This window comes from Arachis stenosperma, chromosome 7, assembly GCF_014773155.1.
Source record: "Arachis stenosperma cultivar V10309 chromosome 7, arast.V10309.gnm1.PFL2, whole genome shotgun sequence".
Lineage (NCBI taxonomy): Eukaryota > Viridiplantae > Streptophyta > Magnoliopsida > Fabales > Fabaceae > Arachis > Arachis stenosperma.
The window spans coordinates 28,067,016-28,139,104 of record NC_080383.1 but is presented as its reverse complement, the minus strand read 5'-3'; the positions used below and the strand labels follow the sequence as shown (position 1 = coordinate 28,139,104).

The window sequence follows — 72,089 nt, the reverse complement described above, 5'->3', positions numbered from 1 at the left end:
GGTGACTGATTTTAGTATACAAATAATATTTTTTGAAAAAAGTGTGTATTTCAATTCTTAATTTCTCATAAAAAAACATACATTTTTGGTGAAAAATAAAAAAATGTGTGTTTAATCAATTATATAATTTTTTTGTTAAAATAACATACTTATATAGTACAAAATTTATCTGTATTAAATTAATATAGAAAAATTATATAATTAAAACTAAAAACTTAAAAATATTTTATAAAAATATTTGTATTTAAATAACTTATGAAAAAGTAAAATTAAAATTAGTGTATCAAAGATATATTGAGAATTTTGAATTTATCAAAAAATGAGAAAAAAAAACTAATGAAAGAATTATTTTGGTGCTTGATGTTTAGGATAAATCACCTATATAAACCAAGGTAGAAAAAAATTTACGTGATTCAACCAACCAATAATCGTGTCGAATCACACTGATTCGAACACACACGCACACACCCACTAATTCGAATCAGGGTAATTCGAATTACACACATGAATTGGCCAGATTCGAATTACTCATGATTTAATTCTGTCCATTCTTTTATTAAAAAATTAATAATTTATTAAAATATTTAATAATTTAAAAATTAAAAAATATATATTTTATTTCATGCATTAAAAAAAGCTAACAAAATATTTAATTACGAGACTTTTTTAAAATATTAATGAGCTATCAATTTAAATTTTATACAATACTCTTTTGTCCATTTTTAATAACTAATGAATATTTTTTTAATAAATTTTTTTAATAAATTTATTTAAATTATACCACAAAAAAATATTTTATTCTATACAAAATAATTAAAAAAAGGTGAATTCTATTATGTAGATGGCTGTTGACTTCTATAGATATAGAACTGTAGTGGTAATTTGTGGTTATGACAAGTGTTATATAAGGAGATATTTTTTGAATATTTTAATTTTTAAAGCATATGGCTGCAGGATAGACAATTTATTTTATACTATTCATCCATGTGATGAGAGATTATTGTGTTGATAATTAATTTTAATACAATAAATTAGTAAATGCTTAATAGTGGACCTATATTTATTGGATTAACATAATTTTTGTCTCTTTTTAATAATAAAAAAGCCTTAGTTTACAAAAAAGTATATGTGAAGTAATTACAAGTCTTTGATTTTTTTTCTCTTTTGTTTGAGGTATGCTCTTAGTCTCAGATTTTTGTTTTTTTTTAAAGTAATTTTTCTAAATGTAAGGCCATAAATTCTAATATTATATATATTTTTTGTTATTAAATATATGATGAATATTTATATAAATATCTTTTAATTTGAGATATGCTTAAAAGGATTTTTTATTCTTTATATCCAATTTTTTTTATCCAAAGGCATTCTATAACAATATTTATAGGGTGCAAATATATATACTATAATTATCAATTTATCATTAGAATTTTTTTTGTTTATGTTCATAGCAACAAATATTATTTTTTTATAACAAATTTTTAATAACTTTTTGGTCTTTAAATTTTTTGTTGAGTATAGTATATTGATATTTTTAATAACTTATTTATAAATTATAACTTTATAAAAAATAATTAATATTTGTGATTTAAATCATATAAATAATTTCATTAAAATAATATTTTAAGCATATATATTTTAGTATTTATTCACAATTATATATTTTTATTTTTGTTTCTTTTGCTTATATTTGTTTATAATAATGTGTTCAAATAATATTTAATAATATAAAAAATGTGCAATTCAATAAGAGAAGAATTAATTTTTTTACTATTCTTGTATACTTGAGTTTTTTTTTAAATTCAAATAAATATAAAAGAAATCAAACTTTATTATTTGATTTATTATTATAAAATTCTTATTTTAATTTAAAATGATTCATTAAATTAATATAACTAAAATTAACTATAAATTGTTTTATATAACATATGCAGATTTAATTGAATGATGTTCAAAATTATTTCTAATGATTCGTATTATTATTATTATTAGAATTATATATTATTTATTTTAATATTAATTTTTTTGCATATGAATGACTATGAGAGTAATGTATGAATAAGAAAATGGCATACATAGTAGTAGTAGTCTGGGTAATTTTTTTTTGGGTATTGAATAGTAGCAGTGATATTTTTGTTTTTGGGTACTGAATAAGAGTAATATTTTCATATTTGAACATGAAAACATCCTTCGAAATATGTGAAAAGCCCAAGATACAGGACAACGGTAATCAACTTTAACTTAATAATCATAATAAAATATAATTATCAAATCAAAGCATTAATCTCCTCTACTCCTCACGTGAATACCACTAAATCTCTTCTGCAAGTTTCTTGCCAAAATTCAGATTCCATCTCCTCTTGGGACAGATGTCTTCATCTATATTTGCCATTACGATTCTATATTTATAGAAGTCAACCACCATCTATATAATAGAACTCACCTTAAAAAAATGACTTAAAAATATTAGGAATACTATAAAAATTTATAATGTCCTAAGAACTTAGGACATTAAAAAAATATTCCATATACTTAATAATAATTTAGAAATTAAAAAAAATAGATTTTTATAATATATTTACCTAAATTACTAAAATATTACAAACTTTATAGTACTCCTAACATTTTTTAAAAATTATTTTGCATAGAACAAAGGACATTTTAAGCCATTTTCTATACAAAACAATTTTAAAAAAATGACTTAAAAGATGTTATGAGTATTATAAAAGTTTGTAATATTCTAGTAATTTAAGTAAATACATGATAAAAATATATTTTTTTTTAATTTCTAAATTATTATTGACTATGTAGAGTATTTTTTTAATGTCCTAAGTCATTAGAACATTACAAATTTTTATAGTACTCCTAACATCTTTTAAGCCATTTTTTAATTATTTTGTATAGAATAAAATATTTTTTTGTGGTATAATTTAAATAAATTTATTAAAAAAATTTATTAAAAAATATTCATGAGCTATTAAAAATGGGCAAAAAAGTATTGTATGAAATTCGAATTGAGAGCTCATTAATATTTTAAAAAAGTCTCCTAATTAAATATTTTATTAGTTTTTTTTAATGCATGAAATAAAATATATATTTTTTTAATTTTTAAATTATTAATTTTTTAATAAATTATTAATTTTTTAATAAAAAAATTGGCAAAATTAAATCATAAGTAATTCAAATTTGGCGAATTCGAATTACTATGTGCAGCGTGTGTAATTCGAATCACCCTAATTTGAATTAATGAGTATGTGTAATTCGATTCAGTGTGATTCAAATTATATTAAAAATGTAATTCGAAATAGACTAATTCAAATTACATAAAATTGTCCTCTTGATTGAATCCTGTAACGAATTTTTTTGGCTGATTCACGTCAATTTTTTACCACCTGGGTGATTTTCCCTGATGTTTAATTTAAAGGACTAAACAATTAAGTTTGTGCCAGCCCAGAACGCACCTTAGAGCCTAGCCCTTGATGAACACATCATTAGAGGGATGTTAACACGAACCTCAATTTCATGTAATATAACCATATCATTAGATGTCTATGATTGTATGTATCTTTTGTTTCTTTATATTCTTGTCGAATTCTAGAGAGTAGAAACTGAATATAATTATATATTAAATAAAAAAGATAAAATATATTTAGAGTGGAAGGCATAACTAGATTGTACATCATTTTTGTGTGTGCCCGTATTTAGAGAGAATATATGCATGGTGTCTACCTAATATTCCAAATTTGTAATTGACAAGGAGGAAGTGTTTGGCACGCTATAGAAAAGGCAACGTAGAAGGAGAAACATCGTGCCTTGACGTCTACGAAAGAATAATAATATACACATGTCAATGTTTTATATATGCACTTTGTTAAATAGATAATAATTTTTATGAATAATATAAATAATAAATTTTAAATTTATTTTAATAAAATAAAATCACATTACATTTTTAAATTATCTACTTAATAATATTAAGATAATTATCTGTACACTTAATAAATTAAATATCTAATATATTCATTATTTATATTATTTAATATTTTTATTATTTATCTATACTTTTTCTTTATATATATATATATATATATATAGCTTTGAACCGTACCCTTGATATGGTTAGGATAAACATACATTACAATCAATAATTAGATATGCTGATGTAATTACCTCCCTCTATTTCTTTTTTCAACTATAGATATTTCATCTTTTTATTTTTAAGAAAGTTGTTGTTGAACTATTTATTCTGAAAAAAATTTAATTTATGCATATTTAACTTTATTTAAAAAATAATATAGAAATAACGAAGATCAAATTTTAAAATTTTATTTATAAAATTTCTAATATCATATTATAAAATTAATAATCCTAAAAATTAAAAATATTAGGTAAAAGTATATAAATAATTATATATCTAACAAAAGCATTTCAATCGAAAAAAAATAAGAGAAACTAGCTAACATATAAATTTAATTTAGTATAAAGCACAAATTAAATACTACTCCAAAATCTTGATATAACAAGTGTTGTCAAGTTCCTAACTAAAAAAATCAAAAGCAAAAAATTATTAAAATTAAAAATATTTAAATTTTTTGTTTTTTATTTTTTATGCTGTTGTTCAGGTAGTATTTCCTAATGATATGAAAATTTGATATATTCTTTTATGGATACCACAAATCTAACGGTTAAATTTGTGATTTTTATTATTTTTTTAAAATTTATAAATTTGAGGATTAGATTTGTTTTTTTTTTATTTTAAACTTTTTTAAATATATAAATATGAGGATTAGATTTATATTTTAGTATTAAAAAATGTTTTAAACATACAAATTGGATTCTTGGATTAGTTTTATATTAAAATTTTTTATTATAAATCGAATCATATAATTTGTATACTATAAAAATTTAAGAGTCTAATTTGTTATCTAAAATAAAAAAATAAAATTTATATAAAAAATACACTAATTAATATAATATTGGATTATGTACAATTTTTTATTACTAAAGATTTAGCCTAAACTTTCTCTATTAAATACATAAACTTTTTTTATTTTTAATTTCTTAACAAATACTGTAGATCATTATTATAGTAAAATCTTCCTCTTTGGTTGAGTCATGACTCGCTTCATACCCTATCTGTCAATCACCATTGGCCTTGAAAGGAATATTAATTCCCAAGCAAGGGCATCCCTGATTTAGTAGTACCCTATGGATATGGAATGTTTTTATAGGGTAGTTCCCTCTGCAGTAATATAATAATTGTGGGTCTTTCCCAATGAAAAAGGGATTTTTTTTTTTCCCTTATTGAGATAACTTCGAATTATATTAACGATGGATTATTGGTAATATGGCATAGAGTAATCATAATTGCGGGTCTTTTCTATGGCATGCAAATTTTAATTTAATTTTCATGTTTAAGCACAAGTACAAATGTGGCTAATGTTTTTTGCAATAATAGAATACTTCTATTACCCACGGATATACAGTTGGTTAATTAGATGTTAATCCTGGCTAAGTACTTTTTTTTATAATATCAAAAAGCATAGCTAACACCATCAAAATCACAGTAAGCTGTAAAACTAACGCCTCGTTTGATTACATCACTGTAGCTGTAATTGTCACTAATTTATGTTAGCTATTATGGTTGTATTTAATTAATGTCTCTTAAATACATAAACACAAATATATAGAGATATAAAATACAAAGATACACAAATTTTTTTACCGTGTTTAATAATAATGTACAACACATATTAGATAAACTAAATATTAATTTTATCTTTTACATTATAATCATTACTTCATTAATCATCTCTGCTACTACTACTATTGCTTTCTACTATCATTATCAATATTATTATTTTCTACTATCACTACCACTGCTACTGATATTTTAATATCAATCTAAATTACTACCAACAACAACTCTAGTTCAATAGTCAATTCAACAATTATTTAAAAAAAAAAAATAAAGAATGTAAAAGAGAAAAAAATTCATATGAATGAATAAATATAAAGATGTGCATAAAAAATTAAAAAAAATAAATTTTTTTTTCTTTCACTTTTTCTACAACTCACAACATTAAAAGAATTTTTTTTGTTATTCTATTTTAATATTCTACAAAGTGTAGAAGAAAAAAAAGAAAAGTAAGAGAGAAAAGGCGGCGTAGATCTAAAAAATGCAATAAAAATGAGCGACATGAAGAGAAAAAAAGGCAATTATAGAAGAGGAAGAGAAGCAGACAAATGAGAGAGAGAGAAAGGAGTTGAACCTCCGTCAATAGGGGTGACGACATCAATGGGGGACAGAAAAGTGTGTCTAGAGGGAGAAGACGACGAGAGAAGGGTTACAAAGAAGGAAAAATAGCAAGGAGGTTTATGAGTAATAGAATTAGGGTAAGAACAAAGCTGTAATTTTATAAAATAAGGAAAAGAAGCAAGGGAGTTTATGAGTAATAGAATTAGGGTAGGAACAAAGCTGTAATTTTATAAAATAATGAGTCAAAGGTAAAAAATTGTGTCTTAGTATCACAATTTTAAAAAAATACATTGAATACATATATTTTGTGTAATTTTGGAATTTACCAAGGATCGAACTCTTGACCTTTTAAATCTAGTGCTTTAATACCATGTCATGATACCACTTATCCCAAAAGCTTCAACTGATGGGAAAAGGTAACACTAATAGTTATATCTCTAATACTCCATAAACTTTCATTGTACATATTGTACAAATATTCCATTAGCTCCTCGTACTTTTCCAAATAATAAACATATGTTACCGTGTCCATATTTTTCATGTATATAAATACCAACCAAATGCATACATAGGTGACTCTCTCTCCCCGACACAATATTTGTATTTTGATAAGTTTTGCATACTTCAAAACTCTTTCTCTTCCTCCTTCTTATCTTCTGTTGTTTCTTCTTCTTCTTTTTCATAATCATCTTCTTTTTTTTTCTTATTCATTTTTTCCTTCTTGTTTTACTTTCTCAAGTTTCTTTTTATTTTACTCTTTTAACAATAATACAAACAAAAAAAATCAAATAAAGAAGAAGAAGAAACACATAATGCTACAAAATTACTAGAAAAAGGATGAACCTACATTCATTCAATTAAAAGAAAGAAAGAAATAAGGAAAAAGAAGAAGAAGAAGACATTTTTGTACTTTTGTAGCAAAATTTAGGTGTAAAAACAAAAAAATTTATGTGTTATTGCTAAGAAATTTTGGTGTATTTTTATTCTGATAAGTTCTACATAATTCAAAACTCTTCCTCTTCCTCTTCCTCTTTCTCATCTTCTACTGCTTCTTCTTCTTCATCTTCTTCTTATTTCATTTTCTCATAACTCTTCTCATTTCATTATCTTAAGAGGAATAAAAAAAAGAAAAATTAATGTTGCAAAGTAACTAGGAAGAAAAGGAGACAAAAGAAAATACAACAGCAGTAGCAATAAAAGAACACCGATGGAGAGAAAAAATGTGAAGAAGAAGATTCAGTCTTTGTTTGTGTGTTTGTTTTCAAACTGAGTTTGTGTATCGCAATCATTAAATAATTTTAGTGCATTTCTAAGTTAATTGAGGTAGATTTTGGATTTAATTTCAGAGTTAATTGAGGTGCATTCCGAAAACAAGCTCAGACCAAAAGTGCACCTTGTTTAGATTCATAATGCACCAAAATTTAATCTAGAATGCACCGAAATTACTTAATAATAACTCTCCTAAAAACTTGTGTCACAATTAAAAAATTTTGGTGTTAAAATTGAGAAGCTTCTGTGTAATGGTTAAAAAATTTTGATATTATTTTTTGATAAATTTTGCATAATTCAAAACTCCTCTTCCTCTTTCTTCTTCGTCATTATCATCTTCTTCTTTTGTTATTCATATTTTTCTTCTTATTTTGCTCTCTTAATAAGAATAAAAAAATCAAACAAAGAAGAAAAAAATACATAATATTACAAAATTAATAGGAAGAGGAGGAGGAAAAGAAAAAAAATGCAGCAACAACAGCAGTAATAAAAGAATAACGATAAGGATGAAACACACGAAGAAGAAGAAGGAACGCGAAGAAAAAGGAGGAGGAATGCAATGAAGAAGGAGGAGAAGAAGAAAGAGGAGGAGGAACGCGGGACACAAAGATTGAAAAAAGAATGTGAAAAAGAAGAAAAAACATGAAGACGAATGGCGTGATTTCACGCGTGCGTTATATAAGGTAGCGTTTGTTTTGAGATATTGGGACAGAGACTGGGAGACTGAGACACAATATCATGTTTGTTGGCTCCAAGACTGGTACTAAAATTTCTGTTTCTGTCCCTAAAATTTCAGTATTTCAGTACCTCCAAAAAGTAGGGAGACATGGGACTGGAATTTTTAGAGACGGAAACTGAAATTTTAATAACATTTTATACCTAAAATACACTCATTTCAATTAATTAATTCTAATTTTATCTTTTGTGCAAATTAAATTAGAGTTTTATTCTTGTTTCAATTTCTGTCTCTCACTTTGCACCAAACATAATACTGAAATTTATTTCGGTCTCTGTTTCTTAGTCTCTGTCTCTCAGTCTCAGTCTTTCAATCTCTATCTCTCTACCAAACACTACCTAAGTAAGTTTTATTGAATTAGAGTTAACTTAGTTAAACTTGATTGGCAAAAAAGTTTGGATGTGTAATGAAACTGTTAATCATAATGGGTTGCATTCAGTTTCACTCCATAATGATATACATTTTGTCACACAATACATAATCAATATTTGGATTTTAATTTTTACCAAAACAAAAAAATAATTAAATTTATTCCAAACACTTAATTTTATTTTATTTATGGCTATATATAATAATTTTATAGAGCGAAATCACAAGTAAATAATAATAATTTCAAAAATTCTAATAAATAATAATAATAATAATAATAATAATAATAATAATAATAATAATAATAATAATAATAATAATAATTAACTAAATACTTTTTAAGAATAATATTAATAATAATAATGATGATACATTCACCCATAATCTTGTTCCCAATAATGAGGAAAAGATCGAAGAAGTGATGATTAATTATTTTGAGAGTGTCTTTACAGCTGAAAGCACAGAAAGAATTGAAGAAGTCACTGAAGTGGTTAGTGGAAGGATGACAGAAGAAAATTTGAAGATCATTCATGCTAATTTTTTAAAAGAGAGAGTAAAGGAAGCGCTAAGCCAAATGCACCCAACTAAAACTTCAGGGCCGGATGGCTTACCTGCACTTTTTTTTATCAAAGAATGTGGAGTACGGTGGGAGAGGATGTTACTAGATGGACCTTGGATGTTCTTAACAATGGCAAAGACCTTTTGGACATGAACAAAATGTTCATTTGCCTAATCGCAAAAGGTAAGAATCCAACACACACAAAAAATTATAAGCCTATTTCTCTTTGCAATGTCCTATTCAAAATTGTTACAAAGACTATAGAAAATAGACTGAAACTGATTTGACCAGATATTTTAGGAGAGTTTTAGAGTACTTTTGTGTTGGGAAGGCTTATTACTGATAATGGTCTTGTGGCTTTTGAAAGCTTTCATTTTATGAAGAAAAAGAAAGAGGGAAGCAAGGGTTATATGAGAATTAAGCTAGATATGGAAAAAGTCTATGATAGAATTGAGTGACCCTTTCTCATAGGGGTCTTAAAATCCATGGGATTTTCCCAAAAGTGGATAGATCTAACTTGGACTTGTGTAAGTTCAGTTTTGTTCTCTGTGCTGATTAATGGTTGTCCGACAAAAGAATTCAAGCCGGGGAGGGGAATTAGGCAAGGAGACCCTCTGTCTCCTTACCTATTTATCCATTGTGAAGAAGTTTTTTCAGGCCTTTTGGCGGGAGCTCAAGAGAGAAAAGCAATCCAAGGCATCAAAGTTAGAAGACTTGCCCCAGAACTAACATATCTCTTTTTTACAGATGATAGCATAATTTTTTTGAGATCTTCAAACCAGAGAATACAAGCAGTGATAGAGATTCTAAAGGACTACCAATTAGCATCAGGTCAGAGAATTAATTTGGATAAGTCAGAGATTTTCTTCAGGCGAAACGTGCCTCCTACTAGATAAATGCTTATCGAAGACTGTATTAAAATAAAGACATTGGAATCTCACTCAAATTACCTAGGACTCCCAACAATGGTGGGGAGGTCCAAGAAGCAGATATTAGAATTTGTCCAAGAACGAACCTGGAAAAAGCTAAAAGGTTGGAAAGAAAGATCCCTATCCAAAGTGGAAAAGGAAGTTCTCATCAAATCAGTTGCTCAGTCTATTCCTGCATATATAATGGGATGCTTTCAGATTCCAAAAAGCTTATGCAATCACCTGAAGAGAATGATCATCAATTTCTATTGGAAAAGTAAACAGGGAGAGAGAAAAATTCATTGGGTAGCTTGGAACAAGATGTGCAATGCAAAGGAAGAAGGAGTCATAAGATTTAGATGTTTTGAAACTTCTAATCAAGCGCTTCTCACAAAATAGGGTTGGAGATTAATGTCAAAGCCAAACTCACTGATTTCGAGAATATTAAAGGCCAAGTACTACAATAGGAAGAGGTTCACTGAAGCTGAGTGGTGCTATAATCCAAGCTGAGAAGGGCCAGAAAAGGGTAGAGATTGGGCATTCAAACGCCCAAGGGGGCAGCAGCATGGGCGTTTAATGTCCAAGCAAGGAAGGTCAGCCACTCATTGATAACAACCTTCCTAAGTAAGCTAGTAACCCCCATTCCGGCATACATGGCATTTGGCCTCCATCAACCAAGGTTGATAATTATAAGGCTAAGATGCCATTTCCTCAGAAACTCTTTCAAGAGTAAAGGGATAAACAGTTTGCCAGCTTTACGGAGTATCTCAGAACATTAGAGATAAAGATCCTTTTTGCAGAGGCTCTTGAATAGATACCTTCTTATTCAAAGTTCATGAAGGACATTCTAAGTCATAAGAAGGATTGGAGAGAGACACAAACAATCCTCCTCACTGAAGAGTGCAGTGCAATCATTCAGAACAGCTTACCAGAGAAACTTAAAGACCCTGGAAGCTTTATGATACCATGGACTCTAAGTGACGCTTGTACAAGGACATCTCTATATGACCTTGGGGGAAAGCATCAACTTAATACCTGCTTCTTTAATAAAGAAGCTCTGTTTGACTGATGAAGTCAAACCAACCCGCATATGCCTTCAACTTGCTGATGGGTCTATTAAGATACCATAAGGAGTAATCGAAGACATGATTGTCAGGGTGGGACTCTTTGCTTTTTCCACTGACTTTGTGGTGTTGGACATGGAAGGGCACAAGAGTGCATCCTTTTTCCTAGGAAGACCCTTCCTAGTTACAGCACGGACCCTCATTGATGTTGAAAAAAGGAAAGTAACCCTAAGAGTCAACGAGGAAAAGTTCGTACTAAATGCTGTCAAGGCTATGCATCATCCAAACATTCCTGAGGAATGCATGAGCATTGACTTCATTGATTCCCTAGTGGAAGAGGTCAACATAGTCGAAAGCCTTAAGGAAGGGCTAGATTATATCCTTGATGATACTCATCCTAATTCAAAGGAACCTTTGAAAACCTCTGAGGAAAAGGAGAAGCCTCCAAAACTTGAGCTTAAGCCATTACCTTCCTCCCTAAAATATGCATTTCTGGGAGAGGGAGATACCTATCCTGTGATCATAAGCTCTGCATTAGAGCCACAGGAAGAAGTACTAATTCAGGTGCTTAAAACACATAAGACCGCCCTTGGGTGGACAATAAGTGACCTTAAGGGCATTAGCTCAGCTCGATGCATGCATAAAATCTTGCTGGAGGATAATGCCAAACCAGTAGTGCAACCACATAGGTTATTGAATCCAGCTATGAAGGAAGTAGTGCAGAAGGAAGTCATTAAACTCTATGAGGCTGGGATCATTTATCCCATTTTTGATAGCCCTTGAGTGAGCCCTGTCCAGGTTGTTCCTAATAAGAGAGGCATGATAGTGGTTCATAATGAAAAGAATGAGCTGATCCCTAAAAGGACAGTTACAGGGTGGCGTATGTGCATTGACTACAGAAGAGTCAATGATGCCACCAGGAAAGATCACTTTCCTTTACCTTTTATTGACCAAATGCTAGAGAGACTAGCAGGTCAAGCTTTTTATTTCTTCCTGGATGGCTATTCCGGTTACAATCAAATAGCAGTAGATTCACAGGATCAAGAGAAGACAACAATCACATGTCCATCTGGCGTGTTCGCCTATAGACGAATGCCATTTGGCCTGTGCAATGCGCTTGCCACCTTTCAGAGATGCATGTTATCCATCTTCTCTGATATGGTAGAGAAGTTTCTTGAAGTATTCTTGGATGTCTTTTTTGTTTATGGAGACTCATTTGACTCATGTCTTAATCATCTGACCCTGGTCCTGAAAAGATACCAAGAAACAAACCTAGTTCTAAACTAGGAGAAATATCACTTCATGGTAACTGAAGGCATTGTTCTTGGGCATCGGATCTTAAATAAGGAGATAGAGGTGGATCAAGCTAAGGTGGAAGTTATAGAACGCTTACCTCCACCTACTAATGTCAAGGCAATCAAAAGTTTCCTAGGACATGCAGGATTCTACACGCGGTTCATAAAAGATTTTTCTAAAATTGCCAAACCCCTGTGTAATCTCTTAGCCACTGATGTTCCATTCGTCTTTGACCAAGAATGCCTGCATGCCTTTGAAACTCTGAAAGCCAAGCTTGTCACTGCTCCTATCATCTCTGCACCCAACTGGGACTTGCTATTTGAGCTAATGTGTGATGCAAGTGATCATGCAATTGGCGCAGTCCTAGGTCAGAGACATGACAAGCTTCTGCATGTCATTTATTATGCTAGTCGCGTATTAAATGATGCGCAGAAAAACTAAATTACTACAGAAAAGGAGCTACTTGCAGTGGTTTATGCCATTGACAAGTTCAGATCCAACCTAATAGGTTCTAAGGTCATTATTATACTGACCATGCTGTTCTAAAGTATCTAGTCACTAAGCAAGATTCTAAACCCAGACTTATAAGATGGGTATTATTCCTACAAGAGTTTGATATAGAAATTAGAGACAAAAAGGGACAGAAAATCAGGTGGCTGATCACTTATCCCGGATTGAGCCAGTAGCAGGGACTTCTTCTCCCTCTATTGACATATCCGAATCCTTTTCAGATGAGCAACTCTATGCCCTCCGAAAAGTACCTTGGTTTGCAGAAATGGCAAACTATAAGGCTATACGGTTCATTCCCAAGGAGTTTACTAGGCAGCAATCCCATAAACTCATGCATGATGCAACATATTACCTATGGGATGAGCAATATCTCTTTAAGAGATGCTCGGATAGAATAATCTGACACTGTGTGTCTGAAGAAGAGAGACAGAGAATTCTATGGCATTGCCATGGTTCAGACTATGGAGAACACTTTATAGGTGAGCGGACAGCAACTAAGGTACTCCAAAGTGGCTTTTACTATCCTACTCTCTTTAAGGATTCTAGAGAGTTTGTCTATAACTGTGCTAGTTGCCAGAGGGTTGGCAATCTTCCTCATGGTCACAGCATGACTCAGCAAGGAGTCTTAGAGATTGAGTTGTTTGACGTATGGGGCATAGATTTCATGGGACCATTCCCGTCTTTATACTCAAATATCTACATCCTTGTGGCAATAGATTACGTGTCTAAATGGGTTGAAGCAATAGCAACACCCACCAGTGACACCAGAGTAGTAATGAAGTTCATCCAAAAGATCATCTTCAGCAGATTTGGTGTCCCTAGGACACTAATTGGTGATGGAAGAACTCATTTCTGCAACAGACAGCTGGATTCTGCCTTAAGCTGATACGGAATTTTCCATAAAGTGGCAACATCGTATCATCCCCAAATAAATGGGCAAGTTGAAGTCTCAAATAGAGAACTAAAGTGAATCCTAGAGAGGACAATAAGTGTCTCTAGAAAGCGTTGGGCTAGAATGCTTAATGATGCTTTGTGGGCATACAGAACAGCTTTCAAAACCCCCATTAGAACTTCACCATATCAGTTAGTCTATGGAGAGTCCTGTTATTTGCTAGTGGAACTAGAACACAAAGCCTATTGGGCTACTAGATTCCTCAACCTTGATGCTAAGGCTGCAGGAGAGAAACGGCTTCTCCAACTAAATGAGTTGGAAGAATTCCGCTTTAATACATTTGAAAATCCAAAAATCTATAAGGAAAAAGCAAAAGGTGGCATGAAAGGAAGTTAGCTTCCAGAGTCTTTGAACCAGGACAGAAAGTCCTGCTCTTCAACTCAAGACTTAAATTGTTCCCTGGAAAACTCAAATCTCATTGGAAAAGACCGTTTGTGATTACTAGTGTATCACCTTACGGACACAAGGGCTTTAAGGTAAAGAAAAAAGGTTCACTGTGAATAGACAAAGGGTCAAACATTACCTTGAAGGAGATATAGAGCCAGGAGGCTCAACACTATTACTAAGTTAAGTACAGTGAAGTCCAGCTAAAGACATTAAAGAAGCACTTGTTGGGAGGCAACCCAATGATTCCTCATATGTTATTAATTTTCTAATTACTTTTGTTTTAATTAATTTCTTTTTAATTAGTTTTTTATTATATTTTAAGTTAATTTTAATATTAGTGATCATGCACAATGCTTAAACAGAGATAGAATGATGCAGAACAGCAAACAGAATAGGGTAGGTAATTGGGCGTTCAAACGCCCATGGAGGCAACAATCCTGGCGTTAAATGCTAGCCAGGAGGCCTTGGCTGGGCGTTTAATGCCCAAGAAGGGGCACATACTTGGCGTTAAATGCCAGCCAGGGAGCCTTGGCTGGGCGTTTAATGCCCATAAGAGAGGACCACTCTGGCGTGAAATGCCAGAATGCTAGCATTCTGGGGGTTTAAACGCCAGCAAGGCAGCATGGAGGTAACTTCAAAATTTTCAATCTTTTCTTGATTCAACTTATCTTCTTCCAATTTAATTTAAAAAATTCTTTGATTTTTAAATCAAATACCTCAATTTCAATATAATTTCAAAATTAAAACATTTTTTTCAAAATTTTTAAATCCTTTTCAAAATTTCATATCTTTTACAACTTGTTTTCAAAATCTTTGAAATTCTTTTCTTATCTTGTTCATATTTTTTATTAAACTTTTAAATCTTTTTCATATTTTCTTATCTTATCTTTAATGCATTTTCTATCCTCTTAAAATCCTTTCTTATCTTTTAAATTTAACAACTTATCTTTTTCTATCTTTCTCAAATATCTTTATCTTTCTATTATGATTATTTTCGAAAATCCCATCCCCCTCCCTATATATATACATGTCCGTGCCCCTTTCCCTCACTCACCACCTCTCATTCGAATTCTCTCTTCTTTTTCTTCTTTTATTCTCTTTTCTACTTCTTCCTTTCTTACTTTTTGCTCGAGGACGAGAAAATTTTTATATTTGGTGTGGCAGGAGCCCTGTTCTCTCATCAAGAATTCAATTCCATGGCTTCAAAAAGTGACAAGACCGCCCTAAAGAACAAGAAAGAAGACAACTTAATAGTTGTTTTCAAACCTGTTCGATTCCTTACCAAGTAACATGAAAAATATTATCACAAGATAATGGGAAAAAGACTAGTTATCTCTGAAGTTGGATTCAACCTTGGAGAAGAAGAATACCCGGAGATCCAAGAGAAGATTCGAAGGAGAGGCTGGGAGATTCTAAGTAATCCTGAATTAAATGTTGGATACAACATGATTCGGAAATTCAATGCAAATCTGTGTATGACAGATAAGCAAAAGAAAGATGGAACAGCCTTCCATACCTTTCGCACCATGGTTAGAGGGAAGATCATGTACTTTCATCTGGATAGGGTGAGAGAAATCTTCAAACTACCTTTGCAATAAGATGATCGTGTGTCATACAACAGAAGGGTTGTAGCCAACCAAAAGCTGGATCAAGTCTTAGAGGATATATGCCTGCCTGAAACTCAATGGATTGAGAATATAAAAGGGGAGCCATGCCAGCTAAAAAGGGCGAATCTCAAGCCTGTTGCTAGAGGATGACTAGACTTTGTTGGGCGTTCTATACTCCCCACAAGTAACCATTCTGAAGTCAATATTGCAAGAGCTGTGATGATTCACTACATCATGATTGAGAAATAGGTGGAAGTCCACTAAATAATCCTCCATGAGATTTACAAGCTAGCAAACAAAGGGTCCACTAAAGCCATGTTGGCTTATCCAAATCTCATCTTTTGCCTATGCCAAGAGGCTAAGGTTCTAATCCAAGTGGAAAACTTTATTCCAGTGGAAAAACTAATCACCAAGCAGGTGATGGAGAGCTCTAAGATAGAAGACGATAACCTCAAAAGGAAGGCACCCGAGCCTTCCCAAGAGATCCCTCTAATGGAATATTGGGACCAACTAAAGGCGTCTGTAATTCACTTGTAGAGCACTTTAGATTAGCTCAGAGAGGAGCAGAAAGATCAGATTAGCATGATTTACAAACTGATCAAGGAGCAGGAGAAGCAAGGGCGTGAGCTGGAGGAGCTGAAGCGCCAAAAGCTCTCCTCTGAAGAGCCCAGTACCCCTCAAGTTGAAGAACTATGCGTCCACAGCCTGAAGAAACCAGCATCCCCCAAGCTGAAGATTATTGAGCTTCAACTCTGTGGCTATTCTAATTCCTATTTTTCATATTTCTGTTATTTTAATTCGTATGTCTCATATTTAGGTTACATGATCACGCATTAATTAAGTCTTTATTTTTATTTTTATTTTTATGTCTTTTAATTTTTAGGATTACATAAGTATTAGTAGTACTTAATTAATTTTTATTTTTCCAATTAGCTATAAATTGTTCCCCTTATCATCATTAAACATGAATAAAATAGTAGATTTTTTTAGAAGAAATAAAGATGAATAAATTTTTGAGTTTTCTAATAAAGAATAGTTAATTATTTTGACGTGGTGGCATTGCTTTAGTTTCTGAATGCATGAATAAACAGTGCATATTTGAAGTTGAATTTTATGATGCTGGCTCTTGAAAGAATGAAGAAAAAGGAAAAATATTATTGATAATCTGAAAAATATAAAAATTGATTCTTGAAGCAAGAAAAAGCAGCAAAAAGAAAAAAAAGCATGTTGCAAAAGAAAAAAAAATTATTATGCATGAATATATATATATATATAAAGAAGAAAAATCCATTACTGTCCAAAAATGCAAGAAAAGGAGGGCAGATGAAAAAGTCAGTAACCCTTTAAACCAAAAGGCAAGGGTAAAAGGATCAAGGCTTTGAGCATTAGTGGTTAGGAGGGCCTAAAGGAAACAAAATTCTAGCCTAAGTGGCTCAGACAAGCTGTCCCTAACCATGAGCTTGTGGCGTGAAGGTATCAAGTAAAAGCTTGAGACTGAGCGGTTAAAGTCGTGGTCCAAAGCAAAAAGAGTGTGCTTAAGAACTCTGGACACCTCTATCTGGGGACTCTAGCAAAGCTGAGTCACAATCTGAAAAAGTTCACCCAATTAAAGTGTTTGTGGCATTATTGTATCTGGTGGTAATACTGGAAAACAAGGTGCTTAAGGTCACGGCCAAGACTCTGAAAGCTGTGTTCAAGAATAAAAAAGAGCTGAACTAAGAGAATCAATAATATCATCTAGTTCTAAGTTCCTAAAGATGCCAGCCATTCTGATTCTCAATGGATAATGAGATGCAAAGACTATTTAGAAGCAAAAAGCTACTAAGTCCCGCTCATCTAATTGAAACTGAGCTTCATTGGAAACTCAGAGATTTATTGCATCCTAATCTTTTTTTTCATCCTATTTTATTTTTAGCTACTTGGGGACAAGCAACAGTTTAAGTTTGGTGTTGTGATGAGCAGATATTTCATATGCTTTTTGGCATAGTTTTCATATAGTTTTTAGTATGTTTTGTTTAGTTTTTGTTAAGTTTTTACAGGTTTTAGTGTTAAATTCACATTTTTGGATTCCACTTTGAGTTTGTGCATTTTTGTACCATTTCAGGTATTTTTTGGCTAAAATTGAGGAGCTGGAGCAAAAGTCTGATTCAGAGATAGAGAAAGCATTGCAGATGCTGTCCAAATCTGACCTCCTTGCACTTGGAAGAGATTTTCTAGAGCTGTAGAAGTCCACATGGAGCATTCTCAACGACTATGAAAAGTTGGCTTTCAGAGCTTTCCCTCAATGTATAATAGTTCATACTTTGTTTCGGATTAGACGGCCCAAAACTGGCGTCCAACGCCAACTTCCTACCCCCTCTCTAGCGTCCAGCGCCCAAGGAGAAGCCCAGCGTCCAAATGCCCAGAGAGGACTCCCTAGCCAGTGATTCACACCCAAAAGACCTCATAGCACGTAGATCTCATCAAAGCTCAGCCCAAACACTCACCAAGTGGGCCCTAGAAGTAGATTTTAGCACTAAAAGACTATTTTACCTTTACTAATAATTAGTTTAGTATTTAAGGGATTTTATTTATGTTATTCGAACACTTTATAACTTTTTACCATCATACACGTTTAGCATTGTATTTTACATCAGTATGAGTTTCTAAACCTCTTAGGTTGAAGGGAGGAGCCCTGCTGAGTCCTATGAATTAATAAAAGTATTACTATTTCTTCTTTGATCCGTGTTTGATCTATTTCTAAGATGTATATCCGCTCTTCAACGTGGTGAATAGGATGATTGAACAATTAGCTCTGTTCATCACACTAAGACGAACGTGCCTGACAAACACCCACGTCTACTTGTGTTCGTGTGAATACGTGACTGGAAAGCACGAGCCAACAGCTATGTTTATACATCTCTCGAACGGTTAATCCACGACTTCGTTGGGGACTTCTCAAGATACCAGTTGAGCCAAATCCGGGGAGATTAGGGTCTCCATGGTATAGGCTAGAATCCAACGAAACAGCATTCTCTGATCCGGAAGATTTGACCTTGTCTGTGGCGCTTTGAGTAGGATCACCAAGAGAATGATCTGCTAGAGCTTCACCCTTTGTCAGATTGGATGACCACGGCCAATGGCGTTCAATCTATAGCAAAGGAGATCAATGACCATATCTCATGGCATTGATCATATATAGCTTGCCATAGAAGAGATCACTCACAAGCAAAGAAGACAGTACTGCTAGAGTTAATTTAGAAAGACCAAGCAACTCCAACCCTTAACTATTCTCTTTTCATAGTTTACACAACTTCTGAGTTCTAATTACCCTATTTATTTATTCCATTTTTTTATGCAATTAAAAATAACATACCAACATCTTATATTCTTTCATCTGCCTGACTAAGACCTGCTGGATAACCATAGCTTGTTTCAAACCACAATCCTCATGGGATCGACCCTGACTTGATCAGGTATTACTTGGATGACCCAGTGCACTTGCTGGTACAGCAGTATGAAGGTGTGGGGATTCATGCTACCAGTGGACATCCAATTTGAGGTTCCAAATCAGGCGTTATAATGGACCCTGGAGCAGGCCTGGCGCTTACTTAGGCACTCAATTGCCCAGCGCCAACGATCCTGACAGCATGACCTTGTCATCTTCAAAGGAGCCCAACTTGAGTTATAAAGCTCCAAATGAGGTGATTCTAGTTGCATTAGAAAGTAGATATCCAGGGCTTTTCAACGATATATAACAGTATGGAGTGGACATTCAATTAGAGCCTCAACAACAGGTGTTGAAATGGGACCTGGAGTAGGCATGGCGCTCACTTGACCAGCGCCAGTGATCCTGACAGCATGACCTTGTCATCTTCAAAGGAGCATAACTTAAGTGGTAGAGCTCCAAATTATGTGCTTCTAGTCGAGTTGGAAACAAAGCAATTGGTATGAAATTGGGGTACAAACAATTGGCATCTTTAAAGCCCTAAAAACACCTAGCATGAAGCAACAAAGCAAGCTCTCATCAATGCTCAACGCTCGCCTCCATGCTCATTTCCACGCTCACTAGTGCAAGCGCCCAGCAACCTGGCACTTTCAATGGCACTCTGCTCCACGCTCGCCTCTAAGAGCGCCTTCGACAAGGAACACCTAGAGCAGGCCCAGCGCTCATTCCCAACGCTCAGTAGCAAGCTCCAACGCTCTCCTAGAGCATGCACGCTTATTTTCATGCTCACAATGGCGCTCACTTTGGCAAGCGCTAGCAACAAAGAAGTAGCACTCATTCTAGTGCTCTCACTCAACGCTCGGTTCTATGCTCGCACGAACAACCCCCATTCAAGCGCCAGACACACTTGAAGCATGCCACCAGCATCCAATATCGTGCACACTCGCCAGCACGCTCTCAAATCAAGCACCCAATAGAGCGCCAATACATAACCCTGGAGCGTGATTTTTGGTCCAACTTCAAGAAAGCAAAGCCCACTCATTCCGCAAAATCCAGGCCACAAGAAGCATCTAGAATAATTAATTTTTATTTCATTGTAATTTATTTTCAATTTCATTTAAGTTTGTAATTTAGGAGAGCCTATATAAAGGCCTTAGTTTCATAGCATAAAAGAGAGAGGCATTCAGAGAGTGAAGACCAATTTGAAATTCTATGAATTGGCACAGTGCCCTGGGAGTGGGTCTTCGGACCCATTCCTTCATACACTTTTCTTCTGTTCCACTTCTTTTCTTACTTTGTAATAGTTTAGTTATCAATCTTTGATTTTCATTTATGAATCTTTAATTTCCATTTTATTTATGAATATTTAATTCTCAGTTTTACTTTCATACACTTTAATTCTCTTTTGAGATTTCTTAGAGCAATAACCAACTAACCCCATCATTTGGGAAAGGAGCTATGTTGTAAGTCAAATGAATTAAAGAACTTCTTCTTCTTCTTAATCCGCTTGTTGTAGCTAAAGGGAAGCTTTTGTGCTTCATAGATCCATTCACTACCGGAAGGGGGTTTGGATCTACTTGAATCTCTATGTGAGCCTTGGAAAAGGGATCATAGGATTCAGTTTGAAGCTTCTCCCTCATAACTCTTTTGATAAACACATTCTTAGTTGGTACGTGACATATAACCTCTTTGAATTGAGATCCTAAGGGTTGTGTGGCTTATGGATTAGAAATTTGAACTTAACCTCTTCTCATGAACAATTAGATCAAGAAATTGGAAATTGATTGTGTTAAGAGAAATTGGGTTGCCAAGGAATTGGAACTCAATTATTGACAATCCACCATAGATCTACTTCATATGATTGAGAAGGAGTGAGACCCATTAATTCAAAAGGAATCAACATCTCCAATCCCCTATGTTCTCTATCTTTAATTTCTTGCACTTTACTTTCTAGTACTTTCTATTCTTTGCAATTTATTTTTTTTGCTCTTTAATTTTCCAGCACTTTACATTCTTGCCATTTACTTTCCTTGCACTTTATTGCTTTCCGTTACTTTTATGTCGTTTACATTTCCTGCTACTCATCACTCCAACTATATTTGTCTAACTAGAATAGTCAATTCACTATTGATTGCTTAATCTTTTAATCCTCGTGGGATCGACCTCACTCTTGTGAGTTTTACTACTTAATGCGACCCGATATACTTGCCGGTAGTTAATGAGGATAAATTTTTCCGTATCAACAACCCTAGCCGGAAGACCTCCGGAGGTGACAACTCTTCCTCTATTGTTCTTGGTTGCATAATTGTTGACGATGAGAAAAATGACTAGTGAGAACCTATTAATCTTCTTCGGTTCTTCCTCTCTTGTTTGCTTTTGTTCCTCCTTCTTCCTTTCTCAAAATCCACAATTTTCTATTTTTGTTAAAGAACGGTTATAGTGGACTTTGTAACCTAGAACAGTGAATAATTTTAGATTATGAACTGGATTAACTCTTTCAACATTTATTCACTCCATGTGTTCGATTAAATGCATATATATATTTGAGTTTTTGTCGTAACATATTTGAAAATCAATCATTTTTGGAGGATTAACATGTATGTAGTTTAATTCTTTATGCATTGGAAGTGTGTCCAATATGTGGTTGTTCATTGTAATTGGATGACATTGGAATTTCTTTGGATCCATAAGGTTCAAGATTTACTAATATGTTTATGGTTTCTGTAATAGTCTATCACACAAGGCTTTACGTTGCAATCATAAGTTAAAGGTGACGAGACATTACGACACCTAAATAAAAATTTATATACATAGTATTTTAAAGAATAATGATATAATTAGGAGCCTGCGAAAGAAGGACAAACAAAAGCGATAATTGTCATCACATGCGAAGTGTTACGTTAAAGATAAGAAGGCGTCGATATATCGAAACAAAAGAGAATATATATATATATATATATATATATATATATATATATATATATATATATATATATATGTAAAGGAAACAGATACAGAGATAAAATACATAAAGTACAATCTAAAGTATACAAAATATAACATGTTTCTCCAAAATACAGAGCCTCCAAGAGGAATATACAAATACATATCCAAAAATGGAGAACAATACTAGATAATTCAAAATAAATCCAAAAGTAAAATCTTCGCTTCACCAAAAGGAGTCATCCACACTCAGCGAGGAGCGTTACATCCTGTATCTGAAAAATCAACAAAATATGTCAACGGGTGAGAACCCGAAAGTTTTCGGTAGGAAAATAGTTTCAAATAGAGACTATATAAAACTACATGAACCCACTAGACAATCCTAGTCTCCAAATGCGCCAGCCTCAAGCTTAGGGTTCTACTAAATCCAAACAGGGTCAACATTCCAAACCTCAATTATACATTTACCTCTATTCTCATTCATTTTAAGTAAATCATCATTGTCTTTATTCAGTCCCAAACAATCATCATTATCAAAACCCAGTCTCAATAGTATCTGTTTGTTCTAAACATCACAGTGTACTAGTATTCATCAATCTAGTTTAGAGGTAGCAAGCACAGGTAAGAAGTTTAAACACATCCAAGAGCAATTACAACAAATATGATAATTAGCAGTTAAACAGAAGTAATCACATAGGCAAACCAAATACAACATGCACACTCAAGCAATTTCACATAGATGCATAATATGCATTCCTATCCTACTAGCCATGAGCTCACGTGTCGGTTAAACTATCAGAACTCGACACACCTGGTAATAAACCCAGATATCATCTTTCTGTTGCGTATCCCCAAGAGGCATACAATCGAGGGAGTGTGCCCTACTACCTTCTCTTGGAAGCATTCATCAGGGGAAATAAATCGAGGGATTAGTGTCCTACCACCTTCTCCTATGAGTCCATGCCATATAAATTGACAAACTAGTACCCTACCACCTTCTCCACATCTAACAAAACACAACCACAGAGAATATGGAGGAATAACTCAAGGGAGAGTACCCTACCATCTCTCCATATCCAACAAATTGTTATTAAAGAGAATGTGGGAGAACAAATCGAGGGCGAATGCCCTACCACCTTTCCCACATCTAACAATTAATAATTAAAGAGAATGCGGAGAGAATAAATTGAAAGAGAGTGCCCTACTACCTTCCCCACCTCCAACAAATCATTATTAAAGAGAATGTGGAGGAATAAATTGAGGGAGAGTGCAAACAAAGAATTCCACGGAGGGAAGAAATGCTACTCTGCCAATGTTAATTGCATACAAGCTTCTATTTTTCACTTAGATTAATACAGTAGCCGCTATGATCAGTTAGCATTAGAGTACTCCTTTTTAAATTAAAACACTCAACCAATAACGAGAATTCTTAATTAAATCAAAGGCTGCACAATTTTCTTGTAAGCTCCAAATTGCAATGTTATATGTGCAATTAATGAACTTCATCTTAGAATGTAATGGTTCAATATTCATAAGGTTGAGGTGTTGTCCTTCTGCTTACATGTATATAAATTTGATTATTCTTATATTAGTTGCACATATGAAGAAAAAGGTTATGATAATGAATTTCTTTTCTTCTACTTCATTATATCAAGATATAAATTGTAGAATTTGAGCATTTCTTACTCAAATTTAAAAAGTTTATTTGGTCTCCATAATACACTTTTTTTCTGCATAGTTTATTGAATTTCATGAGTAGATTAAGGTATATATCTTCATGCCTATCTGTATATATCATGTAGTATGGAACAGGACGACTTAGAGAAGCGTTGACGCCACTTAGTTATTTTTAGCATCTATACTTCCCGCTTATAAGATTGAACATGACTTAGAATTAGATGAAACATCAGATAACAATAAACAAAATCAAAGATTTACATTTATTACATAATCACAAAAAATAGTAACATGTAACTCGATACATCAAAACAAAAATGAACCTTTGATCTACAACACCCTGTTGTCTTAATCTACAAAATATATCTTGACAACTCAAGTCAAGAATGCCAAAATTTGTTCTATGAATGATTGGGCCTAAATGTTGATCATCGACGGGCGATTTGTTTCCTCCAGTCTGATAAACTTGGAAAGCACCTTCACATCACAAATTCATCAGATGAAGTTGGTCAGCAGGTGAGTCGTAGGAGCTACACAAATATAGCAATTGAGAGATATTATATGCACCGCTTTGTATACACTTCTCTTCAATTTGGTTTTTGAGTCAACATGCACAACAAGAATGAAAATTAGGTTCCGAGCCAACAAAACAAAGTAAAAATACTATTTACTGAGGGCACAGATTCAATGAGCTATATAAACATAAGACAGATTGTGAACCAATGGCCTCTTACAAACCAAATTAGAGGAAGCACATTTCACATTTAAGAGCTCATCTTAATAGCCTCCAAACAGAATAAGAAATGATTGACAAAATTTCAAAATTCGCATCCCATAACTAACTTTGAGGTCCATCACAAATATATCCAAAAACAGAAGACAAAAATTGCAAAAGAAAACAAATTTGTAATCTTTCCAGGAACTTAGTGTGAATATACAAACTATCATCAACATAACTACAACATCTCATATTTAATACTATAGTAAACAGTACCAGTGAAACAAAATCATAGTACTAACTTCTGAATTTACAAACATACTAAAAAATATAAACTGTAGTAACAAATAAAAAATAGAACAAAAACAGAATTAGGACATCACAAATAGAATCATAAACATAAAATTTGAAATCAGAATCGTAAAAACAAATTCCAAAATTTTATAACCTCAAACAAAAAAAAAACTTAACTAAATTCATACAAAAAAACTGAACAAAAAGATAAATGGAACAAAAGAATTGAATTAAATTAATGAAGCAAATTCATACCTAAGGTTGACGATCCATTGGAACTTTGGAAGTGCAGTGATGAAGGGAGAGATGGAGCACCACAACAGCACGACGCTGATGACGATGCTGACTTGTTAAGACCCATGTCGCCCCTGCCTGTTGAGACGACAGCGTTGGGCATTAAGAACAACGACGCTGAATGGTAATGGAACAATGCGGATGCCACAACAACGGCAGAGAGAACAACGGCGCTCCGAGGTTGAGAACGAACGATGCAAAGAGAGAGGCTAAGAACAACACTAGGAGAGGGACTGAGAAATTATTGCTGGGCTGGACGACGACGGCAGAAATCCAGAGAAGAGTAGAGGTGGTGGTGGTGGTGGTTCTGTGTATAGAGAGGAGAGTACAGTGGGTTTAGAATAAAAAAAATTAGAAATGTTCAAAATGAATTTTTAAAATATTTATATTATATGTAAAAAATTAATAATTATTATTAAACCCCTATATGAAGTCATATTTAAAACTATTACTTGTGCATATCACAAAAGCTCATCTGAGTATGCTTATTAAAGACAAACCCCACTATATTAAGTACATACATCACTTCGATCTATGCACTCAAAATTCCTTTCTTTAACAATACTAAAATGATAATTTGCCGAATTATGATATCTTAATTATGAGAAGAGTATAACAACCCTACAAAATTATAAATTGAGAAGAATGTCATGATTATTGAGAGAAAATATTTTCTCTTATTTTTAATCATTTTAACAAGTCAAAATTTGTTGAACCACGTGAGGAGTTTGTACTCCTTCAACTTGCTCTACTAGGGTTTATCCCAAAACAGAATTCTTGTGCCGTCTAGGTTAATGTTTGATTTTTGTCAATATCTTCTTTAATCCTTTGTTTATTCCCTTCTTTTTTCCTTCCTTTTAATTCGCCATGAGAGTTCTTTCATGAAATTGTGGTGGTTTGGAAAAATCCATGACAGTTCATAACCTTAAAGAGATGTGTCAATCTCATTCCCTCGAGATTGTGTTTCTATGTGAAACAAAAAATCAATCTTATCTGGTGGAAAGTAAGTTGAGATCTTGTCATTTTACAATTGGAGGATTGTTAGTTTGACGGGTACAACTGGTGGATTAGCTTTAGCATGGAAGGAGGGCACAAGATTCTTGTTGAAAAAGAGTTTTTCATAGCTGCTAAGGTAACTGATTCTGCTTTAAATTGTTCTTGGGGATTGATTAGGGTACATTTAAAAAGCTTGGATGGGATCTGGTCTACCCAATACACAGAACTTTCCTCTTTTGTATAGTGGTTCTTTGAAAAAGTTGTAATTATAGGTGATTTTAATGCTATAATGAGCCTCGATGAGAAGGAAGGGGGTTAAAATCAGCTTCATCTATTTCTGAATTTGTGAATTTTAATGATGGCGGTGGATTGAAGAACTTTTGTATGATTAAGAGAAAGTTCACCTGGACTAATAGGCAACGAGGACAGGACCAGATCAGGGAGAGGCTTGACCGTGCACTTGCAAACGGTGAGCGGATGGATTGTTTTCCATCAGCCTCGCTGTCTCGACTTGCAGAAAATAGTTCAGAAAATGTGTCTATCCTCCTTGATACAAATCCGGTCATGGAAAAATCTAAACGGAGGTTTAAATTTCAGGAGAGATAGTGTGGTTTAGAAGAAATTCAGGTAATTATCATTGAAGCTTGGAAGGAATGGGTGGAAGGATCAACAACAATGTTTGTTTTGGCTCAAAAATTGAAGCATTGTAGGCACCGTATTGTTCAATGGCAGCAACAGAATAAATCTAATTCAAAGAATATTGGTGAACTCACATCTCAGGTTGAAATTCTCAGAGAGGAGGGTATTACAGGGGGAGAACAGGTTGAAGCCTTGGAAAATAAACTAGAGGATGCTTACTTTATATTGGAAAATTGAAGCTATTGGAGGAAAGCTATCGAGTGAAATGGCTGTTAAATTAGATATGAGCAAAGCTTATGATCGTGTTGTGTGACATTTTCTTTGGTTCATTTTGGAGAAGCTAGGATTTGAATCTAGGTGGATGGTGCGCAAAATTAGAACACACACAACTTTACCGACAAGTGCACCGGGTCATTGATGAGCGGATAATTTGTACGCTTTTTGGCATTGTTTTTAGTATGTTTTTAGTATATTTAGTTGAGTTTTTAGTATATTTTTAGTAGTTTTTAGTTAAAATTTACTTTTCTGGACTTTACTATGAGTTTGTGTGTTTTTCTGTGATTTCAGGTATTTTCTGGCTGAAATTGAGGGACCTGAGCAAAAATCTGATTCAGAGACTGAAAAGGACTGCAGATGCTGTTGGATTCTGACCTCCCTGCACTCGAAGTGGATTTTCTGGAGCTACAGAAGTCCAATTGGCGCGCTCTCAACGGCGTTGGAAAGTAGACATCCTGGGCTTTCCAGAAATATATGATAATCCATACTTTTCCCAAGATTTGATGGCCCAAACCGGCGTTCAAAGTCACCTTCAGAATTCCCAGCGTTAAACGCCGGAACTGGCACCAAAATGGGAGTTAAACGCCCAAACTGGCACAAAAGCTGGCGTTTAACTTCAAGAAGAGTCTCTACACGAAAATACTTCAATGCTCAGCCCAAGCACACACCAAGTGGGCCCAGAAGTGGATTTTTATGTCATTTACTCATCTTTGTAATTCTTAAGCTAATAGTTTCCTATAAATAGGACCTTTTACTATTGTATTTTAATCTTTTGATCACTTTAGATCTCTAGATCATCTTGGGACGTCTAGTTCTTAGATCATTGGGGGCTGGCCTCACGGCCATGCCTAGACCTTGTTCTTATGTATTTTCAACGGTGGAGTTTCTACACACCATAGATTAAGGTGTGGAGCTCTGCTGTACCTCGAGTATTAATGCAATTACTATTGTTCTTCTATTCAATTCAGCTTGTTCTTATTCCAAGATATTTATTTGCACTCAAGAACATGATGAATGTGATGATTATGTGACGCTCATCATCATTCTCACTTATGAACGAGTGACTGACAACCACTTCTGTTCTACAAGCAAACAAGGCTCTAATGTTTATCTCTTGGGTTCTTTAACCAGAATCTTCGTGGTATAAGCTAGAATTGATGGCGGTATTCAAGAGAATCCGGAAGGTCTAAACCTTGTCTGTGGTATTCTGAGTAGGATTCAATGATTGAATGACTGTGACGAGCTTCAAACTCGCGATTGTGGGGCGTTAGTGACAGACGCAAAAGAATCACTGGATTCTATTCCGACATGATCGAGAACCGACAGCTGGATAGCCGTGCCGTGACAGGGTGCGTTGAACATTTCCACTGAGAGGATGGGAGGTAGCCACTGACAACGGTGAAACCCTTGCATACAGCTTGCCATGGAAAGGAGTAAGAAGGATTGGATGAAGACAGTAGGAAAGCAGAGAGACGGAAGGGACAAAGCATCTCCATTCGCTTATCTGAAGTTCTCACCAATGAATTGCATAAGTATCTCTATCTTTATCTTTATGTTTTATTCATATATCACCCATACCCATTTGAGTCTGTCTGACTAAGATTTACAAGGTGACCATAGCTTGCTTCATACCAACAATCTCCGTGGGATCGACCCTTACTCGCGTAAGGTTTATTACTTGGACGACCCAGTGCACTTGCTGGTTAGTTGTGCGAAGTTGTGTTTATGCCATGGTATTGAGCACCAAGTTTTTGGGGCCATTACTAGGGATTATTTGAGTTGTAGTGATCACAATTTCGTGCACCAAGTTTTTGGCGCCATTGCCGGGGATTGTTTCGAGTATGGACAACTGACGGTTCATCTTGTTGCTTAGATTAGGTATTTTTCAGAGTTCTTAAGAATGAATTCTAGTGTTTCAAGGTGATGTTCTTATCATCACCAAAGCTGATTGATTCTCATCAATTTAGCTCTTGAATGCAATGTTTTGCTGAAGCTTGGCTATCCATGTCTAATTCCTTTAGACTAAAGCTTTAGACTAACATTGCATGATTCCTGGAATTCTCATTAAGAATTTTGATACCTTTATTTTCTTTTCCACTTAATTTTCGAAAAAATCCAAAAAAATTACAAAATCATGAAAACCAAAAATATTCTCATGTTTCTTGTTGAGTCCAGTGTCTCATTTTAAGTTTGGTGTCTTGCATGCATTGTTTATTTGATCTTGGTTCTATTTTCAAATCAATAGTACAGGGAACTGAAGATTCAGAACATGCAGCAGAGGAATTACACAGAAAAAGCTGGGCGTTCAAAATGCCCAGTGAAGAAGGACAGACTGGCGTTTAAACGCCAGCCAGGGTACCTGGTTGGGCGTTTAACGCCCAAAAAGGTAGTGCATTGGGCGTTAAACGCCAGAATGTGCACCATTCTGGGCGTTTAACGCCAGGATGGCACAAGAGGGAAGATTCTGTTTTTAATTCAGATTTTTTTCAAGTTTTCAAAGTTTTTCAAAATCAAATCTTTTTCAAATCATATCTTTTCAATCAAATCTTTTTCAAAATCAATTTCTTTCCTTTTTCAAAAATACTTGCTATCAATTAATGATTTGATTCAACATTTCAAGTATGTTGCCTTTTCTGTTGAGAGAGGTTTAATGTTTGAATCATATCTTTTCTTGTTAGGCAAGTCATTAATTTTTAAAATCAAATCCTTTTTTTTAAATTGTTTTCAAATCATATCTTTTCAATCATATCTTTTTAAAACCATAACTTTTCAACCATATCTTTTTAATCACATCTTTTTCAAAAAAGTTTTCAATCATATCTTCTTCAAAATCTTTTTCAAAATGTTTTTTAAAATCTTTTTAATTAATTTTCGAAAAATCTCTTCCCCTCTTCTCACATCCTTCTATTTATGGAGTATCACTCCTCCTCAATGCACAATTCGAACTCTATCTCACTAAGTTCGAATTCTTCTACCTCTTTCTTCTATTTTTCTGTTCCTCTGACACCTCAAGGAATCTCTATACTGTGACATAGAGGATTCCATATTTTCTTGTTCTCTTCTCTTTCATATGAGCAGGAGCAAAGACAAAAGCATTCTTGTTGAGGCTGACCCTGAACCTGAAAGGACCTTGAAGCGAAAGCTAAGAGAAGCTAAGGCACAACTCTCTGTAGAGGACCTAACAGACATTTTCAAACAAGAAGAACCCATGGCAGCCGAAAACAACAACAATAATGCAAGGAAGGTGCTAGGTGACTTTACTGCACCTACTCCCGACTTCTATGGGAGAAGCATCTCTATCCCTGCCATTGGAGCAAACAACTTTGAGCTTAAGCCTCAATTAGTTTCTCTAATGCAACAGAATTGCAAGTTCCATGGACTTCCATTGGAAGATCCTCATCAGTTTTTAGCTGAATTCTTGCAAATCTGTGACACTGTCAAGACTAATGGGGTTGACCCTGAGGTCTACAGACTTATGCTATTCCCTTTTGCTGTAAGAGACAGAGCTAGGACATGGTTGGACTCACAACCTAAAGAAAGCCTGAACTCTTGGGAAAAGCTAGTCAATGCCTTCTTGGCAAAGTTCTTTCCACCTCAAAAATTGAGTAAGCTTAGAGTGGAAGTCCAAACCTTCAGACAGAAGGATGGAGAATCCCTCTATGAAGCTTGGGAAAGATACAAACAATTGATCAGAAAGTGTCCCTCTGACATGCTTTCAGAATAGAGCATCATAGGTATTTTCTATGATGGTCTCTCTGAACTATCCAAGATATCTTTGGATAGCTCTGCTGGAGGATCTCTTCATTTGAAGAAGACGCCTGCAGAAGCTCAAGAGCTAATTGAAATAGTTGCAAATAACCAATTCATGTACACTTCTGAAAGGAATCCTGTGACCAATGGGACAAATCAGAAGAAAGGAGTTCTTGAGATTGATACTTTGAATGCCATATTGGCTCAGAACAAAATATTGACTCAGCAAGTCAATTTAATTTCTCAAAGTCTGTCTGGAATGCAAAATGCACCTGGCAGTACTAAGGATGCTTCATCTGAAGAAGAAGCTTATGATCCTGAGAACCCTTCAATGGAAGAGGTGAATTACCTAGGAGAGCCCTATAGAAACACCTATAATTCTTCATGGAGAAATCATCCAAATTTCTCATGGAAGGATCAACAGAGACCTCAACAAAGTTTCAACAACAATAATGGTGGAAGAAACAGGTTTAGCAATGGCAAGCCTTTTCCATCATCTTCTCAGCAACAGATAGAGAATTCTAAGAAGAACCACTCTGACTTAGCAACCATGGTCTCTGATCTAATCAAAGCCACTCAAAGTTTTATGACTGAAACAAGGTCCTCCATTAGAAACTTGGAGGCACAAGTGGGACAGCTGAGCAAGAAAATTACTGAACTCCCTCCTAGTACTCTTCTAAGCAATACAGAAGAAAATCCAAAAAGAAAGTGCAAGGCCATCAACATGGCCGAATTTGGAGAGGAAGGAGAGGCAGCGAACGCCACTGAGGAAGACCTCAATGGGCGTCCACTGGCCTCCAATGAGTTCCCTAATGAGGAACCATGGGAATCTGAGGCTCACATTGAGACCATAGAGATTCCATTGGACTTACTTATGCCATTCATGAGCTCTGATGAGTATTCTTCCTCTGAAGAGGATGAGTATGTCACTGAAGAGCAAGTTGCTAAATACCTTGGAGCAATCATGAAGCTAAATGACAAGTTATTTGGAAATGAGACTTGGGAAAACGAACCTCCTTTGCTCACCAAAAAACTGGATGACTTGTCTAGGCAGAAATTACCTCAAAAGAGACAAGATCCTGGGAAGTTTTCAATACCTTGTACCATAGGCACCATGACCTTCAAGAAGGCTCTGTGTGACTTAGGGTCAAGTGTAAACCTCATACCTCTCTCTGTAATGGAGAAGCTAGGGATCTTTGAGGTACAAGCTGCAAGAATCTCACTAGAGATGGCAGACAACTCAAAAAAACAAGCTTATGGACTTGTATTGAGGATGTTCTGGTAAAAGTTGAAGACCATTACATCCCTGCTGATTTCATAGTCCTAGAGACTGGGAAGTGCATGGATGAATCCATCATCCTTGGCAGACCCTTCCTTGCCACAGCAAGGGCTGTGATTGATGTTGATAGAGGTGAACTGATCATTCAAGTGAATGAAGAATCCTTTGTGTTTAAGGCTCAAGGATATCCTTCTGTCACCATGGAGAGGAAGCATGAAGAGCTTCTCTCAAAACAGAGTCAAACAGAGCCCCCACAGTCAAACTCTAAGTTTGGTGTTGGGAGGCCACAACCAAACTCTAAGTTTGGTATTGAACCCCCACATTCAAACTCTAAGTTTGGTGTTGGGAGATTTCAACATTGCTCTGAGTATCTGTGAGGCTCCATGAGAGCCCTCTGTCAAGCTACTGACATTAAAGAAGCGCTTGTTGGGAGGCAACCCAATGTTATAATTTATCTATTTTCCTTTGTTATTTTATGTTTTCTGTAGGTTGATGATAATGAGAAGTCACAAAATCAATTGAAAAAGCAAAAACAGAATGAAAAACAGGAAGAAAAACAGCACACCCTGGAGGAAGAACCTACTGGCGTTTAAACGCCAGTAAGGCTAGCAGATGGGCGTTTAACGCCCAGTCTGGCACCATTCTGGGCGTTTAACGCCAGAAAGGGGCACCAGACTGGCGTTAAACGCCAGAAAAGGGCAAGAACTTGGCGTTAAACGCCAGAAATGGGCACCAGCCCGGTGTTTAACGCCAGAATTGGCTCAAAACGCATTTTTGCATGCCATTTGGTGCAGGGTTGAATTTTCCTTGACACCTCAGGATCTGTGGACCCCACAGGATCCCCACCTACCCCACCACCCTCTCTCTTCTTCACCCATTCACCAATCACCTCAACCACTCTTCCCCAAAAACCCTTCACCTATCAAATCCCATCTTTCTCTTCACCACTCACATCCATCCTTCATAAAACCCCGCCTACCTCACCATTCAAATTCAAACCACTTTCCCTCCCTAACCCACCCATAATGGCCGAACCCTACCCCTCTCTTCACCCCTATATAAACCCATCTTCACTCCTTCATTTTCACACACACTAAACACTACTTCTTCCCCTTTTGGCCGAACCACAAAGCCATCTCCCTCTCCTCCATTTCTTCTTCTTCTACTCTCTTCTTTCTTCTTTTGCTCGAGGACGAGCAAACCTTTTAAGTTTGGTGTGGTAAAAGCACTGCTTTTTGTTTTTCCATAACCATTTATGGCATCCAAGGCCGGAGAAACCTCTAGAAAGAGGAAAGGGAAGGCAAAAGCTTCCACCTCCGAGTCATGGGAGATGGAGAGATTCATCTCAAGGGTGCATCAAGACCACTTCTATGAAGTTGTGGCCTTGAAGAAGGTGATCCCCGAGGTCCCTTTCAAACTCAAAAAGAGTGAATATCTGGAGATCCGACATGAGATTCGAAGAAGAGGTTGGGAAGTTCTCACCAACCCCATTCAACAAGTCGGAATCTTAATGGTTCAAGAGTTCTATGCCAATGCATGGATCACCAAGAACCATGATCAAAGTGTGAACCCGGATCCAAAGAATTGGCTTACAATGGTCCGGGGGAAATACTTAGATTTTAATCCAGAAAATGTAAGGTTGGCATTCAACTTGCCCATGATGCAAGGAGATGAACATCCTTACACTAGAAGGGTCAACTTTGATCAAAGGTTGGACCAAGTCCTCACTGACGTTTGTGAAGAGGGCGCCCAATGGAAGAGAGATTCAAGAGGGAAGCCGGTTCAATTAAGAAGGCACGACCTCAAGCCCGTAGCTAGGGGATGGTTGGAGTTTATCCAACGCTCAATCATTCCCACTAGCAACCGGTCAGAAGTTACTCTAGACCGGGCCATCATGATACATAGCATCATGATTGGAGAAGAAGTGGAAGTTCATGAGGTTATAGCCCAAGAACTCTATAAGGTGGCGGACAAGTCCTCTACCTTGGCAAGGTTAGCCTTTCCTCATCTCATTTGTCACCTCTGCTATTCAGTTGGAGTTGACATAGAAGGAGACATCCTCATTGATGAGGATAAGCCCATCACTAAGAAAAGGATGGAGCAAACAAGAGATCCCACTCATCATGAAATCCCTGAGATGCCTCAAGGGATGCACTTTCCTCCACAAGACTATTGGGAGCAAATCAACACCTCCCTAGGAGAATTGAGTTCCAACATGGGACAACTAAGGGTGGAGCACCAAGAACATTCCATCCTCCTCCATGAAATTAGAGAAGATCAAAGAATCATGAGAGAGGAGCAACAAAGACAAGGAAGAGACATTGAGGAGCTCAAGCACTCCATAAGACCTTCAAGAGGAAGAACAAGCCGCCATCACTAAGGTGGACCCGTTCTTTAATCTCCTTGTCCTTTATTTTCTTGTTTTTCGAATTTTCATGCTTATGTTTATCCATGTTTGTGTCTTATGATCATTAGTGTCTATGCCTTAAAGTTATGAATGTCCTATGAATCCATCACCTTTCTTGAATAAAAAAATGTTCTTAATTGAAAAAAGAAAAGAATTGCATGAATTTCAAATTTTATAACAGATTAATTATTTTGATGTGGTGGCAATGCTTTTGTTTCTGAATGTATGCTTAAACAGTGCATATGTCTTTTGAATTTGTGGTTCGTGAATGTTAAAGTTGTTGGCTCTTGAAAGAATGATGAAAAAGGAGACATGTTACTGAGAATCTGAAAAATCACAAAAATGATTCTTGAAGCAAGAAAAAGCAGTGAATACAAAAAAAAAACGAAAAAAAATAGAAGAGAGAAAGAAAAAGTAAGTAGAAAAAGCCAATAGCCCTTTAAACCAAAAGGCAAGGGTAATAAAAAGGATCCAAGGCTTTGAGCATCAGTGGATAGGAGGGCCTACAGGAATAACATCCTGGCCTAAGCGGCTAAACCAAGCTGTCCCTAACCATGTGCTTGTGGCGTGAAGGTGTCAAGTGAAAATTTGAGACTGAGCGGTTAAAGTCGTGATCCAAGGTAAAAAGAGTGTGCTTAAGAACCCTGGACACCTCTAATTGGGGACTCTAGCAAAGCTGTGTCACAATCTGAAAAGGTTCACCCAATTATGTGTCTGTGGCATGTATGTATCCGGTGGTAATACTGGAAGACAGAGTGCTTTGGGCCACGGCCAAGACTCATAAAGTAGCTGTGTTCAAGAATCATCATACTTAACTAGGAGAATCAATAACACTATCTGGATTCTGAGTTCCTAAAGAAGCCAATCATTCTGAATTTCAAAGGATAAAGTGAGATGCCAGAACTGTTCAGAGGCAAAAAGCTAAAGCCCCGCTCATCTAATTAATACTGATCTTCATAGATGTTTTTGGAATTCATTGCATATTCTCTTCTTTTTATCTTATTTGATTTTCAGTTGCTTGGGGACAAGCAATAATTTAAGTTTGGTGTTGTGATGAGCGGATAATTTGTACGCTTTTTGGCATTGTTTTTAGTATGTTTTTAGTATATTTAGTTGAGTTTTTAGTATAATTTTAGTAGTTTTTAGTTAAAATTCACTTTTCTGGACTTTACTATGAGTTTGTGTGTTTTTCTGTGATTTCAGGTATTTTCTGGCTGAAATTGAGGGACCTGAGCAAAAATCTGATTCAGAGACTGAAAAGGACTGCAGATGCTGTTGGATTCTGACCTCCCTGCACTCGAAGTGGATTTTTTGGAGCTACAGAAGCCCAATTGGCGCACTCTCAACGGCGTTGGAAAGTAGACATCCTGGTCTTTCCAGCAATATATGATAGTCCATATTTTGCCCAAGATTTGATGGCCCAAACCGGCGTTCAAAGTCACCTTCAGAATTCCCAGCGTTAAACGCCGGAACTGGCACCAAAATGGGAGTTAAACGCCCAAACTGGCACAAAAGCTGGCGTTTAACTCCAAGAAGAGTCTCTACACGAAAATGCTTCAATGCTCAGCCCAAGCACACACCAAGTGGGCCCGGAAGTGGATTTTTATGTCATTTACTCATCTTTGTAATTCTTAAGCTACTAGTTTCCTATAAATAGGACCTTTTACTATTGTATTTTAATCTTTTGATCACTTTAGATCTCTAGATCATCTTGGGACGTCTAGTTCTTAGATCATTGGGGGCTGGCCTCACGGCCATGCCTAGACCTTGTTCTTATGTATTTTCAACGGTGGAGTTTCTACACACCATAGATTAAGGTGTGGAGCTCTGCTGTACCTCGAGTATTAATGCAATTACTATTGTTCTTCTATTCAATTCAGCTTGTTCTTATTCCAAGATATTCATTTGCACTCAAGAACATGATGAATGTGATGATTATGTGACGCTCATCATCATTCTCACTTATGAACGAGTGACTGACAACCACTTCTGTTCTACAAGCAAACAAGGCTCTTGTTCCGGGGGTTACCTGAAACGTGTAGCTCGGTCGTCTGGAGATGCCCGAGGTGGGGGTCAGGGACCCGAGCTTGATGTGTTGGCGGTTGGTGGTTGTACCTGCAATGACACTCCGATGCTTAAGTTAGCATGGGTCCAAGCAGATATGTGTAGAATGTGGAATGTATCTCATACCTGGGTGCTCTAGTGTATTTATAGTAGTTTGGCCGTGATCTTCCCTGGATAAGATATTCTTATCTTATCTTATCTTTCGGGAGTTTTATCCCTATCTTTATGGAACCGCCTTTGCTAGGCCTTTTTGGCCTTTAGGTTTTGGGCTGCGTTCCTTTTGATGGGCCTTTCTTGCTTTGTTGTCCGAGGTCCGACCTCTAGGCGTGGGTCATAGGACGAGGTCGGACCTTTCATAGATTTGCCGAGTTGGAGGAGCCCGGTCAGGGTATGAACAGTGCCCCTGCCCGAGTTCGTCCTTCCTTTTTTTTTTTTGGAGGTCGAGCTCGGGCATAGTAGTTTTTCAAAATTCAAAAATGGCCGTTTCTGCATTTATTGCGTTTTACCGTTTCTCCTCGATTTCCGTTCGGGCTCTGTGAAAGCATTATTTATTTGCTCCCTTCCTTTTCTGCGTTTATTCTGTTCCTTTCCTGTTTTTCTAAGTTTCGCCCTCTCCTTTTTTGAGCACCGCTCCTCTTTCTTTGTTTCTTCTTTCCCCGAATCTTTCCGTGTGTCTTTCCGAGGTTTCCTCTGCGCCGCCGCTTCGTTCTCCTTGCTTCGGAGCTCTTCGCCTTCGTTTTCTTTCTTCCAGGTTTGTCTTTTCTGTTTTCATTTTCCTGTGATCATATGCTTCTGTTCTTTGTGTGGCTCTTGTTCGTTTCTTTTTCTTTATGCCTGTGTTGCCCCGAAAAGAGGCGCCGCCATTGTTTTGTTTGCATATGGGGGGGCTCTTTTTGTTTTTCTGGTACTTTATTCCGGGTTGCCGCATTTTTCTTTGTTGGGTTTTTGTTTCTTGCTTGGCTGAACGGGTTTTTCGCTGTCTGCTTTATGTGATTTTTGCTTGCTGTTTGTATTTCTTCTTTGTAGGTAAGAGTTTTATGTCTCGAAAGGTTCTTCAGGCGATGTCGACCAAGATTCCAAGTGGTCTTGGTTGGGTAGACCCTCTTCCTCTAAAAGTCCCTTCTGTGGTAGATTCTGAATATTTGGCTAGGTTCCGTAGGCACTGTAGCATATGTGAGAATAGAGAGTCTGAGAGGGATTATGAACTAGTAGCCCCGGATTCCGAGGAGAGAGTTTGTTTTTCGCCTTTAGATAGTTCCGAGAAGCTCTTCTTTTATGCTTATGATTGTTTTTTCTCTAAGCTGAGTGTCCGACTTCCTTTTACCGACCTGGAGTCCGAGGTGTTGTGGTCGTGTAACCTTGCCCCTACGCAGCTCCATCCAAATTCTTGGGCGTTTTTAAAGCTGTTTCAACTTTTGTGTCAGTTTTTAGGCGTCGCTCCCTCTATTTCTCTTTTTTCCTACTTGTTTGTGTTGACGAAGCCGGGGTCGGGTGGAGGGAAGGTATCTTGGGTCTCTTTTAGGGCTAACCAGGGAAGGAAGTTTTGTACCTTGTATGATGAGTCCTTTCATGATTTTAAGAATTTTTACTTCAAGGTCCGGGCTACTAGAGACGTCCGACCTTTCTTTCTGGATGAGAGTGGGGAGCCTTCTTTTCCTCTTTGTTGGCAGGAGAGCGTAGTGTCTGCTAAGTATACTTTTGAGAGTCTAGATGAGGTTGAGCAGGCCTTTGTGGGTGTGGTGAGCAGTTTATGGGGTCGGGCACCTCACTTGGATACGAAGAAAATGTTGGGGGATCCAAGCCTTCTCCGTTCCGAGTTAGGTAGTTTCCCGACCTCTCCGAGATTCTTCTTTTTCAGTATTTTGGTTTTGTTTGTTTTTGGTGGAATTTCTGTTGTGGTAATCCTTTTTCCTTTACTTTTGCAGAGATGTCATCTCAGGCGGATTCTATGAAGTTCCTTCGTCGGACGAAGAAGTCCGTGGCTGCTCGGAATATTGAGGCTGAGGCTTCTGCCCGATCTTCTCCGCAGAAGACTACCGTGGGTGTTCAAACTCGGTCGAAGACTATTCCGACTCCCCAGTTCCGAGCTATAAATCAAGACCCTCCGACCTCCGGGCCTGCTACCTCTTCTCCTCCCCCGTTCTCGGGTCCTCCTCCCAAGAAGCAGAAGACCTCTCAAGAGCTTGCGGGTTTCAACGACAAGGATTTCGATGCTCTTGGTTGGATTGAACAGCATATTCTTCCTCAGACTTTCATTTCTACTGATGACGTGTCTATGGAGCACCATTTTCAGTATATGGCGCGGAGTTGTGTTCGGATGGCCAGTCTTCATGCTGCTATTGCCCGGGAGTTCAAGAAATCCCCCATTGGCGCGACCAGCTCCCGACTTGAGAAGGCTCAGTCCGAGTTCGAGAAGATTAGTGAGCTGAAGGCTGCTAGGATTACGGAGCTGGAGGCCTCTTTGGAGAAGGAGAAAGCTAAAGCTACCGTGGCTGTGGCGGCAGCGAAAGCGTCCGAGGAGATGGCGAAGGCGGCGACGGAGAATTATACTCGGATATATGCCGAGCTTGTGGAGACAAGGGAGAAGTTGCAATCTGCTCAGGATGATTTTTACGAGCTGGAAGGCCATGTGGCTAAGGGTATGGATGCTATGTTCGAGAATTTGAAGGCTCAGGTCCGGGTTCTTGCTCCTGACCTGGATCTGAGCTTATTTAGTACGGATAACGTTGTTGTGGAGGGAAAGATTGTTCCTGCTCCTAATGAGGATGAGGTTCCGGTGTCCGATCCCAAGGTTCCGGTGTCCGACCTTAAGGTTCCGGTTGCGGACCCGACTTCTCCTTTGGCCGGGGATGGATCCGGTGTGGAGGTTTCAAGCCGGGATGACGGTGCCGTTGATGCAGTCCCGATTTCTATGTTTCCTCCGCAGCCTTCTGTTGATGTGGAGTCCGGAAAGGACCTTGATCCTCCGTAATTTTTTATTTTTGGTTTTTTGCCCGGCCTGTGGGCTCTTTTGCTTTTGGATGGTTTCTGTGAACGCTTTGGACACCTTTTTGCTTTTAGCTACTTGTAGTAACTTTTTAGCTTTATGGTGTTTTATTCGCGTTTTGACTTTTTGTTCCGCTTTTACGCTTTTTTAGTTGTTTTTGGATAACAACTTTTTTAGCTAGCGCTTTGAAACTTTGCTTTGCCTCTTCCTTTGATTTCGTTTTTTCGCTTGTACTTTTTAGTTGTTTTTGTATAGCAACTTTTTAGCAAGCGTTTTCGAAATCTTTGGCTTTGCCTCTTTAAGGCTTCTTTCTTGGATCCGGGTTTTTCCTCGGACCTCGGGTGTTCGAGTACTTCCCTTTGTTGGGTCCGACCTTGTCGTTGGTCGGCCTTTTAAGTTATTTTTATAATCTCTTTTTATTTGGCTTTTTGAACCTTTTCAGAGTTACTTTATAACTTCTCACATTAATTTGAACCTCGTCGCTTTATCTTTGCCGACCTTGTGCGGTCTTTTTGGCAAATGATTTTTTGCGTTTTGCCGAGCATAAATTAATGCGCCTTGGCGGGGTACTTTCTAGGATTTGTTTCATCATGAGGAAGAACAAAAGAAAAATAGAAGAATTTGATTAGTATTAAAAAAGAAAGAATATTTACAGAGTGTTTACCCTTGACTAGGTCGGGCGCTTTACTTGACCGGGTGTCTCATTAAAAAACCCTCGTAGGGAAAAAGAGTACACCTCGGGTCAAATTTTTCTAGCTGTAGTACCGTCTTAGATTACAGGCGTGCCAGGCCCTGGGCAGCTCATTGCCTTCTAGGTTGGATATCTTGTAATAGCCTGTTCCTAAGACTTCTGTTACTTTGTAGGGTCCTTTCCAATTTGCAGCTAGCTTTCCTTCTCCCGACTTTTGTGTTCCAATGTCATTTCGGATTAGAATTAGATCGTGAGTGGAGAAGCTTCGTTTAATTACTTTCTGATTGTATCTGAGGGCCGTTCGCCGTTTTAAGGCTTCTTCTTGGATTCGGGCTCTTTCTCGGACCTCGGGGAGGAGGTCGAGTTCTTCCCTTTGTGCCTGTGGGTTACCTTTTTCGTTGTAGAAGATGGTTCTAGGTGACCCTTCCTCTATTTCGATAGGAATCATTGCCTCCATCCCGTAGGCTAGTCGGAATGGTGATTCTCCCGTTGTAGAGTGTGGAGTTGTCCGATATGCCCATAGCACCTGGGGAAGCTCTTCGGCCCATGCCCCTTTGGCTTCTTGGAGTCTCCGTTTTAACCCGGCCAAGATAACTTTATTTGCAGCCTCTGCTTGTCCATTGGCTTGTGGGTGTTCGACTGAGGTGAATTGCTGTTTGATTTTTAGTTCGGCCACCAAGTTCTGAAAACTTGTGTCTGTGAACTGTGTTCCATTGTCTGTTGTGATGGAGTAGGGGACTCCGAACCTTGTGACAATGTTTTTGTATAGGAATTTGCGACTTTTCTGAGCCGTAATGGTGGCTAAGGGTTCAGCTTCGATCCACTTTGTGAAGTAGTCGACCCCTACTATGAGGTATTTGACTTGCCCCGGTCCTTGGGGGAACGGGCCGAGTAGGTCAAGTCCCCATTTTGCGAAGGGCCATGGTGCGGTGATGCTGATAAGGTCTTCGGGTGGTGCCTTGTGAAAATTGGCGTGTTTTTGGCAGGGGGGGCATATTTTCACAAATTCCGTTGCGTCTCTTTGCAAGGTCGGCCAGTAGAACCCGGCTCGGACTACTTTTTTGGATAATGCCCGAGCTCCGAGATGGTTCCCACACATGCCTCCGTGGACTTCTTCGAGGACGTTCTTTGTTTCTGAGGTCGGGACGCACCTAAGGAGGGGATTTGAGAATCCTCTTCTGTATAATATGTCGCGAATTAGCGTATAATTCTGGGCGTCTTTCGTGAGTCTTTTAGCTTCCTTCCTTTCGATGGGGAGAGTTCCCGACTTCAGGTAGTTGAGTATGGGGGTCATCCATCCTTGCTGTTGGTCGGATATATTTAGCGTTTCTTCCTCTCTTATCACGGAGGGAGATTGTAAGGTTTCCTGGAGGAGACTTCTGTTGTTACCTCCGGGCTTGGTGCTGGCGAGTTTTGAGAGGGCGTCTGCTCGGGCGTTTTGTTCCCGTGGTATGTGCTGGATCTGTATTTCTGGAAAGTGGCGTAATTGTGCCTGTGTTTGGTCCAGGTATTTTTTCATAGTTGGGTCTTTGGCCTGGTAGCTTCCATTTACTTGTGATGTGATGACCTGGGAGTCGCTGAAGATCGTGATTTTCTGGGCTCCGACCTCTTCGGCTAGCTTTAGACCTGCTAGTAGGGCCTCGTATTCGGCTTGGTTGTTCGGAGCCTGGAACTCGAATTTTAGGGATAGTTCTATCCGCGTTCTTTGGTCGCTTTCGAGTATAACCCCGGCTCCGCTTCCTGTTTTGTTTGAGGACCCGTCGACATACAGGTTCCATGAGAGTGGGGTTCCGGGGGTCTCAGTGTATTCTGGATGAAGTCGGCTAGATACTGAGATTTTATGGCAGTCCGGGCTTCATAGTGGAGGTCGAACTCGGACAGTTCTACCGCCCATTGTAGTATTCGTCCTGCCAGGTCCGTTTTTTGCAGGATGTGTCTCATGGGTTGGTTTGTCCGGACTTTGATGGTGTGGGCTTGAAAGTAGGGACGGAGCCTCCGAGCTGTGAATACTAGGGCGTAGGCGAATTTTTCTATCTTCTGATAGTTTAATTCGACCCCTTGTAGTGCCTTGCTTACAAAGTATATGGGGTGTTGTCCTCGGTCATTTTCGCATATTAACGCTGAGGCTACTGCCCGATTTCCAACCGAGAGGTATAGTACGAGTTCTTCTCCTCTTAAAGGTCGGGTTAGGATTGGTGGCTGCCCGAGGAATTCCTTGAATTCTTGGAAGGCTTTTTCGCACTCCGGGGTCCATGAGAAGGGTTTCCCTTTCTTTAGGAGTGAGTAGAGAGGTAGTGATTTTATCGCTGATCCTGCCAAGAATCTTGATAGGGCGGCTAGCCTTCCATTCAGTTGTTGTACTTCTTTGACACACGTCGGACTCTTCATATTGAGTATCGCTTGGCATTTGTCCGGGTTTGCTTCGATGCCCCTTTGAGTCAGCATGAAGCCTAAGAACTTTCCGGCTTCTGCGGCGAAGGTGCACTTTGTCGGGTTAAGTCTCATGTTGTGTTTTCTGAGGGTGCCGAAGACGCTGGTGAGGTCGGTCAGCAAGTTTCTGTCTTCTTGTGTCTTTACTAGCATGTCGTCGACGTACACCTCTAGCTGTAGTCCGATGTGCTCTGAGAATACTTTGTTCATTAGTCTCTGGTAGGTTGCCCCTGCGTTCTTCAGCCCGAAGGGCATTACTACGTAGCAGTAGTTTGCCCTTGGGGTTATGAACGAGGTCTTTTCTTGGTCGGGTCCGTACATCGGGATTTGATTGTACCCTGAGTATGCGTCCATGAAGGAGAGATATCTGTAGCCTGAGGCTGCGTCTACTAAGGCGTTGATGTTTGGTAGTGGATATGGGTCTTTGGGGCAGGCTTTGTTGAGGTCTGTGTAATCGACGCACATCCTCCATTTTCCGTTGGGCTTTTTTACCAGGACCACGTTTGCGAGCCATAGGGGGTACTTTACTTCCCTAATGAACCCTGCATCTAGTAGTGCTTGTACTTGTTCTTCTATTGCTTGCATGCGCTCGGGTCCGAGCTTCCGACGTCTTTGTTGAACAGGTCGGGACCCCGGATAAACTGATAACTTATGGCACATCAGGTCGGGGCTTATGCCTGGCATGTCGGAGGCTTTCCAGGCGAAGAGGTCGGAATTCTCCTTTAAGAGGTTTATGAGTTCCTCTTTTAGGCCCGTTTTGAGGTTTGCTCCTATGTTTGTTATTTTTTCAGGTGTGTTCCCAATCTGGACTTTTTCGGTCTCTCCCTCTGGTTGTGGTCGAAGATCTTCTCGGGACTGCACTCGTCCGAGTTCTATCGTGTTGACCTCTTTCCCTTTTAGGCTCAGGCTTTCGTTGTAGCATCGCCGCGCTAGTTTTTGGTCGCCTTTTAGGGTAGCGATTCCTTTTGCGGTAGGGAACTTCATACAGAGGTGTGGGGTTGAGACTATAGCTGCCAGTCTGTTTAGGGTTGGTCGCCCAATGAGGGCATTGTATGCCGAGGTGACGTCGACTATAATGTAGTCGATGCTTAATGTTTTAGATTGCTCGCCTCTTCCAAAGGTAGTGTGTAGCGAGATGTATCCTAAGGGATGGATCGGGGTGTCCCCTAGCCCAAATAGGTCGGTGGGATAGGCCTTTAGTTCTTTTTCTTCAAGTCCGAGCTTGTCGAATGCCGTTTTGAACAGGATATCTGCTGAGCTTCCCTGGTCAATCAGGGTTCGATGTAAGTTGGCGTTTGCTAGGATAATGGTGACTACCATTGGATCGTCGTGCCCGGGAATTATCCCTTGAGCATCTTCTCGGGTAAATGAGATAGTAGGTAACTCGGGCAGGGGACTGTCTTCTCGGACGTGATAGACTTCTTTGAGGTGTCTTTTTCGCGAGGATCTGGATGTTCCTCCGCCTGCAAAACCTCCATTTATCATGTGAACATGTCTTTCAGGGGTTCGCGGGGTTTGTTCGGCCCGACCTTCGTTATCTCCCCGTCTTCTCTTCCTGGTCTCTTCTCCTTTCTCTGCTATGTATCTGTCGAGTTTTCCTTCTCTGGCCAGCTTTTCTATAACATTTTTTAGGTCGTAGCAGTCGTTAGTAGGATGACCGTAGAGTTTGTGATATTCACAGTACTCGGACCGATCTCTCCCCGCTCTCTTGTGTTTTAGAGGTCGGGGCGGGGGGATCTTTTCGGTGTGGCATACTTCTCTGTAGACGTCTACCAGGGAGACTCGGAGGGGGGTGTAGTTGTGGTACTTCCGTGGCTTGTCCGAGTTGGGTTCTTCTTTCTTCTTCTGTTCCCGATCTCGATCTCGGTGTGGGTAGGTTGATTCCTTCCTAGAAGAGTCTCTTAGCTGGGAGGTTTCCTCCATGTTGATATATTTTTCTGCCCGCTCCTGTACCTCGTATAGGGAGGTCGGGTATCGTTTGGATAGGGATTGGCTAAACGGTCCCTCTTTTAGGCCGTTTGCTAGTCCCATGATGGCCGCTTCAGTGGGCAAGTGTTGTATGTCCAGGCATGCTTTGTTGAATCGCTCCATGTATTCTCAGAGAGTTTCTTGGTTACCTTGTTTGATCTCGAGTAGACTGGGGGCATGTTTTGCCTTGTCCTTTTGAATGGAGAACCTTGTTAGGAATTTTTTGGTTAGGTCTTCGAAGCTGGTGATTGATCTTGGTGGCAGGTTGTCGAACCACTTCATGGCTGATTTGGTGAGAGTGGTGGGGAAGGCTTTGCACCGAATCGCATCGGAGGCGTCAACTAGGTACATTCTGCTTCTGAAGTTGCTGAGGTGGTGACTTGGATCGGTGGTGCCGTCGTAGAGATCCATATCGGGTGGTTTGAAGTTTCGCGGTACCTTCTCCTTCATGATCTCTTGCGTGAAGGGATCATGGCTGTCTTCGGGGGTGGTGTTGCGTTCTGTCCGATCTTTCAGGTTGGCCTCTATTTTTCGCAGTTTTTCTTCTAATTCTCTGCGCTTGCGAGCCTCCCTTCTCAGATCTTGTTCAGTTTCTTTTTGCTTCTTTATGTCCTCTTCGAGTTGTTTCAGTCGGTTTTGTTGTGCCCGGACTGCTTCTAGAATTTCCGAGCTCTTTTCTTTTTCGTGATTTTGTGGATCCTTGTTTGGGAGTGATGTCTTTGGGCGATTCTGTTTGTTTCCTCCTGGAGTGCGTGGTGACAGAGGGCTGTCCGGTCGTTCTCCGGTGTCAACTTCCTCCTCTTGTTCTGATGCAGCGTGGTCATTGTTGAGAGGGTCGTCCGCCATGGTAAAGGGATGACTTCCAGGTCCCCGGCAACGGCGCCAATGTTCCGGGGGTTACCTGAAACGTGTAGCTCGGTCGTCTGGAGATGCCCGAGGTGGGGGTCAGGGACCCGAGCTTGATGTGTTGGCGGTTGGTGGTTGTACCTGCAATGACACTCCGATGCTTAAGTTAGCATGGGTCCAAGCAGATATGTGTAGAATGTGGAATGTATCTCATACCTGGGTGCTCCAGTGTATTTATAGTAGTTTGGCCGTGATCTTCCCTGGATAAGATATTCTTATCTTATCTTATCTTTCGGGAGTTTTATCCCTATCTTTATGGAACCGCCTTTGCTAGGCCTTTTTGGCCTTTAGGTTTTGGGCTGCGTTCCTTTTGATGGGCCTTTCTTGCTTTGTTGTCCGAGGTCCGACCTCTAGGCGTGGGTCATAGGATGAGGTCGGACCTTTCATAGATTTGCCGAGTTGGAGGAGCCCGGTCAGGGTATGAATAGCTCTAATGTTTATCTCTTGGGTTCTTTAACCGGAATCTTCGTGGTATAAGCTAGAATTGATGGCGGTATTCAAGAGAATCCGGAAGGTCTAAACCTTGTCTGTGGTATTCTGAGTAGGATTTAATGATTGAATGACTGTGACGAGCTTCAAACTCGCGATTGTGGGGCGTTAGTGACGGACGCAAAAGAATCACTGGATTCTATTCCGACATGATCGAGAACCGACAGCTGGATAGCCGTGCCGTGACAGGGTGCGTTGAACATTTCCACTGAGAGGATGGGAGGTAGCCACTGACAACGGTGAAACCCTTGCATACAGCTTGCCATGGAAAGGAGTAAGAAGGATTGGATGAAGACAATAGGAAAGCAGAGAGACGGAAGGGACAAAGCATCTCCATTCGCTTATCTGAAGTTCTCACCAATGAATTGCATAAGTATCTCTATCTTTTTCTTTATGTTTTATTCATATATCACCCATACCCATTTGAGTCTGCCTGACTAAGATTTACAAGGTGACCATAGCTTGCTTCATACCAACAATCTCCGTGGGATCGGCCCTTACTCGCGTAAGGTTTATTACTTGGACGACCCAGTGCACTTGCTGGTTAGCTGTGCGAAGTTGTGTTTATGCCATGGTATTGAGCACCAAGTTTTTGGGGCCATTACTAGGGATTATTTGAGTTGTAGTGATCACAATTTCGTGCACCAGTCATCCAAGTAATACCTCAGGTGAGTGAGGGTCGATCTCACAAGGATTGTCAGACTGAGCAAGCAATAGTTATTCTGTTGGACTTAGTCTGGCAAATAGTAAAAGATGGTTGTGTTGAAAGCGCATAAAATAAGATAATGAAGAAAGCAATTAAAGAGTTGGTGTAAAATCAATATAAGAAAACAATTAAGGTCTCAGAGATGTTTATCTTTTCGGATTAAAACGTCTTCCCAACTATTTTAATAATGAGTGATTCATTTTATGTCAAACCATAAGTGATTAAAACATAATCTCTTAGCAATTTAATCTCCTTTAATCCTAACCAAAATCCACTCTCAAGGTCATTCAATTCAAATCAGAGGGTGAAGTTCAGAAAACTAGTTTAGCACCACAAAACCTCAATTACCCAAAGCTAATAGGATTTTATGTCACATATCCCAATTAGTTCAAGTAATTAGCAATTTAAGAGTAGTGTTTTCAAGTTGTAGCTCAAGCAAAATAGCTCTCTGATAAACCCCAAATTGTGGTTTATCTTGTGCTTATTTTAGGGGATTTTGTCACCTTTTCTCACATTTATTCAATGAAATAGCATGGTTTTGCAATTCTCCCTTGATTTGTGCTTAAATGTGAAAACATGCTTTTTAGGCCCTAAAATAGCTAAATTTAATTCACTTTAATTCCATTCGATGTCTTGATATGTTTGTTGAGTGATCTCAGGTTCATAAGGCAAGTATTGGATGGAAGAATTGAGGAGAAAAGCATGCAAAGTGGGAGAACTCATGAAGAAATGAAGGAACCGTAAAGCTGTCAAGCCTGACCTCTTGGCACTCAATCGAGCATAACTTGAGCTACAGAAGTCCAAATGAGGCGGTTTCAGTTGCGTTGGAAAGCTAACATCTGGGGCTTCAAAATGATAAAAAATTTTGCCATATTTTTTTGACGTATAGGGGCGCGCACGCGCCATATACGCGTGCACGCCGATGGAGCACGTGGGTCCACTTTAAGCAATTCGTTGGGGTGATTTCTGAAGCATTTTGGGCCCAATCCAACTCATTTCTAGTGCTATTTCATGCATAATTCAAGCTTGGGGCAAGGGGAAGCAATTATTTGGTAGCTTAGCATCATGTAGGTTAGTTTCTAGAGAGAAAAGCTCCCTCTTCTCTCTATAATTAGGTTAAGTTAATCCATCTTAGATCTAGCCATGATTTCTTGATTTCATCTTGTTTCCTTTCCAATTTCTTGTTTCTACTACTCCATTCTTCTTAGTTCTCTTGTTAATTTTACTTTTATGTCTCTTTTATGTTCATGGATGCTCATGTTGGATTTGATTTACATTTAATAAAATTTAATGTTTGATGTTCTTTTAATTGTTGATTTGAGTTGTGAATTTACTTTTCTTGCAATTGATAGTTGGTAGATTTACTATTCTTGTACTTTTATTACGCTTTCCTTGTATACCCACCAAGTGTTTGACAAAATGCTTGGTTGGGCTTTTGAGTATATTTTGAGCATTCTTGGCTTGGAGAGAGTAATTAGGTAATCTTGAGTCATGAAAACCCAACTCATGTTGGTTATCTAGAATTGTTAGCTAATATTATTTTCATTGACTCTAATCTTTTGCTAATTTAATTAGTGAGTTGATTGGGACATTTGGATTGAGATTAGCTAGTGTTGTTAGACTTTCTTCGAGTGTGAAGATAATATGATACCTTTTTCCATCTTCGAGGATGACGTAATGAGATAGACTCTTGTTATTATTGTGATATGATTGATTAGTCTTATTTGACATTCTCTCGTGGAAGATAACTTACACCTTCTTCTAATGTTGGAGTTGACTAGATAAGATGAATTAATCATTATATGACTAGGATAGGAAGCCTATGATCTCAACCCTTGCCATGAATGTCTCTCCTTATTACTTGCTTTCTTTAGTTATTTGCTTGATTTACTTTCCTTGTCATTTAATTTCTTGCCCTCTTATCAATCAAAACCCCCCTTACATCCCTCATAGCCAATAATTGAGCACTTCATTACAATTCCTTGTGAGACAATCCGGTGTCTAAATACTTCGGTTAATTCTTATTTGGGGTTTGTTACTTGTGACAACCAAATTTAATTTGATGTGAGAGTTGTTTGTTGGTTTGGAGCTATGCTTACAACGAAGAAATTCTTCTTTCTATAAGAGAAATTCCTAACCAACGCAATTCTCGCCATCACTCTCTCGAGAATCACAAGAACTCTTGTGGAATAAGGGTCATACTCTCGTTCCACGCAAATTCATAAGATTAAGAATAAAAACAATACCTTAGAATACAGAGAAAACAGAGCTCCTAACTTTAACCAGGAGATTTAGTTGCTAATGACTTACAGAGAAAATAGGATTCTAAAAAGATGCAGAAGGAAAAAGATCCTAAACCTAATTGATCTTTTCCTTTAAATACTAACTTAATAATAAATGCTAACCTAAAAGATATTATTTTAAAATAAAGATTACAAAGATAAAATAAGATAGAACTAATAAGTGCTAAATCCACTTGGAGGCCCAATAGAATGTGAAACGGACTGCTTGCTGGCGTTCAGAGCCAAGATTAGGCGTTGAACGCCAGGGGGGAGCTGCCAGCATTTTCCTTTCTTGCTCCAGGCTTCTTCAAACTGCTATGAATTTCACCTAAAATCGTAAAAAAACAAGAAAAACTCAAAGTAACATCCAAAGGTGATTTTTGCACTCAAATCAAGTAAAAGTAATTAAAATCTAATTAAAAATAATATAAAAATAACTAAAAAAAGGTATAAGATGCTCACATATCACTACATCTAACTTAAACTATTGCTTGTCCTCAAGCAACCAAAATAATATTGGATCAAGAAAGAGAAAACACATAAGATTAGAGTTGTTAGTCAAGCTCAGGTCTAACTACTGAATGGAGCCATTGACACTCTATTTCTGAATAGTTTTGGCATCTCACTATCCTTTGAAGGTAAAAAATATTGGCATCTCTCAGAACTAGAACTCAGATGATATTATTGATTCTCTTCTTTAGGCCCTTGTTGATTCTTAAACACAGCTATTATTTTCTTTTGGTGCTTTGCACCTTTGAGCCTAGCCGTGACTCCAAGTGTTTTGTTTTCAAGCTTAACTTGATACATAAACACCATAAGTACTTAACTAGGAAAGTCTTTTGAGTTCAAATTTTTATTTACGTTTATTCCCAGACAGTAGTGCTCAGAGCCTTAGGCATACTCCGTAACAGCATTGGTCACGACTTTAAGTGTTCAGTCTCAAGGTTTACTTGACACTTTCACACCACAAGCATATGGTTAGGGAAAATCACTCTTTTGAGCTTTTAGATCAATTTTGACCCTCCTAACCATTGATGCTCAAAGCCTTGGACCTTTTCTTTTGATTTTTCTTTTCTTTTCAATTTTTGCTGTTTCTTTTGCTTCAAGAATCAATCTTTTTCTCATTTCAGAGAATCAATAATATTTCTCTAAATTCCTATTCCTCAAGAACTAATATATTCAACTCCAATATCAAATATGCACAGTTGATTCATATATTCAGAAAATAGAGATAAGGCTACCACATCAAAATAACTAGAATACACAAGATATATAACTCGAATTCTCATGTATTTTATTATTACTCTCCTTAAAATTTTATTTAAGTTCAATGGGAAATACATGAGACATCTTTCAAAAATGACTGAAAATTTTCTAAATTAACTACTAAACTAGAAAGCAGAAAATCCTAATAGTGATCATGCAACTCAGAATGGTAAAACGGAAAATAGAATAAAGTACTAAAAAAAAAAGATAAGGGTGAAACTAAACCACCTCAATTATGGTGGCTACTGCTCTCTCCAGAGGTTCCCTTTTGGCGCTTCAACTCTTCCAACTCGCGCACCTACTTCTTTTGCTCCTCAGTCAGCTTATGAAGGATGATAGAATGGCCTCTGTGTTTTTCTTTCAGCTGGTCCATGGTGAATATCAACTGTCGAATGGATACTGCCAGTTGGGTCCAGTACTCATGCATAGGAATGTTGTCTTCATGAGGCCATTCAGGCTGCTTCCTCTGAGGTGGTGGGACTAGCTTCTGAATTGGTGCTTGCCCAAGTTTCCTAATGTGCTGCATGCTCTTCTTGGTGATTAGGTTGTCCACTACAATAAATATATCCCTATCTATCTGGACTTTGGACGCCTCACACAAGGGAGAAATAAGATGAAGAAAAACTAGCCTAAAGAGGGGTGAGATCTTTGTTGCGATGTTATGTATCTACAAAGGGATCAAGTGATGAACTTCCACCTCATTGCCAAGCATAATACAGTGGATCATCACAGTTCGCCTCACAGTGACCTCAGAGCAGTTGCTAGTGGGGAGGATGGAGCGTTGAATGAATTCTAGCCATTTCCTAGTAACAGGCTTGAGATCATTCATTCTCAGTTGGAATGGCTGACCCCTAGCATCCTTCTTCCATTGTGCTCCAGGGAGGCATATGTCTTTGAGAACTTGATCCAGCCTCAGATTGGCTTGTACCCTTCTATTGAAAGAGTGAGGGTCATCTTTGGATGGAGGCAACTTAAAGATTTCCCTCACTTTTTCCATTCCGAATTACAGAGTCCTCCCTTGGACTATGGTACGCTAAGTTTTGAACTCAGGGTGCTCCTTCTTGTGTTTCTCCATCATCCACAGATTTGCATAAAATTCTCAGACTTTCAGAACTCCGACTTCAGTCACGGGTTGGTCAGAGTTTCCCAACCCTTAATTCGAATTTACTCTTGAATTTCTGGGTATTCATCAGCCTTCAATTCGAATTTTACTTCTGGAATCACTTTATTCTTGCTTACAATATTGTAGTAATGTTCCTCATGAAGCTTGAAGTAAAATTGGTAGAGCTCGTAAGCAACTGTTGCGGGAGCTTTTTCTTTCCTCTTTCTTGAGGATTATTCCCCAACCTTTAGTGGTGTGATGGAGAGTGAAAAAGTGGAGGATCTTCACACCAAACTTAAAACCTTTTTTCGTTCCTGAGCAAAGTGAAAAGAAAAGAAAGAGATGAAAAGCGAGGGAAGAAGAAGAGAGAAGAAGAGGGATGAGGTGTGGAAAGAGTGAGGGAGGGTGTGGAATTTATAGGTGTAGGAAGGGGGTGAATTCGGTCATGGGAGGGGTGATGTTGGAATTGGAGTGAATATGTGATTTATAGAGAGGTGAGGTTAGAATATATGAATAGAATTTGTGAAGATTTGTGGAAGAAATAATGGAGATGAAGGGAGATTTTGGTGAAGGAGAATTAGTGGGGAGGATAAAAAAGATATGATATGAAAGATATGAGCGAAAAGTGGGAGAATTAGTTGGAATAGTCAACTTGTTTGTGAGACTGCCCTTTTGACGGCGTTGAACACGGAGAAGGGTTTTTTTGTGGCGTTCAACGCCAAGAATGGGTGTTGAATGCCCTAGGGGGATAAAATTTTGCCTTGAATTACTCCCCTTTGGACATTTAACGTCCAAACTTTCACTCCCTCCTGGGCGCTGAACGCCGATCTGGCGTTCAAAGCCAGTAGGGGGTCTCCTCCAGGGCTGTTTTTTCTGCTGTGCTTTTCTGTTTCTGCTCTAAGTGCTATACATGATCACAAACGTTAGTAAAATAAGAAAAACTATGAAAATTAATATAGAATGACTAATATGAGATCAACTCAAATAAACTAGAATATAATAAAAGAAAGTAAACTGTAGGATATGTATGGTTGGGTTACCTCCTAACCAGCGCTTCTTTATTGTCATTAGCTTGACATCCATTGCAGTCGTTTCAGTAAGAGGGTAGACTGCTCGTGAATCATCTTATCCCCTAGGTAGTGTTTTACCCTGCGTCCATTAACGGTGAATTTGTTGTTCAAAGTTTGGTCTTGAAGTTCTACATGACCATAGGGGGATACTTCGGTGACCACAAAGGGTCCTGATCATCTTGACTTGAACTTTCTAGGGAATAACTTGAGCCTAGAATTGAATAGCAAAATCTTCTGGCCGGGCTCGAAAACTCTGGAGGCTATTTTCCTATCATGCCATTTCTTTGCTCTTTCCTTGTAGATTTTGGCATTCTCAAATGTAGCATGCCAGAATTCGTCCCGTTCATTTAGTTGAAGCAACCTCTTCTCCCCTGCAGTCTTGATGCCAAAGTTCAAAAACCTTGTTTCCCATTATGCTCTATGTTCCAACTCCACTGGTAAATGACAGGCCTTGCCGTAGACTAGCTGATAAGGGGACATCCCAATGGGGTTCTTGAAGGCTGTCCTATATGCCCAGAGAGAATCATCAAGCCTCCTTGCCCAGTCATTGCTAGAGGTGCTCACTGTTTTCTCCAAGATTCTTTTGAGTTCCATATTTAAGTCCTCAGCCTTCTCACTTCTCTATGGATGATATGGGTTGCCACCTTATGACGGACTCCATACCTCTGCAAAATTGAGTCCAACTATTTATTGCAAAAGTGGTTGTCCCTATCACTGATCAGTGTCCTTGGGACACCAAACCTGCTGAAAATATATTTTTGAAGGAATTTCAGCACAAGTCGAGTGTCATTAGTGGGTGGCGCTATTGTCTCAACCCATTTGGACACGTAGTCTACAGCTACCAGAAGGTACATGTTTGAGTATAAGGGTGGAAAAGGTCCCATGAAGTCTATTCCCCAAACGTCAAATAACTCAATCTCCAGGATCTCTTGCTGTGGCATTTCATGATTGTAAGGAAGGTTTTTGGCTCTTTAACACTTGTCTGTGGTTACACAACTGGCTTAGCATCATCTTTAAGTAAGATCTTGTGCATGCATTTGGTCGGACTGATCCCCTTTAAGTCACTTATGGACCATCCGAGAGCGGTTTTATGGCTCTTGAGTACTTGAATCAGCGTCTCTTCTTCATGCAGCCTCAGAGAGGAGCTTTTCTCAGGGTAAAGGTTTTAGCTCGAGTCTAGGAGGCCCTTCCTCTACACTAGGCATGCTTAGTGCCTCATTCTGAGGTGCTAGCTCATCCAGCTCAGGCAGAGTGTCTTGAAGAAGAGTGTCCAGTTCCTCTTCAAGTTTTTCAGCTTCAAACACTTCTTCATCCAGGGGCTCTATGGTGTCTTTCCTCATGCATTCCTCAGGGGGATTTGGGTGTTTCACAGCCTCGACTGCATTCAGTACAACCTCGTCTTCATTGACTCTAAGTGTTACTTCTCCCTTCTGGATGTCTATGATAGTTCTTCCTGTGGCTAAGAAGAGCCTTCCCAAAATGATGGATATATTCTTGTCTTCTTCCATATCTAGTATCACAAAATCTGCAGGAAAGGTAAAGGGTCCCACTCGCATAAGCAGGTCTTCCACTACTCCCAATGGGAATTTAACTGAGCGGTCAACTAGTTGGAGACAGAAGCGAGTAGGCTTTATTTCTTCAATTTGGAGTTTCCTCATCAGTGATGCTGGCTCCTAGATCACATAAAGTCTTCTTTATACAGGTATTTCCAATGGTGTAGTGGATTATAAAGCTCCCAGGATCTTGTAGTCTCTCTGATAGATTTCTTTGAATGACTGCACTGCATTTCTTGGTGACTATAACTATTTCTGTCTCTCTTCAGTCCCTTTTGTTACTCAATATGTCCTTCATGAACATAGCATAGGTAGGAATTTATTCCAGAGCCTCTGCAAAGGAGATTTTTATCTCAAGCTTCTTGAAAACTTCCAAGAACTTGGCAAATTGCTTGTCCTTTTCTGCCTTCTGGAGTTTTTGAGGATATAGTAGCTTGCCTTATACTCTGGGGCTTTTGGCAGTGCAGGATGAGAATCTAGGGTGACTGGAAAGGGTTATCAAGGTGTTTGGGGGAAATATCCTTTGGATTAGCATTTATTGCTCCTCCCCTCTCTGGACGTTGAACGCCCATTTTGCTCCCTTTTGGTCGTTCAGCGCCCTGGATGGTGCTTTGGATTGCTGTATTTTCACGCTCTGATGTCTCTTCTTCGACCTGTGTTTTTTTGTTCTGAGATTGGGTATCCAAGATCTTGCCACTCCTCAATTGAATCGCTTGCCATTCTTCTCTATCTGTCCATATAATTGCTGTTTTGCCTGGTCCGCGTGCATCTCCAAGTTTCAGAGGGAGGCTGGGATTTTCTATATAAAGCTTTGTTGGATTTTTGCAATTTTTGCAACCATAAATGCCAGGTCGGGTGTACTGTTAGGTTGAGGGGGTCGGGGAGGAGTGTTGTTGGCAGAACTTTGCAAGCATTGCACTTGTTGTGTGAGAAAGTTCAGCTATTGGACTAAAGATTCATTCCGACCAAGAATGGTACCTTCAGTAGACTTTTTCTTGGGTTCCCTTTTTACTAAGGTGTTCTCAGATGAGAACAAGTATTGATTGTTAGCAACTATTTCAATGAGCTCATCAGCTTCTCCAGGTGTCTTCTTCATGTGTATGGAACCTGTTCCGAGGGTTACCTGAAACTATAGGTCGATCTCGGATGAGATCTTCCGTGCTGGTCAGAACGATTGTATCCGATTTATTGGACTTGATGATGGTGCTGATTCCTTCGTCCTCGGAGGGTGGGGGGTACCTGCAAGGGACTCCGATGCTTAAGTTAGCAAGGGTATTAAGCAGGTATTTAGTAGAATTCAGAATATGAGTTATACCTGGGTGCTCCAGTGTATTTATAATGGTGTGGAGTGACCTTTCTGGAGATAAGATAGTTATCTTATCCTATCTTATCTTATCTTCGAGTGAGGTCGTCTTATCTTCAAGGGAACCGCCTTTATCTCTATAGGCTTGGGCTGCCTTAGGATTTAGGTCGTGTTCCTCTATTGGGGCCCTTCTTTGGGCTTTCCTGGTGAGTTGGCCGAACTCTCTGAGAAGAGGTCGGGTCGTCCTGACCTGGAGAGGTCGGTTGCTTTGTCTGTAGAACATCCTAGGTCGGATAACTCGACCCAGGATATGAACAGTGCCCCTGCTTGAGCTTGGTCTTTTCTTGGAGGTCGAGCCTTAGTTTTTAGGTCTTCAAACCTTCTCAGGTGAAGCCGAGCTCGAGCATTTAGTCGACTTTATCCTTGTAGGGTTCCTTTTTGAATGTGAAACGTTTCGTTTCATCTCAGAGCGCGCGCTTTTGTATTAGCGTCCTAGCCTTGGGAATGCGCGAGGGTTTTAATGCCCTCATTAATGTGTTTTCAATGCCCCGTTTCTTTTTTTTATTTTGATCTTTACACATAGAAAACGGTTTTTCCTCTTCTCTGTAACTTCCCCTTTTCTTTCTCACTTTTCTGTTTTAGGCTGTTGTTCCACCCTTTCACGTCTTCTCTTTGTAGCATCGCTTGGTGATCGTAGGTGCCCTCTTTGTTTTCGACGACAACTTCGTCTTCAATCTTCCCTCCGTACGCTTCTCCTTTCTTCAGGTTGGTTCATCTTCTTTTTTGCTTGCATTGTTTTGTTTTCCTGGTACAGTAGGGTTTTAACTTGAGTAATTTTTTGGAAATTTTGAACCTTTTTGCATTTCTATGCTTTTTGTCACTATGATTTTTGGTTTCTTCTTTTCTGGCATTTCCTGAATGGTTAAAGCCTCTAGGGTTTTGCGTGTTTATTGCCAGTTTCTGTATAAGTGGCTTGTTTGATTTTGAAGAAAAGATTGTGCCTTTGACTGTTTTTCTGCTTGGCATGTTCTTGCTGTTGGGTAGGCTGAAGTCGTAATTTCTCAAAACGCTTATTTTGATGACTTTATTTGGTTTGTGGCCTTTCCGAGTGTCATTCTTGTTGAAATAGAGGCTTTATCTTCTTGTTGGAACGTGTAGAGATGTAGGCTTGTAGGCTTCCCTGAGTCCTTATTCTTCCTCCAAAGGATGCCCCTGGAACCTTTTGGACTGGGTCCTGGGGTTTCTGTTTGTTGCTTTGCCTGGCTTTTTGACACATATATGCTTTAGTTTTTCGAGTTGTCTCCGTTTATGCCCGAGTTGTTTGATTAGTGTTCCGAGGTGTTTTTGAGTAATTCAATCTTCTTTTCTTCTTGTAGGACTAGTTAACCATGTCTTCTCGCAAAAATATTATTGAGACATCTTCCCAGGTCCCTGAAGGCATGGCCGATTGGGTGGATTCTATGGTCCTCTTATGCGTCTCGTTGGTTGACTTCGAGTTTTGTCAGCAACTTAGGCAGTTTCATAGGATTTTTGGCAACGGTAGTGATGAGAAAAATTATGAGCTCGTATCTCCAACTTCTGACGAAAGGGTTTGCTTTTCTACCCGGATTGCTGGAGAGCACCCCTTTTTCTATGCCTATGACTTCTTTTTTAGTCAAATGAATATTACTCTTCCATTTACCCCCTTTGAGACCAACCTGTTATGGTCCTGTAATGTAGCTCCATCCCAACTTCACCCCAATTCCTGGGGTTTTATAAAAATATTTCAGCTGCTGTGTCGTGAGTTTGGCATCCCTGCTTCGCAATCTCTTTTCTTTTATCTTTTCGTTTTAACGAAGCCTGATGTAGTGAAGAAGAAAGTTTCTTGGATTTCTTTCCGAGCTTTCCAGGGGAAAAAGGTTTTCTCCATGTTTGATGAGTCTTTTGGCGATTTCAAAAATTACTTTTTTAGGGTCCGAGCTGTTTGGTGCACGAAATTGCAATCACACTTTTGCAATCCCGCACAACTAACCAGCAAGTGCACTGGGTCGTCCAAGTAATACCTTACGTGAGTAAGGGTCGATCCCACGGAGATTGTCGGCTTGAAGCAAGCTATGGTTATCTTGTAAATCTTAGTCAGGATATCAAAGATTATCAGGATTGATTGTGAAAAGTAAAAGAACATGAAACAAGTACTTGTTTTGCAGTAATGGAGAACAGGTTGAGGTTTTGGAGATGCTCCATCTTCTGAATCTCTGCTTTCCTACTGTCTTCTTCATCAAACACGCAAGGCTCCTTCCATGGCAAGCTGTATGTAGGGTTTCACCGTTGTCAATGGCTACCTCCCATCCTCTCATTGGAAATGTTCAACGCACCCTGTCACGGCACGGCTATCCATCTGTCGGTTCTCAATTAGGCCGGAATAGAATCCAGTGATTCTTTTGCGTCTGTCACTAACGCCCCGCCTTCAGGAGTTTGAAGCTCGTCACAGTCATTCAATCATTGAATCCTACTCAGAATACCACAGACAAGGTTTAGACCTTCCGGATTCTCTTGAATGCCGCCATCAGTTCTAGCTTATACCACGAAGATTCTGATTAAGGAATCCAAGAGATATATACTCAATCTAAAATAGAACGGAGGTGGTTGTCAGGCACGCGTTCATAGTTGAGAATATGATGAGTGTCACGGGTCATCACATTCATCCGGGTTAAGAACAAGTGATATCTTAGAACGGAAGCAAGCATGATTGAATAAGAAACAGTAGTAATTGCATTAATCCATCAAGACACAGCAGAGCTCCTCACCCCCAACCATGGGGTTTAGAGACTCATGCCGTGGAAGGTACACAAAGAAACGTGTAAAGTGTCATGAGGTACAGATACAATGTCAAAAGTTCCTATTAATAGTAAACTAGTAACCTAAGGTGTACAGAAATGAGTAAATGACGTAAAAATCCACTTCTGGGTCCACTTAGTGTGTGCTTGGGCTGAGCAATGAAGCATTTTCGTGTAGAGACCTTTTCTGGAGTTAAACGCCAGCTTTTATGCCAGTTTGGGCGTTTAACTCCAAGTTTTATGCCAGTTCCAGCGTTAAACGCTGGAAATTCTGAGGCTGATTTGCCACGCCGGTTTGGGCCATCAAATCTCGGACAAAGTATGGACTATCATATATTGCGGGAAAGCCCAGGATGTCTACTTTCCAACGCCGTTGAGAGCGCGCCAATTGGGCTTCTGTAGCTCCAGAAAATCCACTTCGAGTGCAGGGAGGTCAGAATCCAACAGCATCTGCAGTCCTTTTCAGTCTCTGAATCAAATTTTTGCTTAGGGCCCTCAATTTCAGCCAGAAAATACCTGAAATCACAGAAAAACACACAAACCCATAGTAAAATCCAGAAAAGTGAATTTTAACTAAAAACTAATAAAAAATATACTAAAAACTAACTAAATCATACTAAAAATATACTAAAAACAATGCCAAAAAGCGTATAAATTATCCGCTCATCACAACACCAAACTTAAATTGTTGCTTGTCCTCAAGCAACTGAAAATCAAATAAGATAAAAAGAAGAGAATATACTATAGACTCCAAATTATCAATGAAACTTAGCTCCAAATTAGATGAGCGGGACTAGTAGCTTTTTGCCTCCGAACAGTTTTGGCATCTCACTTTATCCTTTGAAATTCAGAATGATTGGCTTCTTTAGGAACTCAGAATCCAGATAGTGTTATTGATTCTCCTAGTTAAGTATGATGATTCTTGAACACAGCTACTTATTGAGTCTTGGCCGTGGCCCAAAGCACTCTGTCTTCCAGTATTACCACCGGATACATACATGCCACAGACACATAATTGGGTGAACCTTTTCAGATTGTGACTCAGCTTTGCTAGAGTCCCCAATTAGAGGTGTCCAGGGTTCTTAAGCACACTCTTTTTGCCTTGGTTCACAACTTTTATTTCTTTCTTTTTCTTTCTTTTTCTTTTCTTCTTTTTTTCTTTTTTTTTCTTTTTTTTTTGTATTCACTGCTTTTTCTTGCTTCAAGAATCATTTTTATGATTTTTCAGATCCTCAATAACATGTCTCTTTTTTCATCATTCTTTCAAGAGCCAACAATTTTAACATTCATGAATAACAAATTCAAAAGACATATGCACTGTTCAAGCATACATTCAGAAAACAGAAAGTATTGTCACCACATCAAACCAATTAAGCTAGTTTCAAGGATAAATTTCGAAATCCTGTACTTCTTGTTCTTTTGTGATTAAAGCATTTTTCATTTAAGAGAGGTGATGGATTCATAGGACATTCATAGCTTTAAGACATGAATTTTAAATTTTATTAACTATGAATTAAGAACAAGACTCAAAAATAGATATAAGATGAGACTAAAAAAAATTAGAGAACAAAAATTTAAACTAGGCTCCTAATGATAGAGGTTTTCACAGAGTTAGGACTCAACAACCTTGATTTTGAGAAGTGGATGCTCCCTCAGCTTGAGAGGAGAGCTTTTGGCGTTTCAACTCTTGGAGTTCACGCCCCTGCTTCTCTTGTTCCTTCCATTGACTTCTTGGTGATTGGATGTTCAATGGGTATGAATTCATCTACTCCCATCTTTACCCCAGCCTCTTTACAGAGCAAGGAGATCAAGTTTGGGTAAGCTAGTTTGGCTTCAGTGGAATTCTTATTTGCAATTGTGTAGATCTCACAAGCAATCACATGATGAACCTCCACTTCTTTTCCAAGCATAATGCAATGAATCATCACTGCTCTCTTGATAGTGACCTCAGAACGGTTGCTAGTGGGCAATATGGAATGCCCAATAAAGTCTAGCCAACCTCTTGCAATTGGTTTGAGGTCTCCCCTCTTGAGTTGGTTTGGGACACCTTTTGAATTGGTTATCCACTTAGTTCTAGGGAGGCATATATCCTCTAGAACTTGATCCAACCCTTTATCTGCTCTCACCATTCTCCTATTAAAGGAGTCAGGATCATCTTGCAGTTGAGGCAACTTGAAGATTTCTCTTATTTTGTCCAGATGGAAGTACATAACTTTCCCTCTGACCATGGTTCTGTAAGTATGGTAAGCGGTTCCAGTCATTCTCTGCTTATCTGTTAGCCACAGATTTGAGTAGAATTCCTGAACCATGTTCCTCCCAACCTTTATCTCAGGATTGGTTAGAACTTCCCATCCTCTGTTTCGAATTTGCTCTTGGATCCCCGGATATTCATCTTCTTTCAGATCAAATTTTACTTCCGGGATCACTGACCTCAGACCCATTATTTTGTGATAATGGTCTTCATGTTCTTTGGTTAAGAACTTCTCTTGATTCCAAAGATTCTTTGGATTATTCTCTTTCTTTCCTCTTAAATTGGTTTGTTTTCCCTTAGGAGCCATGATCTTGATGAATCTTGGCTTTAGTGATCACGGAAAAGCACACCAAACTTAGAGGTTTGCTTGTCCTCAAGCAAAAGAAAGGAAGAAGAAGAGAGAGGAGAAGAGCAAATTCGAATGGTGTGGGGGAATGGTGAGGCCGAACGTGTTCTTATAAGGGGGGAAGGAGATTTCGAAAAAAATAAGAAGAGAATGATGAAAGGTTGAAGTGTATTAATGTAGAAGAGTATGGGTAAGAAAAGGAAAGTTTTAAAAAAAATTTGATTGAAAAACGAAATCTTGGTCCCCCCACCTTTCTGGCGTTAAACGCCCAGAATGGCATCCATTCTGGCGTTTAACGCCCATCTGTTGCCCATTTTGGGCGTTTAACGCCCAGCCAGGTGCCCTTAAAGGTCTTTTAGCTTTTTGCTTTTTGCCTCTGAATAGTTTTGGCATCTCACTTCATCCCTTGGAATTCAGAATGATTGGCTTCTTTAGGAACTCAGAATCCAGATAGTGTTATTGATTCTCCTAGTTAAGTATGATGATTCTTGAACACAGCTACTTTATTGAGTCTTGGCTGTGGCCCAAAGCACTCTGTCTTCCAGTATTATCACCGGATACATACATGCCACAGACACATAATTGGGTGAACCTTTTCAGATTGTGACTCAGCTTTGCTAAAGTCCCCAATTAGAGGTGTCCAGGGTTCTTAAGCACACTCTTTTTGCCTTGGATCACAACTTTATTTCTTTCTTTTTCGTTTTTTTTCTTTCTTTTTTTTTCTCCTTTTTTTTTCGATTTCTTTTTCTCTTTTTTTGTATTCACTGCTTTTTCTTGCTTCAAGAATCATTTTTATGATTTTTCAGATCCTCAGTAACATGTCTCCTTTTTCATCATTCTTTCAAGAGCCAACATTCATGAACCACAAATTCAAAAGACATATGCACTGTTCAAGCATACATTCAGAGAACAAAAGTGTTGCCACCACATCAAAATAATTAAACTGTTATAAAATTCAAAATTCATGCAATTCTTTTCCTTTTCTATTAAGCACGTTTTTTATTTAAGAAAGGTGATGGATTCATAGGACATTCATAACTTTAAGGCATAGACACTAAGATACTAATGATCATAAGACACAAACATGGATAAACATAAGCACTAGAATTCGAAAAACAGAAGAATAAAGAACAAGGAAATCAAGGAACGGGTCCACCTTAGTGATGGCGGCTCTTCCTTCCTCTTGAAGGTCCTATGGAGTGCTTGAGCTCCTCAATGTCTCTTCCTTGCCTTTGTTGCTCCTCTCTCATGATTCTTTGATCTTCTCTAATTTCATGGAGGAGAATGGAGTGTTCTTGGTGCTCCACCCTTAGTTGTCCCATGTTGGAACTCAATTCTCCTAGGGAGGTGTTTAGTTGCTCCCAATAGTCTTGTGGAGGAAAGTGCATCCCTTGAGGCATCTCAGGGATCTCATAATGAGAGGGGTCTCTTGTGTGCTCCATCCTTTTCTTGGTAATGGGCTTATCCTCATCAATGGTGATGTCTCCCTCTATGTCAACTCCAACTGAATAACAGAGGTGACAAATGAGGTGAGGAAAGGCTAACCTTGCTAAGGTAGAGGACTTATCCGCCACCTTGTAGAGTTCTTGGGCTATGACCTCATGAACTTCCACTTCTTCTCCAATCATGATGCTATGGATCATGATGGCCCGGTCTAGAGTAACTTCGGACCGGTTGCTAGTGGGAATGATTGAGCGTTGGATAAACTCCAACCATCCTCTAGCCACGGGTTTGAGGTCATGCCTTCTCAATTGAACCGGCTTGCCTCTTGAATCTCTCTTCCATTGTGCGCCCTCTTCACATATGATTGTGAGGACTTGGTCCAACCTTTGATCAAAGTTGACCCTTCTTGTGTAAGGATGTTCATCTCCTTGTATCATAGGCAAGTTGAACGCCACCCTCACACTTTTCGGACTAAAATCCAAGTATTTCCCCCGAACCATTGTGAGATAATTCTTTGGATCCGGGTTCATACTTTGATCATGGTTCTTGGTGATCCATGCATTGGCATAGAACTCTTGAACCATCAAGATTCCGACTTGTTGAATGGGGTTGGTAAGCACTTCCCAACCTCTTCTTCGGATCTCATGGCGGATCTCCGGATATTCACCCTTTTTGAGTGAAAAGGGGACCTCGGGGATCACCTTCTTCAAGGCCACAACTTCATAGAAGTGGTCTTGATGCACCTTTGAGATGAATCTATCCATCTCCCATGACTCGGAGGTGGAAGCTTTTGCTTTCCCTTTCCTCTTTCTAGAGGCTTCTCCGGCCTTGGATGCCATAAATGGTTATGAAAAAACGAAAAAGCAATGCTTTTACCACACCAAACTTAAAATGTTTGCTCGTCCTCGAGCAAAAGAAGAAAGAAGAGAGTAGAAGAAGAAAATGAGGAAGAGGGAGATGGTGGTGTATTCGGCCAAAGAGGGGGAGAAGTGTTGTTTAGGTTGTGTGAAAATGAAGGGGTGAAGAAGGGTTTATATAGGAGAGAGGGGAGATGAGGTTCGGCCATTATGGGTGGGTTTGGGAGGGAAAGTGGTTTGAATTTGAAGGGTGAGGTTGGTGGGGATTTATGAAGGATGGATGTGAGTGGTGAAGAGAAAGATGGGATTTGATAGGTGAAGGGTTTTTGGGGAAGAGGTGTTGAGGTGATTGGTGAATGGGGGAAGAAGAGAGAGAGTAGTGGTGGGGTCCTGTGGGGTCCACAGATCCTGTGGTGTCAAGGAAAAGTCATCCCTGCACCAAATGGCATCAAAATTCACGTTTTGAGCCTTTGCTGGCGTTAAACGCCGGGCTGGTGCCCATTCCTGGCGTTTAACGCCAGGTTCTTGCCCTTTTCTGGCGTTTAACGCCAGTCTGGTGCCCCTTTCTGGCGTTAAACGCCCAGAATGGTGCCAGACTGGGCGTTAAACGCCCAACTGCTAGGCTTACTGGCGTTTGAACGCCAGCAGCATCTTCCTCCAGGGTGTGCTGTTTTTCTTCCTGTTTTTCATTCTGTTTTTGCTTTTTCAATTAATTTTGTGACTTCTTATGATCATCAACCTACAAAATAAAATAAAATAACAAAAGAAAATATGTAAAATATAATATTGGGTTGCCTCCCAACAAGCGCTTCTTTTAATGTCAGTAGCTTGACAGAGGGCTCTCATGGAGCCTCACAGATACTCAGAGCAATGTTGGAACCTTCCAACACCAAACTTAGAGTTTGAATGTGGGGGTTCAACACCAAACTTAGAGTTTGGTTGTGGCCTCCCAACACCAAACTTAGAGTTTGACTGTGGGGGCTCTTCTTGACTCTGATTTGAGAGAAGCTCTTCATGCTTCATCTCTATGGTGACAGAGGGATATCCTTGAGCCTTAAACACAAAGGATTCTCCATTCACTTGAATGATCAGTTCACCTCTATCAACATCAATCACAGCCTTTGCTGTGGCTAGGAAAGGTCTGCCAAGGATGATGGTTTCATCCATGCATTTCCTAGTCTCTAGGACTATGAAATCAGTAGGGATGTAATGGTCTTCAATCTTAACCAAAACATTCTCTACAAGTCCATAAGCTTGTTTTCTTGAGTTGTCTGCCATCTCTAGTGAGATTCTTGCAGCTTGTACCTCAAAGATCCTTAGCTTCTCCATTACTGAGAGAGGCATGAGGTTTACACTTGACCCTAAGTCACACAGAGCCTTCTTGAAGGTCATGGTGCCTATGGTACAAGGTATGGAAAACTTCCCAGGGTCTTGTCTCTTTTGAGGCAATTTCTGCCTAGACAAGTCATCCAGTTCTTTGGTGAGCAAAGGAGGTTCATCCTCCCAAGTCTCATTTCCAAATAACTTGTCATTTAGCTTCATGATTGCTCCAAGGTATTTAGCAACTTGCTCTTCAGTGACATACTCATCCTCTTCAGAGGAAGAATACTCATCAGAGCTCATGAAAGGCAGAAGTAAGTCCAATGGAATCTCTATGGTCTCATTTTGAGCCCCAGATTCCCATGGTTCCTCATTGGGGAACTCATTAGAGGCTAGTGCACGCCCATTGAGGTCTTCCTCAGTGGCGTTCACTTCCTCTCCTTCCTCTCCAAATTCGGCCATATTGATGGCTTTACACTCTCCTTTTGGATTTTCTTCTGTGTTGCTTGGAAGAGTACTTGGAGGGAATTCAGTAACTTTCTTGCTCAGCTGTCCCACTTGTCCTTCCAAATTCCTAATGGAAGACCTTGTTTCAGTCATGAAACTTTGAGTGGTTTTAATTAGATCAGAGACCATGGTTGCTAAGTCAGAGGGGTTCTGCTTAGGATTCTCTGTCTGTTGCTGAGAGGATGATGGAAAAGGTTTGCCATTGTTAAACCTGTTTCTTCCACCATTATTATTGAAACCTTGTTGAGGTCTCTCTTGATTCTTCCATGAGAGATTTGGGTGATTTCTCCATGAAGAGTTATAGGTGTTACCATAGGGTTCTCCTAGGTAATTCACTTCTTCCATTGAAGGGTTCTCAGGATCATAAGCTTCTTCCTCAGATGAAGCATCCTTAGTACTGCCAGGTGCATTTTGCATTCCAGACAGACTTTGAGAAATCAAATTGACTTGTTGAGTCAATATCTTGTTCTGAGCCAGTATGGCATTCAGAGTATCAATCTCAAGAACTCCTTTCTTCTGACTAGTCCCATTGTTCACAGGATTCCTTTCAGAAGTGTACATGAATTGGTTATTTGCAACCATTTCAATGAGCTCTTGAGCTTCTGTAGGCGTCTTCTTCAGATGAAGAGATCCTCCAGCAGAGCTATCCAAAGACATCTTGGATAGTTCAGAGAGACCATCATAGAAAATACCTATGATGCTCCATTCAGAAAGCATGTCAGAAGGACATTTTCTGATCAATTGTTTGTATCTTTCCCAAGCTTCATAGAGGGATTCTCCATCCTTCTGTCTGAAGGTTTGGACTTCCACTCTAAGCTTACTCCATCTTTGTGGTGGAAAGAACTTTGCCAAGAAGGCATTGACTAGCTTTTCCCAAGAGTCCAGGCTTTCTTTAGGTTGAGAGTCTAACCATATTCTAGCTCTGTCTCTTACAGCAAAAGGGAATAGCATCAGTCTATAGACCTCAGGGTCTACCCCATTAGTCTTGACTGTGTCACAGATTTGCAAGAATTCAGCTAAGAACTGATGAGGATCTTCCATTGGAAGTCCATGGAACTTGTAATTCTGTTGCATTAGAGAAACTAATTGAGGTTTAAGCTCAAAGTTGTTTGCTCCAATGGCAGGGATAGAGATGCTTCTCCCATAGAAGTCGGGAGTAGGTGCAGTAAAGTCATCCAGCACCTTCCTTGCATTGTTTGCATTATTGTTGTTTTCGGCTGCCATGTCTTCTTCTTCTTTGAAGAATTCGGTCAGGTCCTCTAAAGAGAGTTGTGCTTTGGCTTCTCTTATCTTTCTCTTCAAGGTCCTTTCGGGTTCAGGGTCAGCTTCAACCAGAATGCCTTTGTCTCTGCTCCTGCTCATATGAAAGAGAAGAGAACAAGAAAATGTGGAATCCTCTATGTCACAGTATAGAGATTCCTTGAGGTGTCAGAGGAAAAGGGAAATAGAAAGAAGAAGGAGAAGAAGAATTCGAACTTTAATTAGATAAGGTTCGAATTGTGCATTGAGAAGGAGTGGTACTCCATAAATAGAAGGATGTGAGAAGGAGGGAAGTAATTTTTCGAAAATTAATTAGAATATTTTGAAAACATTTTTGAAAAACACTAATTGATTTTCGAAAATAAAAGTGGAAAAGAAATCAAGTGATTTTTGAAAAAGGATTTGAAATTAGAAGTTAAAAAGATTTGATTGAGAACTTATTTTGAAAAAGATGTGATTGAGAAGATATGATTTGAAAAACATTTTAAAAAGATTTGATTTTGAAAACAATTTAAAAAGATTTGATTTGTAAAAAATAATGACTTGCCTAACAAGAAAAGATATGATTCAAACATAAAACCTTCCTCAACAGAAAAGGCAAAAAATGTTCAATCAAATCATTAATTGTTAGTAAGCATCTTTTAAAAAGGAAAGAAATTGATTTTGAAAACATTTGATTGAAAAGATATGATTTGAAAAAGATTTGATTTTGAAAAACTTTGAAAACTTGAAAAAAATTGATTTTGAAAACAAAATCTTCCCCCTTGTGCCATCCTGGCGTTAAACGCCCAGAATGGTATCCATTCTGGCGTTTAACGCCCAAAATGCACCCTTTTTGGGCGTTAAACGCCCAACCAGGTACCCTGGCTGGCGTTTAAACGCCAGTCTGTCCTTCTTCACTGGGCGTTTTGAACGCCCAGCTTTTTCTGTATAATTCCTCTGCAGTATGTTCCGAATCTTCAATTCTCTGTATTATTGACTTGAAAAGACACAAATTGAAAATATTTTTGGATTTTTAATAATAAGGAATAATCAAAATGCAACAAGAATCAAATAACAATGCATGCAAGACACCAAACTTAGCAGTTTGTATACTACTGACACTAATAAGAATGCATATGAGACACATAAACACTCAAGTCAAGAGAATTCAAAGATCAGAGTAAGAAATCATCAAGAATTACTTGAAGATCTTTAAGACACATGAATGAATGCATGCATTTGACACCAAACTTAAGATGAGACTCTAGACTCAAACAAGAAATATTTTTGGATTTTATGATTTTGTAAATTTTTTTTTGTGCTTTTTCGAAAATTAAGTAAAAAGGAAAATAAAGGTATCAAAATTCTTAATGAGAATTCCAGGAATCATGCAATGTTAGTCTAAAGCTTTAGTCTAAAGGAATTAGATATAGCTAGCTAAGCTTCAGCAGGACATTGCATTCAAGAGCTAAATTGATGATGATCAATCAGCTTTGGTGATGATAAGAACATCACCTTGAAACACTAGAATTCATTCTTAAGAACTCTGAAGAAAAATAATACCTAATCTAAGCAACAAGATGAACCGTCAGTTGTCCATACACAAGAACAATCCCCGGCAACGGCGCCAAAAACTTGGTGCACGAAATTGTGATCAATACTTTTCAAAACATAAACAATCCCTAGTAATGGCTCCAAAGACTTGGTGCTCAATACCATGGCATAAACACAACTTCGCACAACTAACCAGCAAGTGCACTGGGTCGTCCAAGTAATAAACCTTACGCGAGTAAGGGTCGATCCCACGGAGATTGGTGGTATGAAGCAAGCTATGGTCACCTTGTAAATCTCAGTCAGGCAGACTCAAATGGGTATAGTGGTAAACGAATAAAGTAATAAGATAAAGATAGAGATACTTATGCATAACATTGGTGATAGCTTCAGATAAGCGTATGAAGATGCCTTCCCTTCCGTCTCTCTGCTTTCCTAATGTCTTCATCCAATCCTTCTTACTCCTTTCCATGGCAAGCTTGTGTAGGGTTTCACCGTTGTCAATGGCTACCTCCCATCCTCTCAGTGAAAATACGTCCCTGATGCTCTGTCACAGCATAGGCTAATCATCTGTCGGTTCTCGGTCCGGCCGGAATAGAATCCAGTGATTCTTTTGCGTCTGTCACTAACGCCCCGCCTTTCGGAGTTTGAAGCACGTCACAGTCATTCAATCATTGAATCCTACTCAGAATACCACAGACAAGGTTAGACCTTCCGGATTCTCTTGAATGCCGCCATCAGTTCTTGCCTATACCACGAAGACTCTGATCTCACGGAATGGCTGGCTCGTTTGTCAGGCGAGCACTCGGTTGTCAGGCGATCAACCATGCATCATGCAATCAGAAATCCAAGAGATATTCACTAAGCCTCATATGCTTGTAGAACAAGAATGGTTGTCAGTCACCTTGTTCATGAGTGAGAATGATGATGAGTGTCAATCATCACCTTCATCAAGTTGAAGAACAAGTGATATCTTGGACAAAGAACAAGCGGAATTGAATAGAAGAACAATAGTAATTGCATTAATACTCGAGGTACAGCAGAGCTCCACACCTTAATCTATGGTGTGTAGAAACTCCACCGTTGAAAATACATAAGAACAAGGTCTAGGCATGGCCGTGAGGCCAGCCTCCCAATGATCTAAGATAGCATAAAATTAGAAGATAGCTACCAAGATTGTCAAATACAATAAAAGGTCCTACTTATAGAAAACTAGTAGCCTAAGGTGTACAAAGATGAGTAAATGACATAAAAATCCACTTCCGGGCCCACTTGGTGTGTGCTTGGGCTGAGCAATGAAGCATTTTCGTGTAGAGACTTGTCTTGGAGTTAAACGCCAGCTTTTATGCCAGTTTGGGCGTTTAACTCCCATTTAGGTGCCAGTTCCGGCGTTTAACGCTGGAATTTCTTGAGGTGACTTTGAACGCCGGTTTGGGCCATCAAATCTTGGGCAAAGTATGGACTATTATATATTGCTGGAAAGCCCAGGATGTCTACTTTCCAATGCCGTTGAGAGCGCGCCAATTGGGCTTCTGTAGCTCCAGAAAATCCACTTCGAGTGCAGGGAGGTCAGAGTCCAACAGCATCTGCAGTCCTTTTCAGTCTCTGAATCAGATTTTTGCTCAGAACCTTCAATTTCAGCCAGAAAATACCTGAAATCACAGAAAAACACACAAACTCATAGTAAAGTCCAGAAAAGTGAATTTTAATTAAAAACTAATAAAAATATACTAAAAACTAACTAGATCATACTAAAAACATACTAAAAACAATGCCAAAAAGCGTATAAATTATCCGCTCATCATTTAGGTTGTGTGAAAATGAAGGGGTGAAGAAGGGTTTATATAGGAGAGGGGGGAGATGGGGTTCGGCCATTATGGGTGGGTTAGGGAGGGAAAGTGGTTTGAATTTGAAGGGTGAGGTTGGTGGGGTTTTATGAAGGATGGATGTGAGTGGTGAAGAGAAAGATGGGATTTGATAGGTGAGGGATTTTTGGGGAAGAGGTATTGAGGTGATTGGTGAATGGGTGAAGAAGAGAGAGAGTGGTGGGGTTGGTGGGGGTCCTGTGGGGTCCACAGATCATGTGGTGTCAAGGAAAAGTCATCCCTGCACCAAATGGCATTCAAAATCACGTTTTGAGCCATTTCTGGCGTTAAACGCCGGGCTGGTGCCCATTCCTGGCGTTTAACGCCAGGTTCTTGCCCTTTTCTGGCGTTTAACGCCAGTCTGGTGCCCCTTTCTGACGTTAAACGCCCAGAATGGTGCCAGACTGGGCGTTAAACGCCCAACTGCTAGCCTCACTGGCGTTTAAACGCCAGTGGGTTCTTCCTCCAGGGTGTGCTGTTTTTCTTCCTGTTTTTCATTCTATTTTTGCTTTTTCAATTGATTTTGTGACTTCTTATGATCATCAACCTACAAAAAACATAAAATAACAAAAGAAAATATATAAAATATAATATTGGGTTGCCTCCCAACAAGCGCTTCTTTAATGTCAGTAGCTTGACAGAGGGCTCTCATGGAGCCTCACAGATACTCAGAGCAATGTTGGAACCTCCCAACACCAAACTTAGAGTTTGAATGTGGGGGTTCAACACCAAACTTAGAGTTTGGTTGTGGCCTCCCAACACCAAACTTAGAGTTTGACTGTGGGGGCTCTGTTTGACTCTGATTTGAGAGAAGCTCTTCATGCTTCCTCTCCATGGTGACAGAGGGATATCCTTGAGCCTTAAACACAAAGGATTCTTCATTCACTTGAATGATCAGTTCACCTCCATCAACATCAATCACAGCCTTTGCTGTGGCTAGGAAGGGTCTGCCAAGGATGATGGATTCATCCATGCACTTCCCAGTCTCTAGGACTATAAAATCAGTAGGGATGTAATGGTCTTCAACTTTCACCAAAACATTCTCTACAAGTCCATGAGCTTGTTTTCTTGAGTTGTCTGCCATCTCCAGTGAGATTCTTGCAGCTTGTACCTCAAAGATCCCTAGCTTCTCCATTACAGAGAGAGGCATGAGGTTTACACTTGACCCTAAGTCACACAGGGCCTTTTTGAAGGTCATGGTGCCTATGGTACAAGGTATGGAAAACTTCCCAGGATCTTGTCTCTTTTGAGGTAATTTCTGCCTAGACAAGTCATCCAGTTCTTTGGTGAGCAAAGGAGGTTCATTCTCCCAAGTCTCATTTCCAAATAACTTGTCATTTAACTCCATGATTGCTCCAAGGTATTTAGCAACTTGCTCTTCAGTGACATACTCATCCTCTTCAGAGGAAGAATACTCATCAGAGCTCATGAAAGGCAGAAGTAAGTCCAATGGAATCTCTATGGTCTCATTTTGAGCCTCAGATTCCCATGGTTCCTCATTGGGGAACTCTGTGGAGGTCAGTGCACGCCCATTGAGGCTTTCCTCAGTGGCGTCCACCTCCTCTCTTTCCTCTCCAGATTTGGCCATGGTTATGGCTTTGCACTCTCCTTTTGGATTTTCTTCTGTATTACTTGGGAGAGTACTAGGAGGGAGTTCAGTAACTTTCTTGCTCAGCTGTCCCACTTGTGCCTCCAAATTCCTAATGGAGGACCTTGTTTCAGTCATGAAACTTTGAGTGGTCTTGATTAGATCAGAGACCATGGTTGCTAAGTCAGAGGGGTTCTGCTTAGGATTCTCTGTTTGTTACTGAGAAGATGATGGAAAAGGCTTGCCATTGCTAAACCTGTTTCTTCCACCATTATTGTTGTTGAAACCTTGTTGAGGTTTCTCTTGATTCTTCTATGAGAAATTTGGGTGATTTCTCCATGAAGAATTATAGGTGTTTCCATAGGATTCTCCTAGGTAATTCACCTCTTCCATTGAAGGGTTCTCAGGATCATAGGCTTCTTCCTCAGATGAAGCATCCTTAGTACTGCTTGGTGCATTCTGCATTCCAGACAGACTTTGAGAAATCAAATTGACTTGTTGAGTCAATATTTTATTCTGAGCCAATATGGCATTCAGAGTGTCAATCTCAAGAACTCCTTTCTTCTGACCAGTCCCATTGTTCACAGGATTCCTTTCAGAAGTGTACATGAATTGGTTATTTGCAACCATTTCAATTAGTTCTTGAGCCTCTGTAGGCGTCTTCTTCAGATGAAGAGATCCTCCAGCAGAGCTATCCAAAGATATCTTGGACAGTTCAGAGAGACCATCATAGAAAATACCTATGATGCTCCATTCAGAAAGCATGTCTGAGGGACATTTTCTGATTAATTGTCTGAAGGTTTGGACTTCCACTCTAAGCTTACTCAATTTTTGAGGTGGAAAGAACTTTGCCCAGAAGGCATTGACTAGCTTT

At 38.7% G+C, this 72,089-nt stretch overlaps 2 non-coding genes across 2 annotated transcripts; one reads left to right on the top strand and one right to left on the bottom strand.

Annotated features, from left to right (window-relative positions):
* Positions 1–30,784: 30,784 nt before the first annotated feature.
* Positions 30,785–30,892, bottom strand: LOC130942661 (small nucleolar RNA R71). The gene has a single exon (XR_009071225.1). It is a non-coding gene; the product is annotated as a small nucleolar RNA R71 (small nucleolar RNA).
* Positions 30,893–65,680: 34,788 nt separating this feature from the next.
* On the top strand, positions 65,681–65,788 carry LOC130942875 (small nucleolar RNA R71). Its single transcript, XR_009071421.1, has one exon. It is a non-coding gene; the product is annotated as a small nucleolar RNA R71 (small nucleolar RNA).
* Positions 65,789–72,089: the final 6,301 nt, after the last annotated feature.